This window comes from Populus nigra, chromosome 13 (assembly GCF_951802175.1).
Source record: "Populus nigra chromosome 13, ddPopNigr1.1, whole genome shotgun sequence".
NCBI classification, from domain to species: domain Eukaryota; kingdom Viridiplantae; phylum Streptophyta; class Magnoliopsida; order Malpighiales; family Salicaceae; genus Populus; species Populus nigra.
This window is the reverse complement of record NC_084864.1, coordinates 9,393,863-9,465,951: the sequence shown is the minus strand read 5'-3', so window position 1 is coordinate 9,465,951 and position 72,089 is coordinate 9,393,863. Positions and strand designations below refer to the sequence as shown.

The window sequence follows — 72,089 nt, the reverse complement described above, 5'->3', positions numbered from 1 at the left end:
GTAGCTACTAGTGGAGAAACCCTGGTTCACAGCTGCAGCAACTATTAACTAATGTGTAGTGGTGTTTGAGAAGTGGATGCTACAATGTCTCCGTTCAAAGCTGATGCATAAAAAGCCCCCTCCAAACTAAACTTAAGGAACTGACCCAACAACAAACTAATAATAAACAGAGGGGATGATGGAAATGGAGATCTTACCCGAGGAAGGAAGTTTAAGAAGGGATATAAATCCCACCGAAAGACACAGTTTGGTTTCTGGGCATAACCTCCTTGCTGCCAGTTGCAACAACGTTTATAGTAAGCTATGAATTGTTGTAGGCAATTTCTACAATTGCTTGGTGATACATCGGGAGTGCACTGCATAAATCTCAGCTGCTAACGCGAGGCTGGAGAAGCCCGTGGAAGCTCTTGCTCTCGTGTCTCTGATCAAACCACTCCGAATTTGATCAAACTGTCATCACTGGTAAGTGGATACTTCAAAATCTAATAGTGGTCCAACTTGTTTCTAGGTGTTGCACTGATGCGTGGATACTTGGGATTCTTCTCCTTCTTCAATGTCCTGGGATGGTGAAGTATAACCTTACCCAGATCTTCTTCTTCTTTTTCTCGCCCTAAAATGTTGGCCCTGATTTCACAGCCCTGGCAGCCTTCTTGGCTTCTGCCTTCGGATCAGGCTTTCTGGATGCATCAGCTTTGAACGGTTTTATATGTTTGGTTGGTGGATTGGTCATAGGTATAAGCCTTTCTCTTCCTTTACAATTAATGTGTTTGTGGGCTGGGATGTGGTCTTTATCCAAGTAGGCTCTGTTTTTGTGATGAGCTTGAACCCTAGACTTTGTTTGCATCCATGTTTTATTTTTTTACGTGTGAACACTTTCTTTGCATTTTTCATTTACGTTAGTTTATTATTTTATTTTCAAGCTTTTCTTTTATAAAAAAATAACAAAATAGAAAATAATATTTCATAAAAATATCCATTTCAAATTGTGCATGTCACTATGTTTCTCAAAAAAAAATCATATAAGCATTCTAAATCAAAAAATATAATACAAAACAAATATAAAAGAAAACAAAAACAAAAGAAATACATTGCATAATTTAGCATTCTTTAAAAATACAGAAAATATTAAAAAAATAATTTTTTTTTTGCATGCATCATGAATTTAATAGCAAGTTTATTAAAGTCATGAGAACTTAGCCTAAATTTTAAAAACACAAAAAAAAAAATTGTTCATTTTTAATATTAAAAAATATAAACTTTTAAATAAAACATATTTCTAATATTAAAAAATACAAAAAAATTGATTTTAGAATAACCAGGCTTGACCCATAAAATTATGGTCATCCTTATTGGGGTGGACTCATTTTAATCATCAATAGACATGCTAATTGTTAGAAAAACACAACAGAATCTTAGTAATAATTAGACAAATTAGCTATGCAAATTATCTTAGGTAAGGTGTACTTGGGTGATATTATCCTCTCAATACACAATTAGTTCTCTCTCTAAAGATCAGTTAGAGTTCCTAGTGATCAAAATACTAGGTGGCGACTTATATCCTTTTTAAACCATAAAAAAATAGGAATTCATTGTTCTTTCCACACATTCCTATACTAATCTAGGAGGATGATCACTACAACGTCATATAATTTAAAAAAAAAGGTGATTATCTTGCAAATAATGATATTATAGATGGATACAAGTTTGTCATAAAACTCTCCAAAAGCTGAATAGATATTGATAACCAATGAAAATAAGGTTGGAAAGAACAAAAGCCTAATACCATAAGAAATTTGGCTTAAAAAATAATGTAAGCTAAGTGAATGTTGAAAGCCATCATAAATTTTGCTAGAAAATTATATTGAGCTCGAAGTTAGCTAAAACTTGATTGAAAATAACATATGGCCAGATATTAATATAGAAATGTGGTTGTTTCATAAATATTGAAAGTCGATGATGATGGAAGTTATTAACCCAAAAAATCAAAGTAACATTGATATCATCTGAAAATTTAATTAGTGAAAATTGAAAAAAAAATTGAAAAATTAGCATGATTTAGATATGGTGGCCTACTCCACGAACACAGAGCCACAAAGAACTATATATTGTAGAAATGTTGGTTTGTTCTCATTGAAAAGATAACAAATAATCTATATTTATAATGGATCATACATTAAAAAAAATCAATAATAAATCAATCAATCTATTAAATTACTTTAAGAGATCTAGTGATTTATCTTGATAGTTTTTTAGATTAATTCCTTATAATTTTGGAAAGTTAATATACCTTTCAATACGTTTTTCTCTTTTAAGTGATCTTATTTTGTTGGGCATTTAAAGATTGTTGAATGGTGATTGGCAGGTTATGATCAGGCACACGTTAAAAGGGAGTGTAATAGAAACGCATACTACCTTTGTTAATATGGCGCATAATGTTTCTCTTGGAGTCCATGTTCTTGCTCATATTGCAATGGGTATTAAGCTCTTGTTGTTTGCTGATTTTGTAAGGCTTAACACTCATTTTTATTATTGATGGGATTTCAAGCTAAATTTGGAAGAAAAAAAATTTATGGACTTGAGTCCAATTTTATGCACACTTATAATGGATCTTTGCATCCTTGCTCACACTTAGTCAAGGCTTAGGGTTCAAATGAATCCTACACCTGTTTTATCTTTCTCCTTTTCCAATTCAGTCTTGCCAAAAATTACACGTTGGGTTTGTCTTAGATTATGGATACAAGTAAGAAAATAAATATTCATGTACTTAGTTCTTATATAAAAGCCTACAGTTATTATATTTTAGGGTTAAGGCTTGTTTCCAAACATCTTCATTCTCTACACTTTAGTAGCTAAAGAGAAAAGAGAAAATGTGAGTTTTAAGTTAATTTGAGATTTTAGGTGAGACAGTAATTTAAAGAAACACCTTGTAATCTTCTGCTTTCTCATTATGAATTTTCCTAATCGTCTTGTCTATGGAGTAGGTTTAAGTTGTTGAATCATGTAAATTTCTTGTGTACTTTTATGTGATTGATTGTGCTTGTTATTTTATATTTTTCCATTCGCTAATTGGTTTGAAATTCTAGGGTTGTTTCCACAATAAATTAGTATCATAATTTGCTTTGTTATTAGTTGGCTTTCGTGATGGCAATAAAAGTAACATTGATGATGAAGTTTGATGTAGAGAAATTTAATGGTATGAATGACTTCAATCTGTGGCGTATTAAGATGCATGACTTATTAGTTCAACAAGGTTTATTTAAGGTATTGAAAGGTATAGATTGTTTTCCTAAGAGAATGGATGATAAGGATAAAAAATATCTCATGGAACAAGTGCTTAGTGCAATTTAGTTGTGTTTGTCTAATGAGGTTATGAGAAAGGTTATTGAGGAGACTACAATTATTGGATTGTGGATAAAGTTTATATGAACAAATCCTTGATGAACTGATTGTATTTGAAACATCACCTGTATACTTTCAAGATGAAAGAAGGTATGCTCATTAAAGATCATATTCATAAATTCAATAAAGTAATTTTAGATTTGTGAAATATTGATGTTAAGGTTGAAGATTATGACCAAGTTTTGATTTTATTGTGTTTGTTAACTCCATCTTCTGATCATTTTATTGCTGCTTTGTTGTAAGGAAACAATAATATTAGTTCAAAAGATGTCAAAACTTCTTTAAACTCTAGGGAGTTGAAAAAACCAGTGTTATGGAGTCATGATGATGATCATGCAAAGGGTTTAATTGTGTGAGGTAACAAATAATAATAACAATAGTAATAATTCAGGTAGTGAAGGCAGATCTAAATCAAAATCAAAATCTAGAAAAATTAAACGCTTTAAATGTCATAAAATAAAGTATTTTAAGAAGAATTGTGTTAAGTAAAAAGATAAAGGAAAGAATGAAAACACATTTGATGTTTCAAATATTGCTAGTGAAGGAGGTTTTTTATGATGTTGAAAGTGTTCTAGTTATGTCTGTTGGTAACTCAAGTGATGGGTGGGTTTTTATTTTGGCTTGCACATTTCATAATTTTCCTAATAGAAGTTAATTTGACACTTATAAAGTTGGTAATGCTATTATTTTATTAGGAGACAAAATAAAGGACTTTTTGTTATTGGTGTAGGTATAATTCGAATCAGAATATATGATAATATTGTTAGGACACTAAAGGTTCAACATGTTCTAGAGATGAAAAAAATTAATTTCTTTGAGTTTTATTGATTTTCAAATTTATGTTTATTCTACTAGAGGTGGAGTTCTAGAGGTTTTATAAAGGTGCTCTTGTCGTGATAAAAGAAAAGTTGGGTAATGATTTTTACCATCTTCAAGGTTTAATAATTATTGATTTAGCTAGTGTATCATTTGTGGTTGATTCAGATAATGTTTTTATTTGGTTATAACGACTAGGACATGTAAGTGAGAGGAGAATGATAAAGTTAAGCAAATAAGATTTGTTATGTGGATATAAAATATATAAATTCAAGTTATGTGAGCATCGTGTTTATTGTAAACAGTGTAGGGTGAGATTAGTACGACTATTTATCATATCAAAGGTACTGTTAGTTATATTCATTTTGACCTTTAGAGTTTTTCTCCTGTTATATCAAAAGGTGGAGCACAATATTTGTTTATATTTATTGATAACTACTCTATGAAGGTTTGAAAGTATTTTCTAAATAGAAAGAGTGATATGTTTGTTACTTTCAAGCAATAAAAAAAACCTTGATTAAGAAATAGACTGGTCAAGCTTTTAAGAATTGATAATGGTTTGGAATTTTACTCAGGTGAGTTTGATGAGTTTTGCAAGAATAAAAAAATTACTAGACATCACACTCTTAGGAACACACCACAATAAAATAATATTATAGAATATATGAATAGAACACTCTTAAAAATAGCATGTTGTATGCTTTCACAAGCTAGATTGTCAATGGCTTTTAGGTTGAAGTAGTTGACATAGCTTATTATATGGTGAATAAATCTTCATCGGTAATTTTAGAGTTGAAGACTCTATATGAAGTATGATCTAGTTCTCCTGTTAATTACTCTATACTATAAATATTTGGTTATCCTACTTATGCTTATGTTAAGGAAGATAAACTTGGGTTAAGAGCATGAAAATTCATATTCCTAGGCTATGCATTTGGGGTAAAGGGATATCTATTGTGATGTATTGATCCCAAGTCATCTAAGTTTATTACTAATAAGGATTTGACCTTTGATGGGCCTGCTATGTTTCATAAGGAAAATGAATCAGCTAGTATTGATATTGAAATAAACCAAAGTGATTGTAAACAAGTGGAGCTTAAGGTTAGAGCTTCAGAGACAATGCAAGAAAATGCTTCAGTTAAGGAAATGGTACAGGATATTGTTATTAAAAATGCACCTAAAAAATTATCTTACAGTATTGCTACAGAAAGACAAAAAAAGTCAAATAAAAACACCGATTAAGTACGGTTATGCTAATTTAGTTGATTTTTCCTTGAATGTTATAAAGAATCTTGATGATCATAATTTTTGTTCTTATAAAGAGGTAGTTTTTTGGAAAGAATCTTCTTAGTGGATATTTGTTATAAATGAGAAGATTAAGTCTCTTTATAATAACTAGAATATTATTGAGTGTAAATTGGTTTACAAAAGGAAAGATAGAATCCCAAGGGTTGAGGATGAAAGGTTTAAAACATGTTTAGTTGCTAAAGGTTTTATATAAAGAAAACATGTTGACTTTAACAAAGTGTTCTCTCTAATTATGAAGGATAGTTTCATCCAGGTATTGCTTATTATGATTGCTTTGTTTGACTGAAAGCTTGAGCAGTTAGATGTCAAAATAATTTTTCTATATGATGAGTTGGAGAAGAGTATTTATATACATCAACTAAAGGGTTTTATTACTCAAGTTAAATAAGACCATGTATACTTATTTAAAAATTCATTGTATGGCTTGAAGTAATCACCAATATAGTGGAATAAAAGCTTTGATAATTTCATTCTTGGACATGGTTACTTTAGGAGTGATTATGATAGTTAAGTGTCTTTCAGGAAGCTCTTAAATGGTTCATTTGTGTACTTATTATTGTATGTTGATGACATATTAATTTCCTCCAAGAATATGTCTGAGATCAATATTTAAAGAATCAATTAAGTGGTGAGTTTGAAATGAAAGATCTAGGTACAACTAAGAATATTTTAGGTAAAAAAATACACAAAGATAAAAGCATTGGCAAGTTATACTTATCACAAATGAAGTATTTTGAAAAGGTACTTAAGCATTTTAATATGCAAGATTGCAAGCCAGAGAGTACTCTATTGGCATCCCATTTCAATTTATTTTTAGGTTTATAACCAGAAATCGATGAGGAGAAGGAGCACATATCAGGTGCAATTGAAAGCATTATGTATGTTATGATGATCTATACTCGTCTAGTCATTTCACATGTTGTTAGCAAGTTTATGGGAAATCCTGGTAAAGTTCATTAACAGACTATGAAATGAATACTCTATTATCTTAGAGGTACTATAGATATTAGCTTGGTATATGATAGAGGTGTTAACATAAGAATAATTGTTTTGAGGCTGAGTTGTCGCAAGCCATAAGTCATCCAAGTGTTCGGCCTCTAACGGTAATCTATTTAAACCACCAATGAGAAATCTCATAAACCCTTTTAGAAGAGAGAGATGGCTATGTTTTTTAGTGTTAGCTCTATTTTTTATGTGTTTTGTAATTTACATAGTTTTTCTCTTTGCTTAAGAGTACAGAAAATAATAGGCATAATATTATATTTATAGGAAAACCTAAATACCTTACAAATAATAAAATATCAATTTGCCCCCTGAATAATATCACATATTATTTCAGTATAATTTTAGAAATTTATTCAATCAAGTCCTTACTTGTTTTTTCTAGGTCTAAAATTGTAATCCCTTGTATTAATTACACTATAGTCTTGAATTTTTAAAACTAATTTATAATCAAGTCAAATTTGATTAATCATCCCATTTTAATTTCTGACTAATGATTTTTATGTGTATGACTCATCAAGTTTCCTAATAAGTTAACCCAGATATTAGTTATAATCCTAAATAAAATAGGATTAAATAAATTAAACAAGTTAATTTATTATCAATTTAACATTTGATTGATTTATATTTGAAGATCAATTATAATGTCTAGTAACCTATCATGATTTTCTAAATAGTAGGAAAGTGACAAGTGGTTTGACTTAACCTTTCAGTGATCAGTTTCTCAGTGTAATTATTATGCTTTCATCAACAATATTTTGATTTAGACATTATAGCATGAATTGTGTTTACTATATCAAATCATGTTTGTTCTTAACATCATAGTCATTAATTCTTTGAATAAGATTTGAAACTCTCTTTTTTAAATTTCATTTCACCTTGTGCAAAGATTTACAATCAATACTATTTAAGAATAGATGAAATGTTTTTTTCTGATTCACCTAGGGTGATGAATTCTTTCTTGATTACTTAAATACATTCATATAGTTCATGTTATACTTAATATCTTCATGTTTGTTACCTTTAATTAGGACAACACGTAGCATGATCAAAACATAACGCTCTTCATATAAGATAACTTAGTGATCTCAAGTTTAAGGATCACTTACACAACCGTCACGTGAGACTTTTCATAGAAACAAGTGATCTCTTCATATAGAATTCTCATGTGGATCAGTTCAGTATAAATTTCATTTGATAAGCACCTATATATTAGTTATAGGTATCCTTCACATCTCAACTTATAAGAACAATTGTTTCCTTTCATAAAAAAAAAGAACATAATATGTATCAGTTTTAACAACTCTAATTAATATTCAGTCTTAATAAAGCATTAACGATGAGCATTTTAGAAATAAAATTTTGATATAATAAAAATCTCAAAATTATAACAAATTTATAATTTCCTTTGCAAAGTATTTTTATTCCAATGACTTTATCTTTACCCTAAATTTATTAATCAAATATTTCATGAATATTAAAGATAAATAAGTCTTTATTAAAAAAACATTAAATATATTTACATGAATAAAGTCAATGTCATGTGTAACCAACTGATTGGCTACTAGGCATATACATTATTAATACACACTACACCACAAGTTGACCTAAATTTTTTCCAGCGTAAAACATTGATGCTAAAGTAATGCAAGCATTCCTAAAAAAACAGGTCATTGACTCAATTATATTTAATAAGTTTGATTAATTCAAATCATATGAATAAAAAAAATCCAACATCAATAAATAAACTGGAAAAAAAATGAAGAACGTAAGAAAGGCAAGAAAGCCTAACTCAAGCCCATCTGAATTAGCATGCCAAATATATAACCTGGTCATGATACTAAGATAACCCTATTAAAAGCAAACTAAATAAAACTATCAAAACTCAAATATCAAACAACTAAATGTTGAAGGACAGAACTGAAAAAAAAAAAATAAACAATGAAAAAAAACAGATGAGTCAACCCAAGTTAACCCATTAACCCCGTGACCATGGACACAAGATTGTGATAACCCCCCATAGAAAGGAAATTGGAAAAAAAAACAAGAAAAAAAATTTTCAATAAATCAAATGTTGAAGGATGAAATTAAAAAAAATAAAAAAATGACCTAAAAAACAGACCAAAATTAATCCATGTTAACCTTTAAAACTCATGACCCTGGTCATGAGCCCAAAACTAACCCTATAAAAAACAAACCCTAAAAAATAACAAGGCAAAATTCCAAATCATAAAAATTCTAAGAGATGAAATTAAAAAAAATAAAAAAATCTAAAACAAAATAAGTGACAACTAAAAGAACAGGGACTATTTTCGATACAAATAATTTGAAATAAAATATTGATGGATGAAATTGAAAATAAAATTCAATTAGAAAAATGATTAAAAATAAACAAACAACAATTGAAAGAATAAGGATCAATTTTGATATTAAAAATAAAATGAAAAAAAATGATGAGGGGTAAAATTGAAAAACAAAATAAAAAAACAATTAAAATAATAAGAATCAAAGTAGAAACAAAAATAAATAAATGACACCTTTATATTTTAGAAGGGGAAGGGAGAGAAAAAGGGGAGGAAAAGAGAAATGTTTATCGGAGCCCAACTACGATGTCGACGTGCATATGCACTACACCAATGAAAAGATAATAGCAAGGTGCTTTTAATGCCATCCTTGAAGGTAGCATTTGGAAGTGGAGTGACACCCATGCGCGAAGAATTTTTTTAATAATATTTATACTATTAAAAAAACCAAAACGCCCCTTTATTAAATTGTTTATTAAAAAACAATAAAATATAATAAAATAAAAAACTCATTGATATAAGTTTAATAATTTTGGCATGTAAGGGCAATATAGTTTTTACATTGTGCTTTTAAAACATGCAACCTTTTAAAATATTTTGTTTTTTAAAGTAAATAAACATTGTGCATTTAAAAGGTGAAAAAAACCCAAATTATCTAGATGAAGTCTTGTAATGATTAATGGGTCAAGAAAAGACAATTTACCATCAACACAAAGATCATTGTTTTTTTTTAAGAGTGAAATGATAATTATACTAATAATAATAATACATGTTAGATGCAAAATAAATTCTTCATGCATTTTTTAAATGCAGACTCTAAGGAAAATCTCTCTCTCTTTGTGTAAAGTATTTAATTTTTTTAGATATCGTTTGGAAGTGTGGTTTGACTATATTTCTCTAAAATTTTGAATTTTTGTTTTAAAATGCTTCAAATTAATCCTAAACATTTATGTGCTCGTAATTAACATGCTTCACAAGGATATCTTCGTCTGAAATTTAATCCTTCATTTTGTATACTATACAAATGAAAATGATTGGTCAAGGTTACAAAATTACCGTTACCCCCACAATCATAAACAATCATAATAGGAATTCTTTGTTATGATTGAATTTGGTGTTTGGGGCAGCATGCCTTACATAATGTGAGGCCATTTTTGTTTTTGTTGCTGAATATTGCTTGTGCAAAAAATTAATTTTTTTATTTTTAAATTATTTTAATATACTGATGTGAAAATATTTTTAAAAAATTAATATGATTTAAATATATTTTTAAAATAAAAAATATTTTAGATCTCGAAAACACCCTATCAAATCCCATTTGTTCTGTAAATTAAAAACCAGAACAGTAGGTACCACTCTCTTACGACAAACAGTCAACATTTGTAGACTCAGGAAATAGACAATACGGCTAAGATGTACAGAGATGACCCCTCTAGAATCTAAGGGGCATGAGGCATCCACCTCCGAGTCCGCCAGCATTTTCCCCATGTGACGTGTCCCTCCCTTCTTCTGGAGATGGATCTTTCAAGCTGAAGTTATGTGATAACAAGGAAGGTAAAACACCAAGTAAATCCAGATCTCCTGTGCAAGTGGGTGGACAAGATCTCACCATGTAAATTTGCGGCACCACAAGAAATGTTTTGGCATCTCAGGGCTTGGATTATCTTGACGGCTACACATGACAGGGTTGCGGAGGAGGCAATGTTTATGGGAGGGAGGACCCCATGAATGGTGCTGCGAGTAATAATGAAAAAGAAAGCTACAACTTAGTTACTATATGCAAATAATTGTGTGGGGCCACAGCCTTTAGCTTCATGTTAAATTAAATTATTTAGCAGATGAGAGTAGCAAGCACATATAATGCGACTGATCCACTGAAGACTGACATGATTCATCATCTTCCCCATGTGCCCCCCTGAATCAGCTCTCTGTAGGGCCCTAATTTCTTTCCACCTTGCCATTTCTCCAGGAATCCCATTCCTGCTTCTGTTTCTATCCAATCCCTGGTTTTTCTACTTTTAGCCCGCATCTTCCTGGCAAAGTGGAGAGATGTGCGTTCAAGAATTGTAAGGAGGGCCCTGGACCTCCCCCTTTGTTACAGAGCAAGTACACCCATGGTAGAATCCTTTTAGGCGAACATAATAATAACCAATCTGATAGGAAAAGAAGCTTTCTTGGCTTCAAGATCTAAGAACTCGGGAAAATCAAATTATATATGGAAAAGGGGCACTACACTTGCATACGAGTGCACTCAAAAAATTGCACATAGCTGGGCCCGTAATGCGCCCCTCCTGCATCATGATCCACACTTTTGAAACACATGCGTATACTTTACAACTGACGAGATTTTCACCCGCTTCTTTCTTTACAATAATAATTCATATCATTTGCCTGGAATGAATATGTCTCCCTTCTGCTAATAGGTGATAAACTAGTTTTTTGCTGCTGTTTAACTGCCCAATGATTCATGTGGGCCTTCAACTCACAGGACGGATAAAAAAATAGAGTGTCTCTTACCCCAAATCGAAAAGAACACTCACAATCACATGCAATATGGGGAAAGCAACAGCTAGAAAAGGTTTCCAATGGGAGCTAGAAGCATGATTACTTGGGGTTGCTGTTTCACTGCTATAAAGCAACACTTGAGAGGAGGAAAAGCTAATCGGTTGGTGGCAATAACCAGATAGACAACATGGATATGCACCCTTAGATATTTATATTTAAACATATGCTACCCCATCTGGAGATGGGATAGTTTTCTTCAAGATGTAGTCTCCACATTACCATATCTACAACTGTCATCATCGTCCAAAAAAAAAGAAAGAAAAATAGAAACACAAGGTTAATGGAACCCCAAACATAATTAACAATCAACAAGGCCATGCTGCTTCAATCAAAATCCTCTCTCATATGTGATGGTGCTGTAGCTGCAAAAGTCTAAAGTAAGCCCCGTCGGGCCGGCTAACCAGTTCGGAATGGCTGCCTTGCTCCACAATCCGCCCATCCTGCACAACTCCAATGCTATCCACCCCTCTAATGGTGGATAAACGATGAGCCACAAGCACTGTGGTTCGGCCCCTCATTAGCCTCTCGAGTGCTTCTTGTAGCACACATTCTGATTCGGCATCAAGTGCACTTGTAGCCTCATCCAGTAGTAGGATTGCTGGGTCCTTAAGAACAGCCCTAGCTATTGCGATTCTTTGTTTTTGACCCCCAGACAGCTGAACTCCTCTCTCACCAACTGGCGTTTTATATCCATCAGGCAATGCACTAACAAACCCGTGCACATTGGCAGCTCGAGCGGCTTCAATTACTTCAGCTTCAGTTGCACCGTCTTTTCCATAGGCAATGTTATCGAAAATGCTTGCTGCAAATAGCGCTGGCTCTTGTTGCACCAATCCAATTTTAAGCCTAAGAGACTTCAAATTCAATCGTCGAATATCCTTCCCATCAATCATAACCTTCCCCGCCATAGGATCATAGAATCGTTCAATCAACGAGATCACTGAACTTTTTCCACACCCACTAGCACCAACAAGGGCCTGGCTTTGGCCAGCTCGGATTCTAAGGTTCAAGTCCTTGAACACAGGAACATCAGGTCGAGAAGGGTATGCGAAATCAACATGTCTAAGTTCAATTTCCCCACGAAGTGATTCAACAGGCTCAGCCTCAGAATCATCAGGGTCAATCTTAGTAGAACGTTCCAAAATTGAAAAAACAGAACCAACAGCTTCGCCACCCCTGATAATCTCAGGGGCAAGACTAACAGTTTCTGCAACTGAATTAGCTGTGATGACCAGTACCACGAAAACCTTAATGACCTTTGAGAATGTGGAAACCCCTTTGCTAACAAGGTGAGCACCGTACCACAGAATAAGAGCTTCAGAACCATAAAGAGCAAGCTGAGAGAGGCCAAAGAGGAGGCCAGAAGTTTGACTTCGACGTAGGCTATGAAGCTGCGGAACACGAAGCTCATGGCAGAACAGAGAGAGGACCTTGCCTTGGGCATTGAAGGCTGCAACAGTTCGGATATTGCTCACCCCCTCACCAGCAATCATGCTAGTCTTTGCATGGGCCTTGGCTGTGTCTCCAGCAAATCCTTTGAGAGAGAGTTGCTGTGTGATCAAGACAATAACAAAATTAAGTATTATCAAAATCACATTTATGAATTCTTGTCTGTAATCTTAAACAAACATTCGAACTATTGAAGATAGATGTCTTCCGAAAAAAATACAATCAAAGAGGAAATGAACTCAGTTCAGTTTGCTAAACTAAAAAAAGATAAAAAAAACAACTTATATGTGGTACATCCTTTCAAGAACGAATTCCTATGAGGTTGTCCCAGATTATTTGAGCAAAGTTACTTTATTATATGAATAAATAAAGCAATCATGAACAAAATGAGATGGTCTGAACATTTTTTTAGTTCTTCTCTTCCCTTTCATTGGTCAGTTAAAAATCTTCCCAAGTTACACCCAGCATCAATTAGTATTTTAATCTACAAAAGACATTTTTGGTTATTAATCAGCAACTACACAGTAGTTGTTTCCATGTTTATTTTTACTTTTGGGGTTGACGGAGTCAATGTGTGTACTCAAGTGAAATAGCAGGTGGATACTTCAACAGGATTTTACACTCAATAGTGAATGGAACCCACTTGAAGTAGAGCTAAAGCAGGTTAACAGTCTCCTCCTGTATTACCAGGACATTTACAAGACTTTCTTTTGTCCACTAAACTGCATATTTCAGGTATTTCCGCAAGCAATCAAACTTGTGTGACTGCATATAGCATGCGCGAGCTTAGAGCACCACTGTCACTGTCTGTACTGAGCAGTTGTGCCAAGTCCAGTCCAGTCTAGTCCACTGTTTGAAAACTAGCCCAGAACATGGAAAACCCTCCAGAAATTCAAAACGACAAAGCCCACAACCTAGAAGACAATAATGCAGGACCGGGATAGGGTGGTGTCCCTGCCATGTTACTGTTGACTGTCACAGCCTGACAGTCTCCAGGAAAGGTAAACAAGAAAATGAAAGACACAAAATAGCCCAGCAGGAAAAACAAAGGAAGAAAACATATCTGGCAGAAAATGTGTCATAAATAATGCGATTCACGGGCCAAGAATCCCTTGAAACGCTCGCTCGGGGGTGACTAGTCTACTAGGAAAATACAGTAGTAAACAAAAGATAATAGCAGGACTTCAAAGAAAATGGCCCGCGTACCTAGACTGACTTCTACACACTGCATGGAGCGGTGTCGGTGCATGGTAAAAATCCAAGATAGGATAGCGTAAAAATAAATATGAACAGACAAGAAAAAAACATAGAATGATAGAAACAAGACATGTTGAGATTTGACTGGGATAAGAATGATCAAAGGAAAAAGGCGTGTGATAAGGTCACGGCCTCGAGATTTTAGTTAGAGAATAACACTTTTCAGTGGCATTGAAGTTGATGGAATCTTGGCTATTTTTAATGTTCACTGTTATTTATGTATGACCTCAAAGTTCAAAATATTTTATGTGTTGGGATTTTTTAGGAGTTAATGCACAGGATTTGCAGAAGAGAGCACGTGCTTGGCAGAGGGGTCTGATGCGTGTTGTCTTAGCTTTTGTCGTCTAGTGGTGAGAGCAAGTTAAATAGATTCCAGTGTCAGCAATGAGATTTCTCTTGGTTTACTCTTTTGCCCTTGTTGAGCCCTCTCGAGTGAAGCGTGGCTTTGTGGATAGGTAAATGTGTTTGACCAAGACTCGCAGAGAATGCTTGAGAAAACAAGTAAAAAGGTGATGCTTGCATTATTGTTTTGTAAAACTGAACGACTGAAACTTACCTGGGCAAAGTTGGCGAGGACGAGAAGAGGGAAGGTGGCTAAAATGAGAAGTGAGACCCTCCATTCTACTATGAAAGCAACTATGAATGAAGTGAGGAGAGAAGTCATGTTTTGTAGTATGACGGATATCCTCTCAGCTATTGCAGATTTTACGTCTGCAGCATCGGTAGCTAATCGAGCTGCAACTAGGCTTGAGTTATGCTCTTCTTCATCGAACCATCCAACTTCATTCCTCAAAATTGCTGATCAAGAGAACAAAATTAGATTAAGATCCAAGAGCAAGAGATTTTCTTCATGGAACCAAGCATTAGCGTTTATAATTTTGAATCGGTGCTAAATAAAAAATAGCATGATAGCAGTTTCTTACCCGCAAGCATCATCCTCCTCACTCTTGTAGTGAGGTTCTCTCCCATAATGCTGAAGAAGTAATGCTGAATCAAGTATGCAACGACAGCATAAAGACCAGCACCAATGTATATAAAAACATATTCTTTTGTCTTCCTTTCCATAGAGGCCGGGTTTCTATAGTAGAAAACTTCAATCATATTGCTCATCACAATAGCAAAGGTTGGACCTATAAACCCAGAAAGCACGGATCCTACAGCACCCATTATCGAATAAGGCCATTCAGGAGCATTCAGCTTTAGCAACCTGCAGAAATAGCCATCAGGTGCGGGGTTTTTACGGTCAGTTTCAGCATTTGAGATCATCTCAATACGGCCATCAGCACCAGTGCTGTATGAATAGCTCAAGTTTCGTAAACTGCCAGACCGCAAGCTTAGAGACTTTGTTGAAAGTGAATGGCTTAGTCGTGATGAGCGTGACCGGCGAGTGGATGGGTTAGCAAAGTCTCTATTTCTCACCATTTCTTGGAATCGGATTAGAGAAGCATATGCTCCTGCTTTGGCAATGAGTTCTTCATGGGTTCCTGTCTCAACAACTAGCCCTTGCTGAATAACTGCAATCGTATCAACATTTCTAATGGTGGAGAGTCGATGCGCAACAACTACAGTTGTTCTTCCAATCATGAGGCGGTCTAATGCTTCTTGAACAATGCTCTCAGAACTTGCATCAAGAGCACTGGTTGCTTCATCAAGAAGCAGGATCTTCGGGTTCTTCAACATAGCTCTAGCAATTGCAATCCTCTGTTTCTGGCCACCTGAGAGTTGGACTCCTCGCTCTCCCACCTGATTCAGGATCGAAGTGTAACGTCATACTGGAGCCTTGAGACAACTAGTGATAGTGAAATTATATTTGCTCTATTTATGTTGCCTGATATATACCAACCTGAGTGTTGAATCCATTAGGAAGCAAAGTAATGAAGCTATGAGCATTTGCAGCAGAAGTTGCAGCTTCCACTTCGTCCATTGTTGCATCAGGCTTTCCATATCGTATGTTCTCGAGTATAGTAGTTGCAAACAGTGCAGGTTCTTGGTTCACCAACCCAATCTGATCACGTAGCCATCTTAATTGCAAGGTTTTTATGTCCACGTTATCCAGCAAAACTTGCCCTGCTCATCCATTGAAAAAAAAAATAAGGACAACCAATGTAATTACTCTAGGCCACTTAGAAAAAGAAAATCTTAATTACCCTGATTAGGATCATAAAATCTCTCTATTAGAGAGACAACGGTGCTTTTTCCTGATCCACTGCCACCAACAACAGCAACGGTCTTTCCAGCAGGAAAGAAGATTGAGAAATCACGGAATATAATAACATCTGGCCTGGATGGGTAACTGAATGTTACACTCTTGAATTCTATATTTCCGTTGACCTCAGCCAGGCATTTCCCATCTACGGCATCTTGAGTTATGGAAGGCCTTTGCTTGATAATCTCCATCAATTTGTATCCAGCTGCTTTACCTTTGCTAAATGCACCAAGATTAGAAAACGACTGGCCCAGACTCCTGAAACAATCATTAATTTTCTATTTATTACCAACTTTCGATTCTTTAAATACCTATAATAAAAAACATGATGTTTCAGTTAGATATTTACATGCCACCAACAATTGCAGAGAAAATGGCCGTGAATGCTTTCCCTCCATCGGTCTGTCCATTCCTGATAAAAACACCAGCATACCAGAATACAAGGGCCCATGACATGCATGCTATTCCATAGGTACATCCCAGCCCCAAACCTTTGGCCATTCCAGCCTTGTATCCAAGCTTCAACGTGTTTTGTATTGCATCTGTATAAGAACTCAGGGCTTTGCTCTCACCAACAAAAGAGTAAACTGTCCGAACTTGCGCAATAGCCTACACCAGATGGCAGATATATTCAGATTGACAAAACGAATACAACTAATGTAATAGTTATGCAATAAAATTTATGCAGCACACGAAGTTCAACATCTTCCATAACTAGGGTCTTTGAGTGCAATTTGGAAAAAATTTGGGCCTAAATGACAAAATAGAATTCAAGATCGATTCAAAAATAGTAAATTAGAGAAAAAGCCAATGTCCCTTTAGGAAGTTGCACATGCTAAAACATCATTTGAAACACAAAGGGTCATTTAAGTAATCCAAAGCTTAAAGCTTTCCCATGCCCAACAAATTACACAAACTAACATGATATCAACACAACTGTACTCTCTTTGTCATCAATCCGAAGTCTGAATCAAGACAAATTATGTTCACAAGGAAAGACATAGCACCAACTAGACAAGTTATTCACATTGAATTAGCTTTATTTACTTTACTAAACTTTAAGGCTAATAAAACCTCACCTGCTCAGCAATTATACCGGCCTGCGCATAAGATTCACGGCTCTTGGACGTGAGTCCAGTGAGAGTATAAGCATACAAACCCCCAGCAAAAGCTATTCCTGGTATCACTGCTACACTTAGCAATGCCAGCCTCCACGCGGACACAAAACCAACCACTAGCCCGGCTAAAAATGTAGATAAATAATGTATAAAATTCCCCACCTGAGATTTTCCAATAAGTAAAAAAAAATTAGAAAAGTACTTGAAATGTTTTAGCCTTGAATAAGCATTAAATTAGTCCCCATTAGTTTTGGTTCTGCTAAGAAACCCAATCACAAAAGTCCAACAGAGATGTAGGCGCACGTTAAGTCAGAATTGCTAACATGCTCCGTCAAACTCCATAAGATGATAATGGGTCCCGTGTTATTGGAGAACCAACTAGTCTAAGAATGATCATTTTGCAATTTAACTCTAACCCCAACACTATACTGTGCCCCCATACCCGTACTGTACAAAAAAAAGAAAATCCCAATTTTTCAAGGGGAAAAAAATTACTTTTAACATAAAAGGGTGGGGAGAAAGAGGGAAGGTTAGTAAATAAGTGAAAAGAGCATCTTTGAAGTTGAGGGAGTTAAATTAACCTTCTCACTAATGGCATCTTGGACAAGAAGTGTGTCAGTTGAGACACTAAAGACAATATCCCCAGTTCTAGCATCTGTGTCAAAGAATCCAACATCTTGTTTCAAAACTGCTTCTAAATACTTCTTTCTCAATGTACTCACTTGCCTTTCTCCAGTGTACATCCAGCATGCAATCTCTGGTAAAACAAAAAAAACCCCATTCTTATGTTACTTTGACAGCTCAATATTTTACAATGAAAATGAGGGGGGGGGGGGGGGGGGGGGGGGGGGGGGGCTTCACAAAATGGAACAAAGAATTAATGTTATTAAAAGAGTTAGAATTAATGTTAGGAGAAGAGTACATGAACATGAATAAGAGAGATACATGGTGATGGAGATATGTGAATAAGGGTGTTGAAATAGACTAGTCCATGGTCCACGTGGGCTTAGCCACGCACCCACTGGTCTGAAGTGAACTGGCTACACGAGCCGCATATGTAACCATTGGCCACCCCCCAAGTGGGATTCAGTATAAAAATAACAAGAAGAAGATAAACAAGAAAGTTCATGAATGTTAATTACCATACCTGCATAGGATGATAGGCACACAACAATACCAAGATACACAAAATAGAGAGCGTACTGCATTCACAAGGAAAACAAAAACAATAGATCTCAGAGATCTAACAGTAACATGAAAAAAGAGAACAAAGATAGAAGCTTTGAGTAGGTAGATAATCATCCATGAAATTAAAAGGAACAAACCTTGGAGACTTCATGAGTCATTTTATACAAATCAGATTGGTTCTTGCCAAACCCATTAACCATTTCACCAAACAAGAGGAAAAAAACAGGCATTGAAGAGCCATGAATAATGGCTCCTATGCTACCAGAGATCATAAGTAACCAATCATATTTGTCAGCAAATGAGAAAAGCTGATAGAATGGCAAGCTTTGCTCTTTCTTCTTCTCTGCTTCTGGCAATGATGGTCTATTAGCTTCTGTGGTTTCTGCCATTATGGCCCCAGAACCAAGCTCTCCTCAGAAAAACAAAATATGGAAAAAGTTTTGTGCGCCAATGAGTTGACTCTCGAGAGTAGTAAAAAGAAAAGGATTCTTATAAAGTTAATATAGAGAGATAGTAACCACTGGGCTTATTGCCATTGAAGGTGATGAGAGATCTCTGAAGAACTATAAGAAAAGGTGCATGTGTAGAAGGGAAAGGAGAGCAGAGTAAACATAGAGAGGGAGAGACAGGGAGAGTGTGCTTTGAGTAAAGTGAGAGTATGTTGGACTAGTGGTCACAGGGCTGGGGGGGACAGGAGAGTGTGAGGAGTTTTTGAAGGAATATATACACATTATTAACGAGTGAGAGAGGAGTTTTATAGCGGAGGGCTCAACTCTCTAGTTGTTTTAGGTGAACAAGGGTTGAATGCCGCGCTAAGACAGGGGGTCATTTTAAAAACTTATTTTTATTTAATTATGATATATTAAAATTAATATTTACACGAATTTTAATGATTCAAATTTTATAAAAAAAAATATTTTTTTTCTTATTCATAGTATGATTTTACAGTAACATGTTTTTTTATTAATAGCATGGTCTTTCTAATAAAAAAATCAATTTAATTAAAATAAATATCCGTAAAAATTAAATCAAGGTGAAAAAAAGTGTGTTTTTGAGTCAGAACTCTTTTTTTCTTATTTTTTTATATTTTTTTATTTTAATGAAATCATGTTTTTTTATTAGAAGCATAGTTGTTTAAATAAGAAATTATCATAATATAAAAAAATAACTTTAACTAAAAACTAAAAAATCATGTCTTGATATTTTTTATGTAACTATATGGTAAATTAAAAGAATAATTAATTTAATAAAAATATTCAAGAAAATCACAAAAAATATATATTTTATTCTCATTTAATATTCATGTGTAATTTCTTTAAAAAAAATTATATTAGGTTCATATATAATTATTACTGCTAATATTACCCTAAAAAGGCAAAATCTTATTTAAAAAATATAGCACAATCATATGATTTTTTTAAATATCATCGTCATTATTTATTTAAAAATAATTTTATTTTAAAATATTAAAAAAAAAATAAAAAGGAAAAAAAAAGATTAGCAACCTTTGGTATTAGAAAATTGAAGTACGAGTTCTTGTACCTCTAAAACAAGATTAATGCAATGTAAGGATAATTCATGTTAGAGAACATATGCGAGATCAAGCAAAAGGAAACACGTCACAACGTATAAAATTATGACAACGTAATTTCTGAGGATAAAAAACATTAAATAACTAAAGCGCAAATCATTAAAAACTTGAAGGATCGAAATAGAAAAAAAAACCAAAGATAAAGATTTAATTTCTATTTTAGTTTTTTAATTTTTATTTTTTTATACAGGTTAAGTGGAATCTGGGTCAATGTGTGGTGTCCTATATGCGTTGTCTTGGTTCCTTTGCCACACACACACACACACACACACACACACACACACACACACACACACACACACACACACACGGTTCTTCAAACCGAGTGAAGCTTTTTCTGTCATGTAATTAAATCGACCCTTGAGGGTTCCTGCAACATATTTCACTGGTATATATTATTATTATATTTGGCAAGGCATGTGACAAGCTTTGTATTTAATCTGTGAAATTGAGAGAAAAGAAGTTGGATCGTGTTAATTAGTATTTTTTTATGAACACTAGTAGCTAAGCTAAGCTAGATAGGGCTAGGTTAGCAGGCAAAGATAAAGAGAAAGAAAAAGAAAGAAGGATGAAAGCTGGTATATTCGGAGCACTGTATGTACAGGAATTAGAGAAAGCTAAATGAACAGGTCTGGTTATTTACATGCAACTCAGATTAATTACTTGTTGGTGGGATATAATGCTGTGTCATTGATTATGATGTTGATTGTGTTGCTTAACAGAGTGCAGTGGATTTGTCTTTAAAGGGCTTTTTGTTAAAAGGTTGGTGGCAGCAGTGAAGAAATTTTACTTTTTTGATTTCTTTTCCGGGGTTGAATTATTTAAAAAAAAATGGATTTTTTTTAATGTTTTTGCATCATTATGATGGTAAAAAATAATTTTTTAAAAAATAAAAAATATTATTTTATTGTATTTTTAAACAAAAAATACTTTGAAAAGTTATTTTGATGCATTTCCAGGCGAAAAACACTTTAAAAAGAAATCATTACTGCACTCTCTTATCAAAGAACCATCTCAATCCACAATCCAATAGTTTAAACTTTTAGGTTTGATTCTAAGATATGATTTATATTGGGTTGAAACTTGCATATATCCATGTTATCCCGTGCTTTAATTTTTATCAAATAAATAAGGACGATGAGATTCAAAATCGTAACTGCTAGATCATTAAAACTCTGATAACATGTCAAAGAACTATCTCGATCCAATAGCTTAAACTTTTAAGTAAAGTTATATTATTCTCTAACATCCCGAACAAGCATCTCTTATCTTCCCGTTGTTTGAAGGGATGATCACTAATGTTACAGAGCTAGCAAGGATTCATTGGTTCTCATGGATTATGAAGATCGAACAATGGAGGAAAAGGGATTTTCCCCACCTTTTCTTTTGTAATGCTTAGGATATATGGAGCGGCAGAGAAGAGGGGCTGCTTTTGTGATTTTTGCGTTCTTATCTCTATAATGTTCTCCTCCTAGCAATTTGCAAAAGCATATCGCATTCGCTGACATCGCATGTGTCATTGCAGCCTCTTTTTCAATGGAACTGTGTGTCGAGACCCTCAATAATTCCCCTCCTCCAAGCCATGCCAATGATCCCTTCCTTCATGAGTACCTTTCAAATTATGGATTTGTGTTGGGGATTTGGTACCTGAAATAATACTCTCCACAGATGAATCCATGCCATAAAAGCTGAGAGAAAAAGAAGAAGAAGAAGAACAAATGGCCTCCTTTTGTTCCCTCTCCTGTTACTGTTCGCACTTGATTTTTTCAAGCATGCACGAGAAAGGAAGTTCAGTGGTGAAACCATGAATGAAATCCATGGACAGCAAGAAAATCCGACTAAGTTACAAATTATACCCAAAGTAAATCAAAAAATGGATCATGCAAGATTGTTGGAGCCACTGGATTTCAAAAGACACGAATTTTAAATTATTGGTTTAATTTATCTTTTTTTAATATATTATATTTCTTATGCATATAAAAGATTTTTAGATTTATTTGTTTTTTTAAATATGTTTCCATATCAATATATTACTAGTTAGACGGATATAAAGTCTTAATAATGACGTGTTAAATTGAAATAATAAAAAATAGTAGGGTCAATTTTAATTACTAGATCAGTGGTTTAAATTTCTTTATTGAGCCTTTTTTTTTTAACATAAAACGATCATCGATCCAACCGTCTAGATTTATTTATTTGACATAATGCCTTAATAAAGTTTATTGGATTGAGATCCTCTTGTATTCTTGAAAGTTACAAAATGTCAGTCAAAGCTTACCTTTAAAATTTAAATCAATGGTTGGGATTTTGATTGAAAATATCTCTTCAATATAACTCATTTTATAAAGCTAGCTATTGTTTTAAATTCTGTCAATTCGCTGGACCTCCCATGCCTTACCGAATTCCTTTGTTTCTCTCTCTCTCTCTTTTTTATTTAAATTTAGATCTTATTTTTTATATTTTCATATCAACCCTTCATGTTATTTTTTTAATTTTATCTTTGATTATTTTATTTTAATTTATTTCTTAAAAAAATTTATTTTTAATTGCATCCTCCTTTCATTTTTTATTTATTAAATTTGATATTTATTCTTTTGATTTTTTTATTTAAAATAGTTTTTGAATTTCTTTTCTTTTTTAATTTCACCCCTTTAATTTTTTTTCTCCTTTCATATTTGGTGCTCATTCTTCTTTTTTTTTTGCTTTGGTTAGCATTAAATTGGTTGACAATTAAAATTCTTAATTCAACCCGGATTTTGAATTTTAAGGGTTGTAAATTTTAAATACTAACCTAAATTTAGAAGATTCACCTTGATCAATTATTATGGGTTGAAATAGTAAAATTTTTCCTCCAATGAATTTAATACTTGCCCTCCTTCAATTATTGTTGTAACTATTTTTTAATTGATTGGAAGTTACTACTATTTTTTTTTTTTTTGCAAAGTTATATAATGCTTATAAATGCAAAACAACACTTAATTTGGGTCTAAGGTTTTTTTATATATATATAAAAACTTATTTTTGACTTTAGGGGCTTAATTGTCATTTTAGAGGCAATTTGATCTTTTACTTAATGTTGATAATAATTAGAAAAAAATATTTTATTTATTTTTTCAGATTTCATCCATCGATGTTAAATTGATTGAGAAATAAACTTTATGAATATATAATTTTTTGCTATATTTAAGGTTATCACGATCTTAAACAAACATTTATTTTATGATTGATACTTAAAATTGTAAGTATCTAATTTTTATCATATAATTAAGTAACAAATATTTTTAAAAAAGTTATTAAACCTAGTTAAGTTTATGAACCAAGTCGTGTGTGACTAGGTTCATCCAATATGTCATCGTCTCAATATTTAAAAAAAAAACTTCTTCTTGGTTTGTTTTATAAGTTGATCCATGTTTTTTTCAGTCATTCAAGTTTTCTTTGAACCTATTAAATTAATCAATTTATATCAGGTTAGCTCTTATATGATTTAATTAGAAATCCATGTTAGATAAGGAACCAAGTTAAAAGATTTTAAGATTTACCTGCTTGCTTATGTTTAATAGCATTGCCAAAAAATTCCACAAGCTCTTAGTGTTTATTTTATATTTTAAAAAAATTAGTCTAGCCCATAGAACAATGTACTAATTGTAATTGTTTATGATCATATACTGTAACTTTAAAAATAGAAAACACCCTAAAATATAACTAAATATAAGTATATTTATATATTATAGTAATAATAGTAGGTTTAAACATCAATGAAATTATATTCATATATAAAGGTGAAAAGAACAATTTGTTTTACACTAATTATAGTATTATTTACAAACACAAAAGTTAAGTTATTTGTTATAATATAATTTTGCTTCATTAAATGTAAAATAACAATTTACAACCACTAAAACATATTATTTTAAATTTACATTCATTAATCTTTTATCACTTTAAAATAAATTTATACACGTGTAATTAAGCGTCGAAAGACACTACTACAAGTGTATCTTAAAAAATAATGACAAGAAAACATATGTTTCTAGTATTTATTGAGTGTATTTGTTTTTTAATATATAGTGTAACTATTTAGCCTTTAAAAAATACTTCAAGTATCTACCGATTTTAATAGCCAAACTTTTAAGCTCTAGAATATCTTTTAAGAAAATTTAATATTTATTAGTAAAAATAAAAAAAGAAAACACTTTTACGATCGCCCTATATATAGGATTAGGTTTCCACTCAAAAGTAAATTAGGGTTAGAATTGTTGATAGATTCTCTCTTCCATCTTTATAAAAGATCTACTTCTTTTGAAAGTAAATTACTTAAATAATATATATAGCAATATATAATTGTGATAAGTCTAATTAATATATAAATTTTAGATACATGTCATTAGAAAAACAAAAACAACTTACTTTGATCGATTACTTTATGTTAAAGAAAAAAAAGGAAGAAGAAGATTTAATTAGCTATAATTTAATTATTCAATATTAAAAAAATACTATAACTAACGAAAAATAATATAAGTATCATAAAGAAAAAAAGAAGAAAAATGAAACTACAAATATTCATTGAGTGTTTTTTATATATAATATAATTGATGAGCATTAATTAAAAGACTTGGTAAGTACCTTTATATTGGTTTTATAGATACAAATCTATCAAACTTAGATATTATTATTATTATTATTATTTCTAGTCATTTAAGAGTATATATAGAGCCTCATACAAATGTCTAATGAGATACAATCAATCATTCGTAGAAGAAGCATTTAATGTAAATTAAAATTGTAATGTTTAATATAGAAGCGTTAAACTTTATAAGAAAGAACAAGTGCCTCTTTATTTTTTTAATAAAAGCATATTTTTAAAAAATTTATGAATTCATGATTGTTTATTAATTTTTTTTCATTAATCCACGGATTAAGTCGTTATATATACTTTGAAATTATTTCAAATACCATGACTTTAAGCTAAGTACGTAGCAAGAATCTATGTTACAAGATCCCCAAGAGGCATAGCGTGATGACAAAAAACTTGAGATCTGCATAGTAGGTTTCGAGTTCGAGTCAAGACGTGCACCTCTAGTAAGATCCTGGGACAGCCGGGGTTTTACTCGCTCACCTGGACCTCCAAAATGCGCTTTCCTATGAGTGAGATTTCCTCGAATCCAAAAAAAAAAACCTATGTTACAAGGAACATTAGGAATGAGGATCCCAATCCCTCTCCTTGATATTAACCAGGAAAATATAATGTTATTTATTTATTTATTAATATGGATGTCTAAACCAGATTGCGCACATCTCGACTAATCTCACGGATCCTGAAATTAATGATTATATATATAAAAAGTTTATAGTGATCCTGAAATTTATGAGACTCGAACTGATAACCTTTAAGAAGCAAAATGTTTTTTTCTTAAGTTAAAATTCATGGTGGCTATTAAGACAGCTGATCATCAAACCATTTTTTTGTGTCATCCAGATGCATATAAAACTACACAGTAGGAGGCAGTGACCCTTTGAAACGAAAAAATGAAGACAGTGATATACAATCTGTGACTCCATCATCAAAAAAAAAAAAAGATTTTGCTGATAATATAGCAATATATAATTGTGATACGTCTAATTAATATATAAATTTTAGATACATTTCATAATTAGAAAAACAAAAACAACTTACTTTGATTACTTTATGTTAAAGAAAACAAAAAGAAGAAGAATATGTAATTAGCTATAATTTAATTATTCAATATTAAAAAAATACTATAACTAACGAAAAATAATATAATTATCATAAAGAAAAAAAGAAGAAAAATGACACTACAAATATTTATTGAGTATTTTATATATATAATATAATTGATAAGCATTAATTGAAAGACTTGGTAATTACCTATATATATATATATATTGGTTTTATAGATACAAATCTATCAAACTTAGATATTGTTATAATTATTTTTATTATTTCTAGTCATTTAAGAGTATATATAGAGCCTTATACAAATGTCTAATGAGATACAATCAATCATTTGTAGAAGAAGCATTTAATGTAAATTAAAATTGTAGTGTTTAATATAGAAGCGTTAAACTTTATAAGAAAGAACAGGTGCCTATTTATTTTTTTAATAAAAGCATATTTTAAAAAAATTATGAATTCATGATTGTTTATTAGTTTTTTTCATTATTCCTTTTTTTTTTATTCGAGGAAACCCCACCTCCCGGAAAGCACACTTTGTGGGCCCAAGTGAGTAAGTAAAACCCCGGTTGTCCCAGGCTCTTACAAAAGATGCACGTCCTGACTCAAACTCGAGACCTGCTATGCAGATTTCAAGTCCTTTACCACCACGCTATGCCCCTTGAGGACAATCATTAATCCACAAATTAAGTCGTTAAATATACTTTGAAATTATTTCAAATTAATACCATGACTTTAAGCTAAGTAGCAAGCATCTATGTTACAAGGAACATTAGGAATGAGGATTCCAATCCAACAGGAAAATATAATGTTTTTATTTATTAATTAATATGAGTATCTAAACCAAATTATATATATATTAATTAATTTCATGGATCTTAAGTTAATGATTATATAAATTTACAGTTATTCTAAGATTTGTGGGACTCGAATTGATAATTTTAATTTTTAAAGAGTAATTTTTTAATTTTTTTTTGTTAAAATTCATGGTGGCTATTAAGACAGCTGATCATCAAACCATTTTTCATGTCATCCAGATGTACATAAAACTACACAGTAGGAGGCTCCTATAATTGAATGCTAAAAGTCGTGGAAAATTAGGGACCTTTGAAAAGAAAAGATGAAGACAGTGAGATACAATCTGTGACTACATAAAAAAAAAAGAACAAAAAAATAAAAATCAAGGGATTCATCTTGTTACTGTAGATCTACATATTTTTGTGTCTCTCTTCTCCTTGGAATTAACCAACAAACCCAAAGGGTAATGAAAATATAGGCATCTTTTGTTTAGAATTGTGATACATGACACTTTTTCAAATATTTTTTTGTTTAAAAATATATTAAAATATTTTTTTAAAATTTTTTATATCAATTAGGAATGATTATTTTCGATTCGGTTTGATTTTTATCTAAAAAATAACTAAATTAAAATTATGTAAAATAAAAAAATAAAACCAAAACCAGTTCCATTAACCGACTAGTTTTGGTTCGGTTTTGTTATTTTATATTAAAAACAAAAAACTATATTGTTTTTTTGGCTTTTTTTAGTCTTTCTAATGAGTTTTGTGATGGGCTTGATTTCAGTTCGATTCGGTTATTTTATATTTTTTAACTAAACCAGTTCAGTTTGGTTGCCAAATATTTTTTTAAATATTCTAATCGATTTTTTTCATGATTTGGTTTTCTCGGTTTAATCAATTTTTCTACTCACTCCTAATATCATCACATCAAAACTATTAAAAACAAATACTAAAAAAACAAGTAAATTTAATGTTTATTCATGAAAATACAGTTTTAAAAAATCACATGAAAACAGTTTAAAATTCAAATGTACTCACAAACACCCATGAACACTTTATAAATTGATATCCACTGCAATTATATGTTAATGGGACCAATAGACTTCATTTCCTTTTAATTGCCCAATCAGAAAACCTGAACAAATGACAGGAATAAACTAATATACAATAAGGATTCAAACTGGAAAGAAATAACTTGATTGAGAGGAAGATAGGGCAAGAGTAACCAAAAAGAAGAAAATATTTATATTTCTTAATTTCTTCTGCAATTTTTCATCTTCGAAACATGATATCAGCAACTGGATCCGTTCTACTTAACAAAGAACAATTGACATCGCAGATCTCATATGATCTCACATGCATATATACTGGGTGATGCAAAGCCTTTGCAGCAACAGTGGCTGCCTGCAACCTAACGGTTCACAATCATCTCTTCCATCTTAACTTCTGAAACCCAGAAGTTATTTACTTCATTTTGGATTATATGGAGAATAGTAATTGCTAGGTCCCATTCTGTATTCAATGCCAGCAATGCCACCAGAACTCAGAACTCAGAACTGCAAAACCCTATTCTTTTGGCTTTGGCCCTCACCTTGCCTGGTTCATAAAAGTATCGCACGAATCTGTTGTACCTAGTTACTATTCCAAAATTATTACAGTCTGTTACCAGTTACAGTGTTTCATGTGTACCAGATAGTTTTTCCACATATACAGAAGAGAGAGAGAGAGAGAGAGAGTACTGATATATTATGCTCTACAAAACTATATAAATATTTTTTTAATTAAAGATGTGTTGTCGAATACCATTGGTATTGATCAAACCCCGCTTCGAGACTCAAGCCCATCTCTCATTTACTACTAGATTAATATGACATTTACTTGCGTTCTTGAAACTGAAAGGAAAAAAAAAGTAACCTTCGTAGGATCTGTGGTAAGGATGAGATGAACACCGGCAATAATCTTTTATTGCTATTGGTTTATGATACTGGTAAGTTAATAGGACAACGATAATATAAAAAAAAAAACATAGAAGTTTTATAAAAAAAAAAAAACTATAGTAGATGTGAATAATAAACTTATAGTTTTATATATTAAGGTCTATAAGATTTTTAAGTTGTCTAGAAAACCCTATCTCTAATAGTAAAAAAACAACCTAAAATCTAAAAACATCAAGCAAATTAAAATAGTTTCTAAAATAAAATAATAAATTTGAAAAATTCTAGAAAAAAAAAATTGAACCTAATTCCAAGAGACTGATGGTTTGAGAAGAGACAAAGTTGTTTATTGGAGGAAAATTGTTTATAGCAATTCCTGAAAAATCTGAGTCTAATATAACAGTCAAATATCCTGCTATTGTATTTTTAAATTAATAACCTAATTTAACACCATCAGATCTCTTCTTGAGAATTAGATTTATCTTACTAGTTTATAAAAATATATATTACACAAATACATATCTAATTATATTAGTCATACTAAATGAATATTAATCTGTTAAGTAATATTTATCTAGTTTTATTTATTAAGGATAGAATAGTATTTTCAGTTTAACCTATATATAATTCCTTTGTATTTAGGTTAACTTAAGCACTTATAATAAACATATCATTGAGAATTCTAGTCTCCTTTTATGTTTGATCTGAATTACTTTAACATGGTATCAGAGCCTAGTTGATCAAACTCTTGGCTTGTTAATTTTATGGAACTCGTTGCCCTTGTAGAAATCATGTTCACCAATGTCAGAGCCACTACTCGTATCAAAATCGTTATCATCATCCACTTCATTCCCTGTAGGATGTTGCAGCACGCTCAATGCAATCCTTTGAAACTTAACTTCAGATTCATTTTTTAAAACATCAGACATGGGTTGTTTGACCTATTAAAAGATGGAGGATGAAGATCAAGTTTTGTGCTTGCGGCTGAAGAATTAATATTTGAAACTTTATTTTAGATTCTTCAGCTTCTGCAATTTGGTATTTCTGTTCTGCCTCTGCAATTATTTTGGTATTTCATCTTCTCTTCAGTTTCTGCAATTTGGTATCAGCTTCTGCAATTTGGTATTTTTGTTCTGTCTCTGCAATTGTTTTGGTATTTCGTCTTCTCTTCAGTTTCTGCAATTTGGTATTTGAGTTAAGTTTCTGTAAAACAAAAAATAAATAAAATTAGAGTGATATTTTGTCTTCCGCTTCTGCAAATTCTAGTATTTGGACTGTCCTTCAGCTTCTGCAATTTGGTATTTCTGTTTGTCTCTGCAATTATTTTGGTATTTCATCTTCTCTTCAGCTTCTGTAATTTGGTATCAGCTTCTGCAATTTGGTATTTCTGTTCTGTCTCTGCAATTGTTTTGGTATTTCGTCTTCTCTTCAGCTTCTGCAATTTGGTATCAGCTTCTGCAATTTGGTATTTCTGTTCTGTCTCTGCAATTGTTTTGGTATTTCATCTTCTCTTTAGTTTCTGCAGTTTGGTATCAGCTTCTGCAATTTGGTATTTCTGTTCTGTCTCTGCAATTATTTTGGTATTTCATCTTCTCTTCAGCTTCTGTAATTTGGTATCAGCTTCTGCAATTTGGTATTTCTGTTCTGTCTCTGCAATTGTTTTGGTATTTCGTCTTCTCTTCAGTTTCTGCAATTTGGTATTTGAATTAAGTTTCTGCAAGAAAAATAAAAAATTTAGAGTGATTTTTTGTCTTCCGCTTCTGCAAAATCTGGTATTTCGACTTTCCTTCAGCTTCTGTCAAGGCATCTACTACCAAAGAGATTGTTTAGTTACGTTGATTACTTGCTGATATGAGAGTTTTCTTTTCTCATCCTACTCCTATGAATTGTGACAACCAGAGTTCTATTCAGATTGCTCACAACTCGGTTTTTATGAGCGAACTAAGCACATTGAGATCGATTGTCATCTTACTCGTCATCATCTCAAGCATGACACCATTACTTTGTCTTTTGTTCATTCTTCCTTGCTGATATGAGAGTTTTCTTTTCTCATCCTACTCCTATGAATTGTGACAACCAGAGTTCTATTCAGATTGCTCACAACTCGGTTGTTATGAGCAAACTAAGCACATTGAGATCGATTGTCATCTTACTCGTCATCATCTCAAGCATGACACCATTACTTTGCCTTTTGTTCATTCTTCCTTGCAGATTGCAGATTGCAAATTTCTTTACCAAGACGCATTCCATCTCTCGTTTTCGTTTTCTAGTTGGCAAACTCTCGATGCTTGTAGATGCCGCATCGTGAGTTTGAGGGGAGATGTTAAGTAATATTTATCTAGTTTTATTTATTAAGAATAGAATAATATTTTCAGTTTAATCTATATATAATTCCTTTGTATTTAGGTTAACTTAAGCACTCATAATAAACATATCATTGAGAATTCTAGCCTCCTTTTATGTTTGATCTGAATTACTTTAACATAATCCTCTCTCAAATATTCTCAAATATTCAGAATCTTCCGTTGTCATTAGGCATACTAAATGAATATCCTCAGTCATTCAATACAAAAATTTTTGGTTACTTTTCAAATTAATTGCGTATAAGACTCGGGATTCTCATATTACAACACGCCAAGCAAGTAGAAAGAAGAAGAATTTCATGAAAGGAATGGTCACATTTGCGTTGGCATGGGTTTAACCATATACCAAATCATTAATTATCCCTAAAAATGAAAACGATCGTGGATTGTATCATAAGTTGCTTGCTTTCTTGGTTTATTCAAAGATTATTGGATGCTGGACTTCTAATTAAGTTCCTATTAATCCACCCCTCCTATCACAAAATCTACTTAATTAGGACCTCTTTTAAAGTCAGAAGTCTCAAGATTAGCCGTCCAATATCTTCAAGCAGTGTCCATGCACTCTGGTCTAGACTCTACAGCTCTTCGTTAACATGTCTTGTGGGCACATATCATTATCATACCCAACATAGCATGATAAGATCATTTCAGGTTCCATCTCGAAAAAGGATCATGGGAGGTTCATGGATGTGAAATTTTATGTCACTAGAGGCACGTACACGCAATCCAGGCCATGTTAGGACGTATTAGGAGTAGGTGAGGGAGCAAAATCAAATGAAGTTTTCCCTCCTATCAACTCAAATTGCATCTTTTTTAACTCATGCTACAGTTTGACAATAGAAGCTACACTACACTATGCGCGTCCAAAAACACGCCTCCAAAAATATTCCCACCAATTTTAAAGTCCAAGTCCCATCGAGGCACGTACAATAAATCATTTTTTTGCATCTTTTCTAATAAAAAATCGTGCATGCTTGATCTCCTGCTCAATGGGCTAATCCATGCATCAGCCCACACGAGATAGCACCAGGTTGTGAATCCAATTGGGTTGCTTATGAGCTTGAAATTGGTTCTGCACAACGTGAGGCATTGATGAAAACCAGATCACTTGGGCTTGGGTATGGTTTATTCTCTAGAATAATATAATTGCTTTTACCTCTTTTGAGGATCATGTTACTGCTAAATTACCGAATAAGTTGTATTCAGATCTCCAAGAAATAAAAAGTCTACTGTTTATACAATTTGCATAATCGTCTATCCAACTTCTCTCAGGCCCTCAATTTGTTCCAGCTTGAAAGTGATTATCTACCAAAGTCCCTCAATTTGTTCCAGCTTGAAAGTGATTATCTACCAAAGTCCCTCAATTTTATCAACAAGCTGTAATCAACCCCACATTTCAACTCAATAGGAGGAAACATTTCAACCTTAATCATTCTCCAGAAAGGAACAGAGAACCCATAATTAGCATCTTCTGGGACAGCGTCATCTCAGCTTTGACTCTAGCTGACACCCGTCCTCGCCCAGCAAAAAGCCACATATCGTGGTGGTGCTTTTACTTATAATATTGATACATTAAGGACTAAACCATGCCATCCAATTGAGCTCCCGCCCTCTAATTGCTTTAAAGCGACAGCGATTAAGGGATTTTACTATGCTGCCAACAAACCCCAAGCATTTGATTCGTATGAGTTATAAATTGTAAATCATCAAAAGAGAGTGATTATAATTTAATTAACAAGATGCTTGGTGTAAAAAGGCCAGTTCAAGGTCACAAGGAGCAGGAAAATGGTCGGCAGATACATGGGCACTCGAGTGTACTAGTGTGTTTCCTTTGGCCCCTTGTGGCTACAAAAGTTAGGGCTATGTGTATAAAATCAAGGATATGAAAAAAAAAAAAAAAACAAGAAGAAGAAAGCCTTGGTGTTTTGAAGCTAAGGGGACTTGTGAATGAGATGAAGTGTCTTCGGTTGTGTTGTAGGCCCTTTTGGGAACATTAGATCCGTTTTGGTTACCTAGTTTAGTTCTTGTTTATATCTTAATAGCCCCATGCTGTACCACTAAGGCATGTGATATGTTCCAACAAACTGGTTTAGGTAGTAATGTTCAAACCTCAAATATTTGCGAGAGCTAATCCTGTGCGCCAAAAGCATCCATTCCTTCTTCTCCTTTTCTTCCAGCTTTCCAACTCTATGATATCATGATGATTGTTGACGTAAAAAATGATCTTGCTTTTGAGATTTACCATGCTTGCAAAATTATTTAAGTTAAAGAATGAAAATCTAAAAAGTTTATTGGTAAAGTTTTAATATATAATTTATATTATTTTTTAATATATTCTTTCAAGTGAAAGTTTTTTGAGTCTTAAACTTGTACATGCTCATATTATCTTTTGCATAATTTTTATTAAATAAATAGGGATGATGATATTCGAATTCATGATCGCTTAGTCATTAAGGCTCTGGTACCATATTATAGAACTAATTTAACCCAAAAATTTAAATTGTTATATGGGATCTTAAGATATGATTTATATTATTTTCTAATACACTTTTTAAAGTAAAAACTTTTTGGGTTTGAAATTTATATAGATCCATATTATCATATATTTAATTTTTATTAAATAAATAAAAATAATAAAATTTAAACATATTACCGTCTGATTATTAAAATTTTGATACTACGTTTAAAAAAACAATTCTTCTCCTTTTCTTCCGGCTTGCCAGCTCTACGATATCATCATGATGATTGTTAACGTAAAAAATGATCTTGCATCGCTTGCAAAGTTGTGTGGGACAAATACTCGAACTTAACTAGAATTGACCCGCTTGGTCACTCGATTTGAATCATGGTTTCTTACGGTCTAACAAGAAGCTGGAGTTGTCAAATCCCAAATGCACAAATACATTAGAAAATGAAATAGAACTAATAAAATCTGCTTAAAAGTTGCTACTGAAAAGCTCTCAAACTGAAGTGGCAATGCCTAGAAAAGCAGGGTCAAGGACGGACAGCAATATTTTTGGTCAATGGAGTCATGGGTCTCAAGTTATGGACCACTCCTTTGGAGTTTGGGTCCAAATAAATGCATAGTTAATGTATGTTATACTAAAATCAATAAAGTTGATAAGCTTAGATGTATTTCCACCTCATCCATGCTCATTAGCAAGGCACAGCTTGGCATTTAGATCCCTAAGCAAATATTGGCCTGCGCCTCTCAACAGTTCAGATGAAATGATTATCCTATGCTTTATTGGCATGGCACAAAGTATGCATACATACCTACCCAGAAAATCAGAGGTTTTTCCCTTGTTTTAAATCATTATCGCATGCTTTATTGACATTGTAGAGAAAATGTATATCTACAAATTTAATCACATTGATGAAGCAAGAACCTCAGATTGCTAGCCAGTCAAGGGTTAATACCACCCATGTACACTTTTCATGTTCTTACATCTCGCAAGAACCTCAAATATTCCGTGGACTAGAATTCCTCGTTATTCTTTGTGATATTATTGCAATTTTTTCCCTTTTTTCTTTTGTTTTCTTTGATTCTCAAGTATATTGTGAAGGATCAAGTCGTAATTTAGCTACAAAGAGATGCTATTTCTTCACAAGCAATTCAAGTTCCAACTTCCACCATTCGAAGAGAAATTTCCGGAACCGTGACCACTTTGAATCAGTTAGGCTCGTCTTATGTTGATTTTGAGTATCTATAAATAAATACCAGCATCCAATCTACTCAATGATTCATTTTTAGTCCAATGATTCTATCTCATTGCCGAATCTTTTTGAATATTCAATGATATTTATCGAATAGAATTTTTTAATATTCTACAAGTTTGAAGTTTCCCTCACTATGAATAATTTATAATTTCTACATATAGATATTCATTAATTCGGTACTTTCATTTTGGAAATCAATCAATTCTATTTTTATTTTCGAATATCATATGAATTCTATTATCTTCACCTTGATACTCTTAAATTTGACATTTTTTATTTTGAAAACCAATTCAGTCCGGTATTTTTTTAAAAAAAAACCATAAAAATATCAGTATCCTTTCTATAATATTTTTTTCAATCCAGCATTCCTCATTTTAAAAGTCAATCCAATCAAGTATTCTTTTCTAAATACTATAAAAATATTAGTATCCTCTCTATGATATTTTCCGGCGTTCTCATTTTGGGCGCCCATACAATCCATTTCCAATTACATATCATTTTATATATTAAATCGTACATTTTTTTTCTTGATATAATAATTACAACTTACAACTAACGAAGCATTCTTTCATGCATAATTCATCAATTTATCTTTAGAAATGCATAATATTCATGAACTCAGGCACTTTACCACTTACCTACGAGAAAAAAAAAGGTAAAAGGTCCTATAATAATTTTTTCTTTTCTTCCTGGCTATTTCTTCAAGTACCCACCAGCCCTCCTAGCAAAATCCCAAGGATTTTTTTCTTGATTTTTTGTCACGATCTCCTCTAACCTTCCTCTAATCCCTCACTGTCTAATATTTAAAGCTTAATTAGAAAAAAATCTATGTGAAAAATGCAATAAATCTCCCCATTTTTCTCCTCTCTTCCCACCCTCTCAATAGCCGGCATTCATGTATTTATATCATGAAGTTTTCTTATTTGCATAATGACTCAAAGTTCTCTTAAGTACTCTCTTTTCGAACCCCGCTCATTCATATTTAACCATAAAAATATAGTTTTATCTTCTTTAATTTCTCCAATTTCTTTTCATTAAATTTCTAATCCAAGAAAATTTTAACAAGTGTTCAAAATTATAGAAGCGGTTGCTTTTCAAGGTACTTTTCACTTGCAAATACATCAAAATGATATTTTTAATTTTTAAAATTTATTTTTAAAAACGATATAAAAACATAAAAAATTAATTTAAATAAAATAAAAAAAATTAATTTTTTCAAAAACATTTTGAAAATGCAAAAACAAATCACCTCTTAATCATGATTTGTGATTGTGGATATATATATATATATATAAACTTTATAAAAAGTAAAGGAAGTGCTCCGTTATTAACATGGGATTGCGGCTGGCCCATCTCATGTACAACTGAAGCCCCATAACCACGCGCTTTTTCAGGGTCCGAAAGTGGTCATTATCTTAATTATTGAAACCCCAGATGGTGTTTTACCTTTTTACTTTCTTTCTCCATAATTTATTTTCATAAACAGCAAACAATGATAGAAACAGGCACGAAATTAGGTAGCTTTTTGACATTTGGACACCTTCTTGTGAGATTCATGAGTAGCTTTGAGTTAGCGAATAGAATATCAGAAGCAACCTCTTCATTTTATTATGCTCCTTATTTTCTTTCTTTTTTTTTAGTACAAACAACTCATCACAGTCCCCCGTTATCTTGCAGCTGGCATCATTATTCATCCCCGGTACGCATATTAACTTTAAAATCACCCAACTGACTTTTTTGGTGCAATTCAGTTAATTTGATAGATTTAAAAATAATTTAATTAATCATTAAAAAAACTTAAAGACAAAATTAAAAAACAATATATAATGAAATTGATATAAAAAAAAAACCTCAACTCAAATCCTTGTCAATCTCATGCTTAAAATTAAACCGTATGAAAGTCTTCTTGACATGAATTACTTAGTTTGACATGTTTAAAAACAACACAACAGATTGGTGAAAAAAATATGTGAGCAAAATTAATATAAAAAGAATAAAATTTATAGAGAAAACTATCCAATTCAACTTCTTGTCTAGCTCATATTTAAAATTAAATTATGTGGGAGTTTTCTTGATATGACTCGGATGACTTGACCTGTATTTTGACTTGACCTGTCAAAATACAACCAAGCCAACTAGTAAAAAAATTTAAGGATGAAGTTGAGAAGAAAATGGATGAAATTGACAAAACAAAAAACATTCCAACCCTGATCCTTGACTCGCATAATTTAAAATTAAATTGTGCAGGAGTTAGCCTTACATGACCTAATCAACTTGACCTGTCCAAAAAAACTTGGATGACAATTAAAAAAAATAAGGATTAAATCGAGAATAAAAGTACAAAATTGAAAGAGAAAAAGGGAAAACAATGAAAAAGAGAAGAAAATAAGGGAGCACCAGCTTTATTATTTGTATAAAGAGTGAAGAAGGTGTATTGCACCCTATTTATTTTAGTATAGAGAAGAGCTAGTCGACTTGATCAGTCCAAAAACAACTGCTTGATTGGTAAAAAAAATTAGGGATGAAATTGAGAAAAAAAAACATTCTAATCCTTTTCCTTGCCTAACTTGGGTTTAAAATTAAACTGTGCAAGAGTTAGTCTAACATGACCTAGTTGACTTGATCAGTTCAAAAACATATTGAAAGAAAATTAAAAAAAGAATTAAATTGAGAAAAAATGATGAAGTTGAAATATATATATATATATATATATATATATATATATTTAAAAGTAATTGTGTCATTTTACCATGTTAAAAATATAAAAATACTAAAAAGACTATGCATTAAAGCTATAATTTGTTTTTAAGAGTATTTTATTATGCTAATAAAATATTAACAAATTAATTTGTCTTTAATTAATATGATAATATCTAATATATCATTTGAAAAAAATCATATTACTCTCTGTAACAAGCTTGTTGGGTTTTTACAAAAATAGCTAAGGCCCTGTTTGTTTGCTTGAAAGTAGTTTTTTTTTTTAAAGTGAATTTTAGAAAAGTATTTTTCGATGTTTGGTAGTGTAATGAAAAATAATTTGAAAAACACTTTCCAGTGTTTGGTTATGTCATGGAAAATGAGCTGGAAAATAACTTATTAATGTTTTATTTTTTTCAAGTTTATTAAAATAATGAGGAACAAATCTTACAAATTAAAAAGTTGAATGAGAATGAAATTGAAAAAAAATATAATTTCATAAATAATCTCAAATAAAATAAATAATAATCAAAATAATAGAGATCAAATAAAAAATAAAAAATTGAAAGATGAAGAAGTTAAAATAATAATAATTAACATTTCATAAATTATTTCAAATAAAATAAGTAACAATCAAAAGAATGAGGATCAAATTTGATAAATAAAAAAATTTAATTAAAAAATGATAAGGAAAAAGCAAAATAAAAATGAGGACCAAAGTTAATATAAAAATTAAATTCTAAGGGATGAAATTGAAAAATAAATATTCAAAACAATATATATATATATATAGCAATCAAAATTTTAAGGACCAAATTTGATATAATTGACAAATAATATGATATTTCTAAATTTTTCACAACTTCGGGAAAGTATTTTTCATCCAAAATAAAAGGAAAACACTTTTCTAGAAACAAAGCTAAATTTTTCTTTGATTGGAAAGTGTTTTTTATTAATCAACTTTTATAATAGCAAACAAACACAAGAACATTTTAAAAGTAATTTTTTAAGAACCATTTCTCAAAAAACAAACCCTTGAAATGTAAAACCTATGACCTCAAGTGACCACCAAATGAGATTGATTGAGCTAAATTAAATGGGCTATACGAGATGTCCCCAGCACTATTGTAGCCCTGGTCCTATCTGGTGGACCGCCAGCTTGAGTTGCAATAAAAGACCATGTTAATTCTACGAGCCCATTACATCAGTCCAAATACAGCCATGTCTATTAAACACTGATCCGCCCATTTTAGTCCATAGTTATTGGGCGCCTTCCAGAAATTCAAATTTCAAATTTATTCTCAACGGTTACTGCCAGCTGGATCCCAGCAGCAGCAGCAACCATTTCAAATTTCAAAAACACCCATCTTCTTCTTAAAAGCCGTTTCAAACGGCCCTTTCTCTTCGTATATATATATATTCTTAATTTCCGAACCCTAAACCACAAATCTCTTTGCTCTGTTTAGCACTTAGCAGTTGGCCGAATCTTGTTTAATACAATTTCTCTATTTCCCACAACCAAAAATGAGAGAGTGCATCTCAATCCACATTGGTCAGGCTGGTATTCAAGTTGGTAATGCCTGCTGGGAACTCTACTGCCTCGAACATGGCATTCAGGTCTAAACATTTCCCATTTCACCATTCCTTTTGCTTTATATATATATATATATATATATATATTTCTCATTCTTTCTTTTTTACTTGTTTGTTTACTAAATTTTGTCACTGTTTGTATTTCTTGCAGCCTGATGGGCAGATGCCAGGTGATAAGACTGTTGGGGGAGGAGACGATGCCTTCAACACATTTTTTAGCGAAACTGGGGCTGGGAAGCACGTTCCTCGTGCTGTGTTTTTGGATTTGGAACCAACTGTGATTGACGAGGTCAGGACTGGGGCTTATCGCCAATTATTTCATCCTGAACAACTTATTAGTGGCAAAGAAGATGCTGCCAATAACTTTGCAAGAGGCCACTACACAAGTAGGCACAACAAAATCAAGTCCCTTTTGTCTTAATTTCAAAATCTCAGCTTCTTTTAACAAACTAATTTTGGGTTATTTTCTTAAAACATTTTTTGGTGTGCAGTTGGGAAAGAGATTGTGGACTTGTGTCTTGACAGGATTAGGAAGCTAGCAGATAACTGCACTGGGCTTCAAGGATTTTTAGTTTTTCATGCCGTTGGTGGGGGTACTGGTTCTGGGCTTGGATCTTTGCTTTTGGAGAGGCTTTCTGTTGATTATGGAAAGAAATCGAAGCTTGGTTTCACCGTTTACCCTTCGCCACAAGTCTCCACCTCTGTGGTCGAGCCTTATAACAGTGTGTTGTCCACTCATTCACTTCTAGAACACACTGATGTTTCTGTGTTGCTTGATAATGAGGCCATCTACGATATTTGCCGCAGATCTCTTGATATTGAGAGACCCACATACACTAATCTTAACAGGCTTGTGTCTCAGGTACAGTTGAAATCGAATTTTTTGAACAAAAAAAGTTGGTTTATTGCTTGTTTAATTAGATAGTTAAAGGTTCGAATTTATGCAGGTTATCTCCTCGTTGACAGCATCACTTCGATTTGATGGAGCATTGAATGTTGATGTGACAGAATTCCAAACCAATTTGGTCCCATACCCTCGAATCCATTTCATGCTTTCTTCATATGCCCCAGTTATCTCTGCAGAGAAGGCCTACCATGAGCAACTCTCTGTCGCTGAAGTGACAAACAGTGCTTTCGAGCCATCTTCAATGATGGCAAAATGTGACCCTCGCCATGGTAAATACATGGCATGCTGCTTGATGTATAGAGGGGATGTGGTGCCAAAGGATGTGAATGCAGCAGTAGCAACAATTAAGACCAAGAGGACTATTCAATTTGTTGATTGGTGCCCAACTGGGTTTAAATGTGGTATTAACTACCAGCCTCCTACTGTTGTTCCTGGTGGTGACTTGGCTAAAGTTCAGAGGGCAGTTTGCATGATTTCAAACTCGACCAGCGTTGCTGAGGTGTTTTCTAGGATCGATCACAAGTTCGATCTCATGTATGCGAAGCGTGCTTTTGTGCATTGGTATGTTGGTGAAGGAATGGAGGAAGGAGAGTTTTCAGAAGCCAGGGAGGATTTGGCTGCCCTGGAAAAGGATTATGAGGAAGTTGGAGCGGAGTCCGCTGAAGGGGAAGACGATGATGGAGAGGAATACATGTAATGCCAGGTGTTTTTTGCCGGGAAGTTGTTCTACCAATGGGCTCATTGGTTTGTAACAAGGGCATGGATAGGAGGACTAGTTGTTGTTGTTAGGTTGTAGGTAACTGGATGGACAAGAATGATGTAGTCGTTTCCTTCTCTAGATTTTTCGGATCTAGTAGTAAAAATGTTGGCTTGTTTTGAATGTAATGAAACTATCCTCTGTTTTGCTCTATGTGTTTCTCCCCATTCTGATTTCCAGCTACTTGGATTTATTTATAAAGAACGCAGATTCGAACTAGCTGAAAGTGTGAACCGTGAACGTTTGAATGTTTAAATTTTGAACAACCATGTTTCTCTGAGAAGTCAGGTTTTGTTTACCGTCGACGATAAAAAAGCGACCTTGTACCACCACCAACTGAAGGACACTGTAATAACCAAGCATTGGGAGAGACAATAACATTTGAAGGAAAGGCAAACATAATTCAGAACGTTGGAAGATGTTTTTCTTTATTGGTGTTTTTCTTCATAACCTTTATTGGTGTAGGTATGTGTGTTTTCCTAGTCACAGATCTCATTTTGATCTAGTTTTACAATTTTTCAATGTTATTCCTTTTTTCTATTTTCTCTCTTAACTTTTCTTGTATGGAATGTACTCCTTGGTCATCGATTTTCTCCCCAAGTACGGACATGTTTGAATGTGTAAAATGTATGGTTTTTTAAGGTATTTTTTTATTTTAAAAATATATTAAAATATTTTTTAAATTTTTTAAAAATTATTTTTGATATAATCACGTTAAAACGATTAAAAAAATACAAAAAAAATGATGTTAAAACTAAAACAGCTTTAAATTCTTTTAAAAAAATGGTTGAATCACAATGCTATACATGATATAAACATATTAAATACTTAATTTTTAATTTAATTATAACTAAATCATTGAAACGCTATATATATTTGAAGTCGTATCATAACTTTTCTTTTTTTAACATAAAAAGATGTTTAGTCAATGCTAATGTATTTTATAGTGTATATATAAAAAAATAAATTGTGAGAAAATTATTCTGATATGACTCGATCAATTTGGTGGATGTGAAAACAATTTGAATAACAAGTACAAAACATAGTTTAATTCAAGATAAATATTAAAGATGATATTTTTTATTTATTTAAATATTAAGATGACAACATATTGGATCAATTATAATCAATCTCGATTAACTTGTTAATCCATATGTCGTGTTATTAGATTATGAAAGCTTTATAAAAAGTAAATCAAAACAAAATATAAAGCATAATTTTCAATAAACTCAATGTTGAAGGATAAAATAAAAAAAAAATCTAAAAAACAAACAAAAAAATGACCCGATTCAACCCAAATTAACTTAACAAACCTGCTACTTGGGTTACGAGGTTAGAATAACTTAATAGAGAGAAACTTAAAATAAATTATAAATTCTTATTCTTAATCAATCTAGTATTGAAAGATGAAATTAATAAAAAAAATTAATAAAAAAAACTTTAAAGAAACAACTCGAGTTAACTTGTACTAATCCGTTACGATCGGGACCTGAATCATGAGTTTGAGATAACTTTATAAAAAGTAAATACAAAAAAATTATAAAGTTCAATTCCTAGTAAATCTAATGTTAAATGATGAAATTAAAATTAAAAAAAAAAACTGAAGTAACTCGCCAAATCCGTGATGTGATTCATGAGTTAGGGTAACCTCATAAAAAACAAATCAAAACAATTCACAAAATCTAATTCTAAATCAACGTAATTCTAAATGATGAAGTTAAGAAAAATAGTCAATGAAAAAAAGATGAAAAAAACTCAAGTCAACTGAGTTAACCCGTGAAACTTGCAATTCAAGTTATAAAACCGTGATAACCTTATAAAAAATCAATTAAAAAATATTATAAAATAAAATACCCAATAAATATAATGTTAAAATATGCAATTGAATTTGAAAAAAAAAACTAAATTGAAAATTGACATGGTTTAGTAAAAAACAAATATTATTTTAATAAATAATATTATGTGAGAAGAAGTTACGTATTATGTGAGGAGGAGTTAAGTAAAACTACCTCTTTTTTAGTTTTTTTTTTTAAATAAAGACATCATCCATTAATCTCTATCTAGTTATTGACGTGGTTTGTTTGCCAATATTCCAAGACTCAAAGTATCATGTCAGTGGATATTTTTGTTATAAAACGGGTGTTTGGTCTAGGAATGTTTAAAAAAGGTTTGTTAGTAATAGAATTTTTTTTAAAATTTTTTTCCAATAAAAAATTAGAAAATGTGTTTATTTATTAAGAACAAAGATGTTTTTTTAAAAAAATATCTATTAACAAAAACTAATTAAAAATGGAATTTTATTGGTTATCTCCTCACAAAACATTATTTATTTTTTTCTATTTATTTTAAGATTTAGGTTAAAAAAATATATTTAATATAAACTAATTAAGAGTGGGTTTCACTGTTACCTTTCTCACAAACACTTTTCTCTCTTCTTTTTTTTTTGTTTTTTCTTAAGAGTTTGCTTATCTTGGTCTCATGATTTTTGTTGCCGATTTTAAAAGTTAACTTGTCTTTTTTTATATCTTTTTTGGTTGATTTTTTTTTATTAATTTTATATTGTTATTTTAGGATTAAGGCAACACAAAAACTTAGAAGGGAATTGAATTAGGTATGAAAGGTAAAACTATAAATTAAAAACTCTTTATCTAATAACATGTAATTCTAAACACTCAAATTATGCAGAAGCAATAAACAATATAAATGTGATAATTAAAGAGTGAGAATTTAGAGACAATGCATTAATATTATAAAGGTTCGGAAAACCAACTACTCATCTCTTTGAACTTCTGTTTAAGAGTTTCACTTTCAACACCGATCTTAGTGGGTGAGACCAAACTATTAGATGATTATTTTGCAGGTGCAAGATCAAAACCAATTCTTTTGCGGGCTTAGCATCAAACCGTTATCCCTAATCTTTTTATAGGCTAAAGACTAGAAAACCTTTTACCAATACTTGTTGAAAGACAAGTATTAAACCACTCACAATTTTATCTCTAAGAAACTTTCCCAAGTGTTTAGAGTGTCACTTACACTTTTCACACCATATTCTCTTAGTAGAGTTGATTGAAATAACAATTAAGTTCTTTAGGAGGGTTTTGTCAATTTACACCTAACCTTGTTTTTGGATGATTACAAGTGAAGCAATGGTGTTATAAGCAATTAGATTTTTATTTTAGGAGTTTCAGACATGTTTTGGGCAAGTAAAAGACTATTTATAAGCTTAGAAAAGAAACTAGCTATTAGACACAGTTTTTTGTCCATGAGCAAAATCTATTAAATCATTTTATAATCGATCAAATCATTTTAAGAATTGATTAGACCCCTTTAGAGTCAATCAGACCATTTTGAAAAACCCTAAGAGTTTTTGAAAATTTTTCAGAAACGGACTAGCTATTTTAGCTACTGCCTTGTCATTTCCAAAATAGTGAGACTTGGCTACTATCAAGATTTTATCTTATTTTTTTTGTTTTGGTCTTTTCTTGGTTTTCTTTGGTTTTTTTAGGTTTGTTTAGATTGTGCATGTATTATAAGATGTCCTAAATAAGTCTAATGCTATTTGGCAAAATTCTATTACAAATTCTTGATCAGCGAAGTCGACATTGTAATTTCTATTATATTTTTTTTGTTTTTGACCTTTTTGAATCTTTTCCTTGCTTGTTTGATGGTTTCTTGAATGTTGTAAACCTCTCTCTATATATATATTGGCACATCCTTATTTATGATATTAATGATGTGATATGCATATATCAACACTATATCAAAACATTATTTTATTATATCTAATGTTATTTTACCAAGGAAACATATAATTAAATTATTATCGTAGTCATAAAGCTAACACTTTCTTCAATATCTGGTTGATTTGAAATTAGACTTTATATTTTTTTTAATTTTGCTTTCTATAAAGTTATTCCGGTCTCATTATTTGAGTTATGGGTTTGGCGAGTAAACTCTGGCTGACTCGGGTTATTTTTATGTCATTTATTTTTTGAATTTTTTCTTTCAAAATTGGGTTTGCTTATCCGAGTTTCATGAATCGGGTCGTGAGTTAACTCAAGGTTTTTCGTCCTTGTTTTAGTTGAATTCCTCTTATTTTATCTTTGAATATTTGGTTGATTTGGAATTAGATATCATATTTTTTTTTTTTGCTTTTTATGAGGCTATACTTGTTTCATTACCCGAGTCATATATTTGGCGGGTTAATTTGGGTTGACTTAATTTATTTTTTTATTTTATTTTTCTATTTCATCCTTCAACATTGAATTGATTGAGAATTGAAATTTATAATTTGTTTTAATTTTTTTCTATGGAGTTATATTAATCACATGATCCAAGTTATATCTTTAACAAGTTAATTATGGCTGACTCAAATTGTTTGTTTTTTGATCTTTTTTTTAACTAAATTCTTTTTTTTTTTAATTTATTTTTCACCCTTCAACATTGGTTTGATTAAGAATTGAATTTTATAATTCAATTTGCTTTATATGAGATTATCTCAATTTCATGATTTAAGTTACAAATTTAACAGGTTAATTCGAGTTGACCAAGGTTGATCTAATATGTTTTTTTTATCTCAATATTTGAGAAAAAGATGTTGTCTTAAATTGTTTTAGTCAAAATACGTTTTTAACCATTGTTTGGGTTTAAATTATTTTCTATTAGAAAACACATTAATAACACCTTGATATTTTTTTAAAGTAAAAATAATTTGATTTAACGTGAGAAATGATCTAACACACACATACACACCAAAACTACAATTATTTTTCATAAAAAAATTGAATTCATAATTTATAGTAGTCATCTTAATATTTTGTATTTGTAATAATCTAATTATAAAATATAAAATTTATTTTATTTAAATTAAAAGTATCATGAAAAAGTTATACTTGTTAACTAAAAAAAAGAAATTTTTTAATAATAAAAAATAAAATTATGACACCGAAAAAGTGATTGTGTATAAAAGAAAAACATCGTGTTCTTATTGAGTGGTCATATAATTTTTTGGATTGCTATATGTTTGTTGTTATTTTCTAGTAATTGCATGACATTTTTATACTGTTACACGAAGATAGAATCTAAAGAGAATTGCAATGGAAAATCATGATTCTTAGTTTCCTAGTTGATCACGTCATGTGAATTTTAATCATTTTTGTTGATGATTGGCATTTATTTCCATGGTTGATTGTCGATTTCATCGGACGGTGGTCAATTTCACTTAACGGGTACAATAAGAGTGACATTAGATGTTCTTTAAAACAATCCAACGGCTAATAGCTCGTTCCCATGTGTGAACGTGGCGAAATTCTGCATGCTTTCTAACTATATTTTCAAGGATAACAAGCTGATCAGATTTTAAATTTAATCTTTAGATTTATATAAAATTAATTAAAATACATGTAAATTGATCGGAATATCTATATTAATAAAAAATTTTTGCCTAACATTGTTACACAATTCATTTTTTTAAAGAAGATTCAGATTTTAGATTTGATCTTTAAATTTATATGGTTGCTAACTTTAGAACCTGTGAAATTAATCAAAATACGCGTAAACTGATCTGAACATCCATATTAATAAAAAAAATTTAACTATCGTTTTTTTAAAGAAGATTATGGAGAGTTGCTTGTGTTGGTTTTTAAAGTATTTTTTTAAATAATATATTTTTTAATTTATTTTTAATATTTATATGATTTAAAAATATATATAAACAAATAATTTGAAATTAATTTATTTTAAAAAAAAACACCTTACAACTCCAATCATAAACACCACATAAATTGCATAAACTCACATATGTAAGCCAATAATCTACAATATCAGAATTGCTTAAGTTTCAATAATTGCTTCTTTTTTTTTAATAAAAAAAGAGAGCCCAATAATAGGAAAGTGGCTTTTGATTTCTGTAAATGAGCTCACCAATATTAATTTCTTAGACTGTACATAATGGCTACTTCATCCTAATCCTAGCTAACAGTAGAACGGCATTATATATATATATATATATATATATATATATTATTGTCACCAGCTCTCTTAATTAACAAACTGCATCTCTTTAACTTCGAGCTCATCTGCCAAATCAAACAATAAATCACACTTAAATCAGTAATTTCCAAAACATTCCCCGATGACTGTAGTTTTGCCACTAAGAGTAAAAAGAATTGAAGCAATTCGCGAGCTTATAACCCAAGTTATCTTTCATCACACAATTTCTCTCTCAAAGAACAGTTAGATTTCCCTCATTTTTAACTCTCAAGAACGCAGAACTTGAGAATCAAAACAGAATCACAGGCAAGAGCTTCAAGAAACACTCACCATTACATGCTCTACACCAAAAAGAACGAATAAGAAAGAAATCACAAAGACAATAAGAAGCAAAAACGAACCTTAATTGACATATGAGCAATTTTTAGTGCAAGGCCTTGACTGTAGTTTTGCCACTAAGAGGCGAGCAAGGCAAGATAGGCCTGGAAAAAAACACAACCTCCATAGCAGCATGTGGGGGGACACCAAAGCTTTCTTCTAATTTCCCAATCAAAGCCTTCCTGATCATTTCTTTAGCAGCACTCAATCTTTCTTCACCAAGATGTGAATCCTCCTCTCTTATCCTCAGAACCTGACTGTGCACAAAACCTACCTTCTTCTTGATCAAATCTTTTGATCCCTGATCTTCTGTATCACACCCTCCAATTTCTTGACTACCATTCTTGTTATTCCTCTCCCTCTCCCTCACAGTCATCTTTATTTTTTATTTCTTTCTTCGAACAATAAGCGTCAACAGCCCAACAATATCAGAGAGAACTAGAAGGGAGCTTGAATAGCTTCAACAACAATAACTGATGGCATCGGGGAGTTTTTTTATATATAGACGGGAGAACAGCAAGTCTTTTCGGATTTATTTATTTGGTACGTGGTGGATTGGGAAGGTGGGTGTGTGACATGTGGCATTTGAATAAATCACGTGTTGACTGAGACGACATGTGGGGTGGTGAGTGGATAAAACTCGTCATGTAGGAGAGCAACTGTTGCCGTTTCGTTTGCAGAAAGTTTTGGGTCTATAATTGAGTGCCATGTCACCGGTCCTCAGATTTTTTTTTTTCTGTTTTCGATTCACTAATATTAACAATGAAATCACGGATTAGATTTAATTGGATGTGTAAAAAAGGGTTTGGATTTGCGTCACCATCAAATCCAATTATTAGTCTCCATTATTATTATTATATTGTTGCTGTTGTTAATTTTTTTTTTTTGTGATTGACCGGACAATTATATAGTGGTTAAAATATAAGATATTTTTTTCAAATAAAATTATTATTTGATGTAAATACTGTATTTTATAAAAAATCAATTATTATTTTTAATACAAGGTTTTCTTTTACAAAATGAACATGCATGATGTAGTCTCACGAGGATCTTGTATATTATAAGTGATGTTGTTAAGATTCTTAATGATGAAATAATTGTTAGGGTTGATAACATACAAACTTACTGTTTTATTATAAAATAGATTCAAACACCAATCAGAATATTTTAAATGCATCATCAACATGCTATTGGGCTAAAAGGACGGGATTAAACAAGTATTAAAAACTAATAATCATGTTTTTAATGCAAGCCTCTCTAACACAGACCAAAACTAAAACAAACTATCATAACGAAAGATTGAATATTATAAAACATGCTTAAAACAAGAACAAGAACAAAACAAACTCTGTCGAAAAATGTTAGATTATTCCAGCACCAAAATCAAACAAACAAAATACAAGACAAACTCAAACAACATCAAAAAAGGTTTTTATAGTCTGGCCACATGGACTCCACCTTTGAACTTTTACATGGTTATACCTTCTCCAAGCTTGTTAGCTGTGGACTATTATTTTCCTTTCACTATCTTTTCCTTTTAAAACTTGTTAGACCTTTTATGTTAGCCTCTTGAAACTTCATACAAGGATCTTTTCACATTGTGTTTATCCATGTTTTTTTTTTTTCATTTTTCAGGGAGTATATATAGGGTTTTGCTAGGGTTCTTTATGGATTCAAACATAGATTAATCAAAGTTTAGCCCTTTGATCAAAATGAGAGAGTTCTAGACAAATATTAATAGTTGGAACCTCTGTCCTGCAATGGTTTTAGGATGGTGGTTTTGTAACAAATTTGCCTAGGTGATTTTCTTTTTCTTGGAGAAAAAAGAATGTTCTGATTTTGGATGAAAGATTTATGATCATTGATAAGAACCCTTTGGAAATTTTTAATTGTGAAAACACAAAAAAGTTGAGTGGTTTTGCACAAACAAGCATCTCATTCAAGGCTAACTAAGTTGACCAATTTCGAGGTTTCATCAGAGAAACTCCAATGTAAACATAATTGGACACCACCTGAACTTGGTAGACAAGAAATATACCTTTCGATTGGATCTATTCTTACTTATTTTGAAGGTTTGTAGCTTTACATTTATTTGTTATAAAGGTGCTATCAATCAGTCAAGAATCTGAAAATGTAATGATGGATTTTGTTGAGTTCATTGAAGAAAATAAGATGTAAACATTTGATGGGAGTAATTAATATTTATAGAAGGGGTATTTCTCAGTTCACTGGTGGTGGTTACAGTCCTAGAAGTGGTCAGAGATGCCACACTCAATCACTTGAAAGTGCTTACTATATCAATCAAAACTGTTAAGAAGAAGCTAAACAGTAGCCAAACAACGCGTCATTTAGGTTAAACCCTAGAAATTAGGGTTTTTAATTTGAGATTTAACAAATTTCACTTTAGTACCTGTTCTTCTAATTGCACCTATAAGTGCCTCCCAAATTCTTAATTTCATGCAATTTCACCCCTACCAAACTCTATCATCAGCCCCCAAGTTCAACGTCTTTTTTATCTTGGTCAATGATTTTTGATATGTAAAAATGAACCCTTAATTGACCATCAAACTTTTAATTTTTTTTATTTTGTCCCCTGATTTGGTCAATTTCAGCCTCTATAATTTGATGCCTTTTTCAGTTTCATTAATGGTTTTATTTATGATTTTGGATTTCTTCAATCAAGTCCCTAATTGCCCATCAAACTTCAATATTCTTTCAATTAAACCTATGATTCATTTAATTAAACCTAAAAAAAAAACCAATTAAGTCCCAAACTTTAATTTATCCCAATTAACACTTATATTGACTCCAAAAACTGATTTTCCTTGTAATCAAGTCCTCAACAAGATTAATTAAGCTTTTCAAAATTCTCATCGAGTCTTTACCTATCCAAGTTTGTATTTCTTTACCTTAAATAAAAATATTTTCACCAATATGACCTTTTGTTAATTAGAATTGAGTTGTCAATTTTGCCAATTTTATACATTTTGATCCTTCAACCTTTCTATTTGTCATTTTGCTCATTTACCACTAACTTTGATAGTTTTGTAGGCTTTCTACATGTATATTCTCTTGTATTTTGTATTTTATTTTTATTTTTTTCTCTTTTCTTTTCTTGATTTTTTTGTGGGGTCAAAAGTGAGTAACAACAATTTATAAGACAAATAAGAAGGACAAGTTGGTCTTAGAGGACTTGGAGACCCTATCCACTACCTAGGTTACGCTAAAGAGGCAGCTGAAAAGGGATAAAAATAGTTAACTAAGGCTTTTTGTTATAATAAAATATCTTTTAGCTACTTCAGCAAACACTCACACCTATGTTAGTGATGAATGGTCCCTATGGAAGGAGAATGAGAAGTAGAAACTTAAATAACTGGTGGCCAACTTGATTTGAGAGAGAGTTGAGGCCAAACAAGAAACCATCTAACTAAAAAAATGAGTAGCTTTTCTAAGGAGTCGCACAATATATTATAAAGAAGTTGAAGTTTGTAAGAGGTCTTTATAGATAAACTCTACGGACGAATGCCAAACTTACACTTTTTCAACAAGTATAAGAGGTTTGCATTGGATTTCACTCCAATCTCTCCCCTTTTCAAGAAGAGCTTGCTTAAAAATGAATAAATACCTGAGTAGGTAAGGAAGACGTCTTATAGGATGAGAATAAAATTAGGATAAGATCCCATAAGGCAAGAAAGATGAAGTCCCATCTTAGGCTTAAGGAGAAACAGTCCACCTCCAAGTTGAATAAAGGGGTAACTTGATATAGAGGTCATGGAAGAGACCATAAATGAATAGCTTATACAAGTATCCTAAAGACTCAATAATTTCTTGATTTCTTCTTGTCTACCTTTTTTTTTATTAATCCAGTTCATAGCTCCTTTATTTTAGTAACTTAGGATTTAAGGTCATTTTTTGCATTCTAAGATTTAAAATCCTATATAGATCTTTTGTTAGATTTTATAGTTGACATTTGGATTGTCTTGATCCTTCTTAGATGGGTTAAGGATATGATGTCATGCTGCATTATAAGATTTTTACCTGGGCAAAATGTTTTTCTAATGCTCATTTGCTGTTTACCTTTATACATAGACAAAGTGGCCTCTTTGTGCTTGAGAGTGATTTTGCCTTAATAGCTATACATGATATTTTCTCATACTTTAAAGGTCAATTGCCTTTATATTTGGGGCAATGTGTTTATTTAGGAGAATATACAAATGACAACTTTCATGAAAGCTAACACTATTAATATTTCATAATTTATTGAAGTATTTACAATCTATTAATTATACAAATAGGGGTGGTTAAAGTGTCATACAGGGAACAAAGTATTTCTTTTTTATTTTTCAAATGGCAAGTGTTGGCCTTTATGATATAGGTGACTTTATAGGACCTATCCTATTTAAATGCTAAATTTCTATCACCTTCTACATTTCTTGTGGCTTCAAGTTTTCTCAACACAAGATCTCTTATATAAAATCACCTTTTGTTTTGTTGAAGCATTATGGTATTGGGTTATCTTCTATCAATATACCTTGCTCCCAATTGATGGTAATAGTCAAATCTTTTCTAGAAAGTCCAAGTTGGTCTTTAATTATTGTTTATTGGATGAGATAGAATCATAGCCTTGATTCCATATGTTAGTAGGAATAAAGATTTTCCTATTAAGGATTTTTTAGTAGTCATATACACATATAGAGTTTCATCTAATAGGTCAGCCCACTCCCTTTTTATTGATCTAATTTTTTTTAGTCTATTCAAGAGGCTTGTTTCTAAGCTTGGTTTGCCCATTTGTCTAGGGATGAAATATCAAGGAGTTTGTGTATATCCTTCATTTGGTAATGCTCTTTCCTTTTTTTTCTTTAATTAAATTATGGGTCATTATCAATGATTAGGACTTTGAAAAGTTAAAATTAGCACATTTTATTATTTCACATAAAAACAAATCACTTTGTTGGTTGTGATGCCAATTAAAGCCTCAACCTCTACTTTTATGTATTTGATGAAGTAACCCGTATTACCTTTTCGCTAAAGCCTTTGAAAAAGAACCTAATTTATCCATTCTCTATTAGGAGATGAACTTATAGAGATAGAGTTATTTTTATTTTGATGAAGGGCCGATAAGGGATAAGAGTGAACCTTTGGCATTTATCACTTTTCTTGACTAGATTGGTTGCATTTTAGAGGATAATGGCTAATAAAATCCTACCCGAGTAACTTGGTTAGCCAACCTCATAATTAGTTTCTCGTACTAGACTTAGCCTTGCAATTCAGGTCTCGTACTCTATTATTAGAGAAATGAAACTCAAAATAGAGACCATACTAGTACACTTACTAGCTTAGACTAATAAGGATTATACCCACCCTACATTCATTAATATTAGAGGTCATGTCTACAAATAAATTTCAAACTTGTCTGGTGAGGGTAGTATAGAGACTTGCTCTTTCTTAGGAGGTTCACTAAAAAAGTACTTGGTAATAAATTACGTAAATGCATATACATTGATTGATGGCTTACGTTGATGTTATATATTTAACTCCTCTTCATGTTTAATAGCTTTTTAAATTGTCCTAGACATATCTAATTTTTAAAGGATTTATTTAAATGGATGGTTGGTTAGAATAATGATTTGGTGTATTTGGAAGTAAGTCCTTTGCTTTTAGATTAATGTACCAATAACAAGATCACCTTCAAATTCTTAATCTCGGGATCCTCAAGAGCTTTGCTAGTATAATACAATGGTCTTTGTTCTCTTTTTTCCTCCCAAATAAAAGTTTCATTGGCCATTATGTATGTCATTCCAAGGTATGGAAATAACTTTTCCCTATTTTTTGATTAGAAGAAGACTTTAATAAAGGAGTAGAAAAATGAAAAACATATTTTCCCTAGCAGAAGATGAACTGATTTAGAGTATTCAGTTAACTGATCAATCCATGTTTAAATTTTAGCTAGTGCGAGGCCACTTATGGATTGATGCCTAGCATATCAATCTGGTTGAATGAGAAATTAGAGCTTTGTATTTCCAAGAGCTTGGTTAGGGTGTCCTTTTATTTAGAGGTCAGAGTTAACCTAATCTTAGTGATGAAGTAAAAGTCTTATTCATATAGGACCATAACTTGAAGTTTTTTGGTAACTTCAATGCATATCTCTTTTCTTTCAAGCATGTGTCCTTATCCTTTTATGACTAGGCCCTCTTTCCTCTTATATATAAAGAGGTGTAGTTTTAGAAAGCTAATTGATTATCTCTTATCATTGTTACACTACCACAATCTTTAGATATATCGACGGAATTTTCAATCGGTATTTGCACTATCATTTCGTTGGTAATTAATTTACCAACGAAATCACTGACGGAAATGCTTCGTCAGTGAATCTTGCGTTGGTAATTTTTTGGTCGTCGGTAAGTTCGTTGGTAATAAAAAAATATTATTACTGATGGATTTACTGAAAGTGAGCGAAAATAAAAATTACCCGCTTCATTCCATTGATATTTCCCTCGACAAAATACCGTCTGCAATTCTGTCGGTAATTATTTAAAAATATTAAAAAAAATCTATTTTAAAAAATTATAAAATAATTAAATTAATATAAATCAACACTCCATAATACTCAAAATGCTTGGAAAAAAGAAGAGGAAAATCAACTCAAACAAAATTGCAACAAATAAATTCAACTAAAAAAAATCATATGAAAAAATTTTAGAAATCCTACAAATAAATCAACTAAAAATTGATCTCATATGAAAAAAAATCCTACAACAACATTCTTACAATTATTAAGAACAAAAAGAATTAAAAATAAAATAAAAAACAAATATAGTGAAAAAAACATGAAAAAAAAAGAAAAAAAAATCTTACCTTAATGTAGTTGCAAGTGAAGCTAAAAAGAGAAAAAAAAACAAATTTGTAAAGTATACTAATTTAAAAAAAAAATGAGAAGAAAAAAGAAGAAAGGAGAAGAAGACATACCTGAGCATGGAGTAGAAGAGAAGGAGTTGAGGAGAGAAGAGAAGAAAAAGAAATGGATATTGATGTTTTTTACATGTGGGGGAAAAGAAGAAGAAGAAGAAGAAGAAGAAAGGAGACGAGTCTGTTGTGCAATTAGGGATTCTAGGAATTTTCCGTCGATGATTCCCTTCGTAATTGACATGATGAACATTGTTCACAGTTTACCAATGGTTTTACCGATGGAGTTTACTAACACGTCAATATTTTTTTTTGCTTTGTTTTAATTATTTTGTTTTCCACTGTAATTCCCTCGGTATATACCGAGGGAATATTGCTGTCAGTAAATCCATTTGTATTTATCAATTTTCTAGTAGTGTTACCCCGCCTTTTATTGGGAATTTTATAGCAAGATATCTAGTATTGATGAGTGGTCTGTCAAGAATTGCATTGTATGACAGTTCTATCCTAATAACCATAAAAGTTTGATAAATGATCAAACATTTAAGACGAGTTCTAATGGTGATTCAAAATTCTTGTGGCTTTCTCTTCTATCACTCTCTTTCCTTCTATACTTATCAATGAAGTTTTAAGATGAGTAAGTTTGGAGCTATTTAACCCCTTTTAGTTAAACACATCCCAAAAGAGGATATTGACTACACTTTCATAATCTATGAGAGCCTAGGAACATGGAAATTAAAGAGTACAATGTTGATCACAAGATCAACTTTATAGTGATATGCCACTCGTTCCTTATCTTTTAAAGTGAAAATAAAGTGTTTGTGCTAGGGGATGGGAACTCACATGGCCTTCAGGATCTACTTTTCATGTTTTTCTTTTCCTTTCTTAGAGTTTTCCAACCAATAAGGCCCTAACATCACATTGATCTTAGGTAGAGGTCCTACTTAATGAACTACTAGAGATAAAGTTGACTAATTAGCCTTTATACTTCATTTTTCAGGGCAAAACACTCTTTTATATTGTGTCCCTTATCATGATGGAATAGATAATACTTTTTTGAGTTTTCCTTTTATAGGAATCTCTTTGTGATTATGAGTTTTAAGAGCTAAACTGGGCTCTATACGTGTGTATTTCAAAAAAATAGTGTAAGGATGATGGTTTTGGAATTCAAAAAAGAAGAAATGTCAGCAAGAAAGGCTGGAACCTAGCACCAATGAGTTCATAGCTACTTATATAGCCATGAATCCCATTTATTGCATAAGTATGAGGGGTAAAATGGTAAGGCATGATAGTTTATGTCATAACTCATTTCTAGGTTATTCCTCAAAATCACTTCGTTTTCTTCTAATACAAAAATTAAAAAATAAAATAAAAACTCGCAACATGGAGAAAGCAATCGATAAAGATCTCAAATATGTGGAAAAATTAAGCTACAATTGTGAAGAAAACTTGAAGCCTAACACTACACTATTAAACAGTTTTACCGACAGATTCATTCCATCGGTGTATGACACACAATTTATCGGTCACATTTTTTCCGACAACCTTGCCGACATAATCAATCTGTTAGAATATTGATCATCGGTAATTCTCATTTTCGTCGCTACTTCTGCCGGCAAAAAAAACCCAAACAACGATGGTCTTACAAACGAGGGAAGCACACCAAAAAAATATTCTTGCGAGAACTTTACCGATGGACTTATTCTGTCTATATTTCCAATGAAAAATCATCGACGGACTATCCATCGGTGATTGTGGCATTGACAGTAAATATTTCAGAACACTCTTTAAAATACAGATGGAAGCTATCCGTCGGTAATGTCTACGGTACAAACCGACGAAATAACTATGTCGATGATTGTGGCACGAGCAGTAATTTTTTTGCAACTCTCGGTAAAATACAGATGACCCCATTCCATCTGTAAGGCTGTCGGTATTTATTTAAGAATATTTAAAAAATATATTTGTTAATAGTAAAAAAAACTAATTAACCAAATAAAAAAAATATAAAAATAATGTTAAATAATATTCATCCAAATATTCATTACAAATTTAATGTGTTTCAGAAACAAAATTAAACTAGGAGCTGGAGGAGGAGGAGGAGGCTGGTTGTTCTGGGGATCATACGTCAAAAAGGGGTTGCACATGTATCATCACTCATCCTTGATCTAATGTCCATGACCATTTGACGGGTTGATCATAATCCATCAAGAGTCTTTTATATTATTGTTTCAAGGCCATGAACTCCTCAGACTAGGTGTTGGGTGCTCGATACTGATGGAGAGCTCCCAATGTTGAGACACTACAGGTCGCCCGCAAGTTTTCGGTCGTAGTGTTGGAGAGCCCTTAGACCCAATTATTATTGGGTCCATCAGACGATCCTACCTCCATCCACAAATTCGGATTGAAATTCGGATGGGTCGAAGTATCGTCCCTATATCTCTTCCTCAACCGGCTATTACAAGTCTCCTGAAAATTAAACAAAAAATCATCATATTCAATTCAAGAAAATAATAACTTATGAAATAAAATGATTGAACGAACATACCATGAAGTGTTGAGGATGGTTGTCCATAAACTGTTACACCCCCTTTTAGCGGTCTTGACTCCGCACGTGCGTCTGTACAAATAGCTCCATTGAGCTCGGCTCATATTTAAGAGACGTAGCCTGTAAGGAAAAAAAAGGTTGCAAGTTAAATAAATTTATAAGCAATAACAAATTAATTAATGATAAATTTCATTTAAATTAATCTTACCATCCGCTTCGCATGTGCACTGAATGAGATGGAGTCGCCGGTGTGCGTGGTCACCGAACCATGAATTTGTTGGTTCCGGTTGTCGGTACCAGACTGTGAGCATTGTGTGAACCGCTCAGACGTCACGTGCTTAATATATTGCATCCATATATCCCCCTAGATGAATGGCGGTTTGAATTTCTGTTAAATCACCACCTCATTCCAGCCTTCTAGACCGTTATCTCTCGCATATCTTTTTGCTTTTTTTTTTGTCTGTCATACCAAACATCACGCAACCTACTTCCATAGTAAAAAATTAGAATTTAGAACATAAAATTATAAAACAAAAAATGATATTATTTTCGATGTTACCTAGTTGCAGCGTGATTCTCCCATACCCTCCTCACAACATTGTTATCTGCGCTATCCTACTCAAATTTGTGTTGTGTATAAATAATTCATTTAAAATAAAAATAGTACAAGATATAAAATTATAAAAATAAGTTGGAAATTAGAAGTTAACACCTACCTGAAATCGTCAAAACCATGCATCGATATTAGGTCTCCACTTAGGATGTCTAGAAACCTGACTCCATTGAAATAATGGAATCTTCATTGATGATTGAAATGCTGATGTTATTGTTCGGGCAGCCTTAATTTTTTTGAACCTGAAATTAAATAAAATTAATAAAATATTAATTAGTTGTTCATAAATTATATTATAAGTAAAAAAAAACTAAAACCTAAACAAACTATCATTGAAAGGTCATCCTTCCATTTTGCCTGGTACTTGCGGGGTGAATTGACCTTGTTGTGAAGGCACACTATCTCTGCGCTGTGAAACCGCGCTAAAAGAGGCAGCATCACAAGTTGACGCAGGTGCCTCTTCCAGATCAACATCCAAGGATAAGTCATCCTCGCTGCTAAAACAACTAGCTGCAACTGTCTGCTGACGACATGTTGTTGATTTCATTCTAAACATCTACACAAATTTATACGAATAAGTACATAATTACAAAAACTTTGGCAGCACCTCCCCTATACTAGAGACTACCCATAGTTTTTCAAACTTGCAAATCTTTACAATAACCACAAACCAATTGACTTCATTGGAAAATCTTATATACAACCTAACATCTATAGAAATTTAATATCTATATATTTTCAACTAAGATCTATATAAATACATAAACGACAATTAAAATTAATGGAAATAATAAAAAACATAACAATTAATAATAGAATAAAATTAAGATAAAATAATGAAATTTAATTCTTCATTTTCAATTACCATTTCCATGGTAAATTCAACAATAACAATTAAAATTCAACAAAATTTTCAAATAATTAATACAATAGAAACAATAAAATAATTAAATTTACAATGGAAATGGTAATTAATCGGAGAACAGATGTTGTGACCACGTACAAAAGTATAAAAAACTTGATTGCTTATGTTGAGAAGAGGGGGAGAGTTGGGATGGGTGGTTGTAGTTTTGGAGGGGGGAGTTGGGATGGGGAAGAATACGGAGAAATAAAGGAGGAGAGAGTTGGCAAAGTGTGTATATATTGGCTTTTACCGATAGAATCATCGACGGACGTGTCCTATCGGTATCACCATCGGTAATTCCCACGGTGAATAGGTCACGTCATTTTACGGAGATCCTGGTTTGAATCCCTCAGTCATTCCGTCAGTAGACTTGTCTGGAAAAATTCCACGTCATCATACTGTTTCAGCTTTTCAAAATTCTATACATTCCATTGCCCACAAAATCTATTTTGTTGGTAATTATTACCGACAACAACGGTCTGTTGGTATAGATCGATAAAATTATAGGTAATTCCGTTGGTTTTCGCTGATTTTCTGGTAGTGCAATTGCATCCTATTATGCCCAAAAATGAAGAAACAATGCAAATTAAAGTTTAAATTAAATGATTATTAGATGAATTTGTATAAAAACTAAGTCCAAGGACATAATTAAATTTTTAATAAGCCAATTTGATTTAATCATGGGTCAAATTGAAGTTTAATTATGTTTACGAATTAATTTGGATACAATTAAAGGATTTAATTAAGTGCAACGACTTAATTATACTTTAAAAGGGTCCAATTAATTTTATTAAGGGCTTACTTGGTGAAAAATTAAGTTTGAGAGTTCAATTTAGGCTTCATTAAGAAAATTGGAAGTTTAAGAGACCAAATTTAATTTTTATCAAGTCAATTGATTGAAATCAGGGGTAAAATCGTAAGGAAATTAAAGTTTTGGGGTCAATTGGGGATTAAATTGAACAATATCGCAAGTAAGAATCATTTTGCAAAAGGTACTGAACTATAGGGGTTTAATTGACAAAAACCGAGATGAAATTGTAGAAAATTGAAAGTTTGATGGTCAATTAGGGGTTAAAAAGTATAAATCCTAGACCAAAGACCAAAGTGAAAAAGACGCCAAAATTTGGGGTGCAAATTGAAGTTCGACAGATGCTAAATTACACTAAATCAAAAGTTTAAGGTTAATTGTGGTAAAATTGAACAAACTTAAAAGCTAGATGGCTTAATTGAACTTTGGCTAAAATCCCTAATTCAAGGCTAAATGACATCGTTTTGCATTAAAACAAAAGTGACAAGTGTTGTCTAGTCACTATTCATTGTCTTTCTCGATTTTATCTGAAAAAGCTAACGGGTGGCTACTTTTCAGGTGCATTTAATGCATCATATGTCCATCAAATTTCACTAATATTGCACGTAAATAATCACCTGACATTGCTTTACAATCCCATGTGGTTTGTTTAGGTTGATTGACACCACAGAGGCCGCGACACCGGCCTAAAGTTGCCAACTCATGCAGCCTTGAACTGTTAAATTTGACAGTTCATGGTGACTACTTTAAACCAACGGTTGAAATCCTTCCCAACCGAATCAGGGGCTAAAATTTCCCACTCTTCCACTCCCTATAAATAGGGGTGGATTTCATGGCCTGAGCATGAATAAAATTGAGTTCAAAGTTGTTTGAAAACCAGGCTTCCCTCATTTTTTTCTTTGCAACGAGTTCTCTCCCTTCTTTCTCTCTTCGTCGTGGCCTTCGTCCACCACCACACTTACCACCGACTTGACCATCATCATCTCCACCAACACAGCTCCTCATCAGCGGCGGAGCGGCCACCACAATCTCTTCTCTCTCTCCCCTGCAAGCTTTCTCTCCTTCTTCCTACAACTGACACCAGCCACCACTCGTTCCTCCAATTTTGCCTTAAGCCACCAGCACATCCACCTACCTCACGTTACGTCAGTGACAACAACTCTACCCCCTCGCGAGGTCACCTTCCATTTTTCTTTCCTATCATCTGCAACTGGGTAGTTGCATGCAGAACGTGAACTACTGTTCACGTTTCGTAAAATAACTAACCTTTAGGGTAGGCCGGACCCGTTCTAGCCCATCCTAAATGGCCGGGCTGGGTCTGGCCCGACCCCCCAAATAAAAAAGAGATCCGTTGGGCCGAGATCAGCCTAAATCGAAATCAGTCCATCCTAACCTTTTTGGGTTGGGTCTGGCCCGACCTATATTTTATGATATTTAATTATAATAATATAATATCTATTATTATATATTTAAAAAAAATCCAAAAAAATTTCAAGTGGCATTTTAAAATATTTGTGATTTTCTCAAATGTTTTCCCACCAACTTTGTATAATATCGGTTGTATATTTACACTGTAAGATACAAACCTGATATTAAAATATCAGCTTTCTCCAAAATATTTCAAAACAATTTCAAAAATAAAATTAAAAAAAAATCTCAAAACTTTTAAATTAATTTATATATTTTTAAAAAATATTTTTTATTTTTATGCATACAGCCAAATCCTGAAATGTTTCCAAGCATATCTTCATAAAAACCAAAATTGCATCTTTCTCATGTTTTAAAATAGAAATGGATATCATAACTAGTTTATGATTATCCGGTAGGATTTGGTTAAAATATTAAAAATCCTATACCAATCTTTTTGTTCATTTTATGTTAGGGTTCAGATGTAGACTTTAATATCTGTGGGGTGTAAAATTACACGATAGAATACACTCTCAGATATTAAAGATACAAGGTGTAGAAAATACGATACTAAATTTCAGACTTTAGAATAGTTAGAATTTAACCTGATAAGGTAAAGATTCTTTCATGAAGAGAGATCTGTCTTAAGCCTTAGAAAAAAACCAGTAAATAGAAATCCGACCTAGAAAAACAATCAAACAACAATGCAGCTTACCTTAGATAGGGTGTACTGGGGGGTGATATGTCTTTTTCTTATACAACTAGTTCCTTACTTAAACTCTCGCAAACCATAAATTTATAGTGATCATAATACTAGATAACGACTCCAAAACTTTAATTATAATTTTATAATTAAATTTAAAAATCCTTTCCAATAATATACACCTCCTCAAGAGGCGTGATAAAGCTCGTCATCGCTCTTCGCGGCACCCACAACAGTTTAGACATGACTTGGGCTGCTCTTTACACATGGAAATGATAGTATTTCAGGTAGGTTTTTTCTTTATATAGGTACACATGTTATTTGGGTATATAATAGTACATCTCTGTATTTATGTTTTGTAAAATAATTTGTTTGAAAAAGTATTGTATATGAAAAATGAGTATGAAAAAGAAAACACAATTAATTACTTATGACGCTCATGCGATGATGATAAAGGAAGTTTTGTTAAATTTGGTTTTTCTTTAACAGTGAAATACTTTTTTATTAAATAAATTTCAATCAAATGAATCAAACGTAGAAAAATATTTTATAGAATCATACCGTGATTCTGTACCTAAGTGGAATAACGATTGGTATAAGGTTTATTTAATCAATTACTTAGGAATCAGTGGCATCCACATGGCAGGACATTGTGATTATACATGGCATTTTGGTGAACAAATGGCGTGTAAGGGTGCTCGAGGTTTAGTCAAATTTAGCTTTTTGCATGATGGGGTTTGCAAAGTGAAGCCAGACCTAGTTTTTACGAGGCTGAGAGGAATTTAACTGGGCCACGATTTGTGTATAAATGTGAAAGTGGTGATGTTGCTATTGGTTAGTGTTAACACCTGGACCTAGATTGCATGCGTGTAGGGAGAAAGCAGAAAGGAAGAAAGGAAAATAGAGCCACGAGGCACGTCCACGACAGAAGGGTGACCATGGATAAGGTTTCTTGTGTGACTCCATATCATACCAAGAAATACTTGCTCCCTTATGGAGACATCATGCATGAACATGACATCACAGAATTATACAGGCATGATTCTTGTAGGAAAACTCAGAAGTATTTGTAGGGTTAAGCAGACCAAACCAACCACTCATGGACGTTACAGGCTCCATATGGTAGTGATGATGATAAGATACCTCAAGGATTTGGAGGTATATAATGATCTTGCCTTGTCATTTTTCTATGGAGTAGCTGCTTTTGAAAACAGTGCCCTTGACATGCAGGGGCGGATTTCCTGTTTTTCCTCTTTGATTTCTCTATTATGCACGGATTAAAACCCACTTCAACTGTTTTTGACAACCTATTTATCTCTCGTTGATTTACAATATTTAAATAAAACTTTTGAATTGTTGTGTTTTGGAAACCTAGCTAGACTAAATGTTATATATATATATATATATATATATATATATATATATATATATATATATATATAGAAAGTGATGTGAGAATAGATGGCCTAATATGCAAATAGTTGTTCTTTCTTAGTTTGTATGACATGTCAAAAGATTGAACTTTTGAGTTAGAAAGAGTAAAGCATTGCTTTTTGATGGATTTACCCCTTAAAATATGAAAAAAAAAACAAGAGTAAATTCATAGAGGAAAGTAATTAAATAGGAATTACGAAGCTACAAAATTAATTTAAAGCTTGTCTATGTACATAATTAAAAAAAAACTATAAAAACAAAATTACTCCAAATGGATAGAGTAATTAAATAATTTATTTAGAAGTAAAATCACTAAAATTAATTTTTTAGTTGGGGCTTTCCCGGTATGGACAATGAAAGAAGGTGGTCTCTTTTTTTTATCTTTTTAAAAAACTTTTATCGAATGCTTTTTAGCTTTTTTTTTTAATTTTTTTCTTTAATATTATGTTAATTTTAAATTGAATGTCATAATTTATTTCAGTTTTCTTTCTATAAAATTATTGTAATCTCAAACAAATATCTTAATATTTGATTGATACTTAATTTTACAAGCGTCTATTTTTATTATCATAATACTATATAAAAAAAAAGTTAAAAAATAAAATTTGTAAACCAAGTGGCGTACATGATCCTAGTTGCGGATTTGATGAGTTAAGCCGTGAAACTCAGATTCTCCATTATATAGTCGTCTCAACATAAAAAAAAAGTTGTTATTTTAAAACTTTTTTTTAAAAAATCAAGTTATACTTTTACTATTTATCTAAGTTACCTTTATACCCGTCATTTTGACTAGGTCACTTCAGGGCAACTCTCATATAGAACAATTTTAACCTGAGCTAAGAAAACGAGATGTGAGGTTTTAAAGTTAACCCATCGGGATAGATGTAATAACAATGTCAAATACTTCTCTCTTTTTTTTATTGAATCTTTTTTTTTCATTTTTCAACATTCAATTGATTTTGAATTGGTTTTTATAATTTATTTTAGTTTATTTTTTCATGAGATTATTGTAATCTCAAGTAAACATCTTTATATTTAGTTGGTGTTTAATTTTGAACGTGCTTATTTTTGTTATCATATCATTAAATAAAAAATATTTTTTTAAAAAAATAAAGTTGCTAAACTCAATGGAATCTATAATTAGTTGTTTAAAATTTATACGAATATTACCTAAAAAATAGTTATTTTTAAATCTTTAAATATGATAAGATTAATCTTTTATTATTTCATATCTCATATAGAGTTTTATCATTAAATTTTATTAAAACTCTTTTCTAAAAGATAAGTAGAAATTTATTGGTTATAGCCTTAAAACAAAAGTGAAAAGTTTGTATAGTTGATTATAAACCGCATCGTATCCAATATTTTTTTTTGCAGGAGTTTAAAGATTTCATAAAATAAATTATTTTTTTAATTCAACTTTTTTTATTCCTTTTTTAATATCTTCATCTTCAATAATAGGTAATCATATTACAATTTAGTGAAATTTAATCTTGTTGGATCGAAATGACAGAACATTGGAATGAGTTTTGGGTTCTCCAAAAAGATGTGACAAACTGATCAGTAGCAAACATGGATTTATATAGAAATCATTCATATTCTACCTAACGTTTGAAAACAATCATCATTTGTATCAAATAGTTAGCATAACAGAGTAAATTATTAAACTTTTGTGGCTGTTTAGTTACACTAATGTAATTAATTAAGTACCTTCATGCCGCATGATTATTCTGGTCTTAGTCTTAGTCCTGAGATTAATCACACAAATACTCTTGTCACACAAATACTCATTCCTCAACATGTCCAAGAAAATCTATTTTTTTCGAGAAAGGAAGTAAAAAGAAAATTATTCAACACAAGGTTACCTTTTGTTTGTCTATTTTCTTGCTCGTTGTGGTTCTGTGTGCGAGCCAAGTTCTTGATGCTTTCGGCGTTTTTTTTTCCCTTTTTTTTAAGATTAGACATAGGCCCTCTTTGAAAGAATTTAAAGCTAACATTTAAGGTTCCCAAGAATGGATTCTCCTTGCAACAGAAACAATGGATGCTTTAGTTTTAAGGCAGATAGGCTTCAAGATAATTCTCCATGGTGCTGCTGTTGATGGGAAGCTTGTAGATGTTTCTTTTCTTTGTCCTTGTTGTTTTATAAATTGTAATGGAGGAATTTGACACAACAATTCAAAAACAAAGAAAATGGAGAGATCAGCTTATTTTCTTTTTCCATTTTGGATTAGGTTAGTAATTTCTCAGGAACTGCATGGTTTTGGACCCAAATTATTGGGTTAGACTTGCTAATTTATGAAGCTTTTTTCAGAGAATGCAGACAAGTTTGTGAGGTAGTAGGGAAATTGTCTGCCAAATAAGGTACTCCTTGAGATTCCTACTGGTGCTGCGTGGGAAATAGAATTGTTCAAGAGCATAACCAATGACATGGAGCCTGATGTCGAGGGACAGCTTCAAGAACCACTGACAGAAGAAGCTCATGATGATGTCTCTTTTCAAATCATTACGATTTTCCCCGACTCAGGAAAACAAAAGAGAAATTCCCATTCCCATGTCCTCAGCATCATAAGAGGATAAGTCTCAATTTTACTAGTAAAATTGAGAGCACTTCAATAGGCGCTGTATCATCTGTTGAAGCAAGATGGTACGATATTGCTACTTGCACAATGTTTTATATGAGACCAATTGAAGTGCTTGCGCTGTGTTTTTAATGCTTTTCCATATCTTAAAATGGCTTTGCTTCACAACTCAACGATTTGATTTTGCAGCACTCAGGCAACAGAGGCATTTCTTGTCAGCAAAACAAAAAACAAAAAAAGGGATGCGGGTGCTCACAGATGGTGAGAAAACTAATGCTCTTCAGAAAACTAATGCTGCTTTCCAATCCACGAATCCTTCTATATATCCTTCTAGGTATAGCTGCTCCAACACTTGCATATGATGTTTTTATTTGTTTTCTCGAACCTGACCTTAAAACTTGCGACCTGTCGGGTGGGACAAGAGGTCCCACGTCCAAGCCATGAAAACCAGGGTGAGGCAAGTGCTTCCAAACTTTTTGCTACTTATTAGACCCCAAGCCAAGTTCTCAGGAGGATGAACCTTCTCTTAGTCTTCTCTGGTATTTTTTTTTAAAATGTTCGTTGCAGGCATCTTAACAAGACTGATCAACAGGAGGTAGAATCAGTTTTCTCACGTTGAGTAGAGTACCATCTCGTGTCATCTTTGACTAAAATGCACGTAAGAAAATGTGAGAGGTGTTGTTCAATCCTTCTCGGGGACATTAAAGGGATTGTATTAGTGAATAATAATGTTATTTCCAGAAGTTTCTGTATGGAGAGGAGGTGGTATGCCAATCCCAATGGGTTTATCATGACACTTTGACGAAATACATTTCCTATTTCATTTTCTGTTCTCTTTCTTACTCGATGGAGAATCCCTCATCTGCCGATTTGTGTTCTTTTTTTTCCCCTCCTATTCTTTACGGGTACTTCAATTTATTTCCGATTTTTTTGTTCTTTCTATTAATACATTCCTCTTTTTATCCAACAATAAAAGATAAAGAAAAAACCAAAGTATCTACCATAAATAATTAGCAACAGTTATAAAAATATCAGCTACTTTTATATATAGAAGATAAAAGCATGATCTAAAAAATGTTCTGTAGCTAGATGAAAAATCTTTTAAGAATCCGATGAAAGAAACTCTGAAAAGCTAACAATATTCAAAACCGCAGGTAGCTCCACATCATTAGCTATTCCACTTCCTTTATCTAGTTCGGTACTTTGTCCCTCATTGACAAGAAAACCACAAAAGCAAGAGAAATTTCAATTATCTTCAGCATCATCGTCTTCATTGTCATCTTCAGCATCGTCGTCGTCGTCGTCGTCATCTTGTTCATCGCCATTTTCCTATAGACAGACATCATTCGTTCATGTCAAGATGACACGCACAGCATTGTCAAACCATAAAAGTAGCAGCAACCACTTATTATTGCAATTTCCGACTCTTTCAAAGCTAAAACAACATGAGTGGAAATGCAATTGGGAGACTAGGACTATCAAAGTGCCAATGTTAGGGAATATGACGTTGAGAAGCAAACAAATACACATGCACAGTTCAATGATTGGTAGGGGGGAACGCTGGTGCAGAAACCACTACTATTCAATCATAATTTAAATAACTCTCAATTTATAAGGAATTGAAGTACAGTGATTATGATTATAAGCTATTTGTCCAAACTTAGATTCATGTGCTATGCTTAAGCCTCAAAAAGAATGCTTGCGTTTCTGTTAATATTCTAGACTGCAATCACTTCTAATAATTAGTTCTGATCTCCATCAGAACAGATTACAGAACTTAAAGTTGCAGCAGCACACAAACGTGTTCCCCAGCGCCCATAGCAAATAAAACATTCCATGTTAGATCATTTGATGTTAGCAGTGTTTAATAAAGCACTAAATTTCATGGAACTAGAATCTGCATAAATGCATATGCTATTTCTATGGAACTTGGCTACATATAGAACTCCTACAGGTCAGTTGCTCGCTCATCAGATCCAGTTTCTGCTCCTCCCCCACTTGCCCCAGTCTCTGTCCCCTCTACTTTCAAGTATTTGTTTCACCCTATTATGAAAAAACTTACTCTCTCTCTTTCTGAGATTGAAAGAGCTAAAAAATGTACCTAAAACTCAGTTTTCATGTAAACAACAAGAAAGACCATGAAGTGACTAAATGCAAACATCAAACGGTGCCCAACTATAAGACTCGCATGCATGCACATGCGCGCGCGCACATATATATACATGCATGCATAGTGTACATGTGGAAGTGCTCTCATGTGCATGCAAGGACGTATTTATTGAAATCTTAGCTTCATTACCTCTTCATCTTCATCTGCATCAGAATCCTCTTCATCAGCTTCCTGAAAAAAAAAATAGAGTGACTTGAAAAATTAACATATTTCTAAAAAAGAAAAGGCAGAAAATGTGAACAGAATGAAAATGAAAATCTATGATAAAAAAAAAATATTAAAAAACCAATACATTGTTAAAGTACTTCAGAGGATTAGGCCACAAGTCCTCCTTAATTATCTCTGCAACCTGCAATTTTGGAGGAAAATCAAAATTAGTAAGACAGTAAGAACTAGATGGAAGCAGTTTAACTTTAATCCAATTGTCCCAGATTAAGCTAATGCAGGTGAAAAATTGAACATACTTATACACTAAAATAGAGTCAAGCATAACAGAACACAAACTATCAAATCATCAATTTACACTATCAACATGCGAAATTAATAAAGCAAAGGGCATCTCATACCTCATCATGAAGCTCAGTGATCTCCTTCTGTTCAGTTTCAGCAAACCAACTGAAGAAGCTGCACCATCAAATAATTGATGAGTGCATCAATGAGAACATATACAGCAAAATAAAAACAGTAACCATATATATAAAGATAATTGCTCTCTCAATGTTTTCTGTCTCTGCAATTTAAGTTGAGGCATGAGAATAATCATAGAGTTCTAGAGTAGCTCTCAAATTAAATTGCTTTTATATTTTGTATTGGAAGGTTCAAGAATCTGAAACTGTAGATACCAAAGAGCAACAAATCACAAGATAGCATATCAGATCCCAGTATCAGATTACATGAGGAATATCTTTCCATTTTGTCCTAGGTGATACAGCCTTTGTTTTTAAATGACATCAATAGAGAGAGTGAGCAATTGAAACAGGAAGGCTAAGGCATAATCCTACAGTGAGATAGCACTAGGGCTTTCCAATTCGTTGAAACATTGACTAAAAAACTCCTCGAAAATCCCCTGAAACACTAGGGTTTTCCAATTTGTTGAAACATTGACTAAAACACTCCTCGAAAATCCCCTGAGCCAGAGGTCCATATAGAGACAAAAATACTGATCTAAAGCTCACAGAAACTGTTTAATTGATAAAGGTTGATTCAGTTTCCAATTAGGCACCTCCAAACAACAGCATACATGCTGCTTATCACAAAATTCTACAGTCAATCCCCATTCCATACATGACCAGTACAGGTGGAGGGGCATAGTACAGTGGTCTGGCAAGCCAAATGAAATTGTGAAGGATAGACTACCTAACAGATTTATAGATTTTCAGGTTAATGGATTTATGTTTCACATCAACAAGCTTCTGAAATAAAGGTTGAATTGCCTCCCTCCACCAACTGAAGCATGGAAGATAAATATTTTAGCTTAGAAGTTGGCATTTGAATTCTGATTAACCTACTTCAAAGTTGAGCACAACAAAGGTAGGTTACTGTTTTGGCACATTAAATATTTATTCCCTTAAATACTAATGTATAATTAATTAGATATCTCAATTAATATTGTGAAATCATAGAAGATTTTGCAACTCGTTGCCATAAACCACATGTTGATTTTATGCCCATGCCTCAGCAAACCTTTTTGGTGACAAAGCATAAAATATGAAATTAGCTGTACCTCTCTTTTTTTTATAACAACAAATGGCTTAATAAAGCAAAGAATGGTTAGAGAATAACCTCAACTCAGCCAAAGGTCGTTTGTTTCCTTTTTTCTCATGATTGCCTCCATTTGCAATGCCCTTCACATGATAGAATTCACAATCAACTTTCTACATAAACACAAGCAAGAGAGGAAAGAGTAAAGGATGCCTCAGAGATTATAGATAAGCATTACCATGCCCTCCTTCCACTTTATGTCTGTACCAGTTATCTTAGTTGTACCCTCATCAGAGAATGTAAAGGTTTTTATCAGCTTTGTATCTTCAAAATGAGGATTCTCTTTGAAGTTCTGAAAGTTAGAATGATAAGAGAGAAAAAGGAAAGACAAGAAAATGATCAGCAGTAATTCATCAACACTAAGGTCATGAGAGCAAAATAAGAGATAAATAGCATCTGAAAAGAAGAAATGAATAAAAATTAAATAACTGCTCATGAAAAACAATAGAATCCATTCAAGAAACAAGAGCAATATTAATCAAGTGACCCAAAAAGAAAGGGTGGCAAAAAATACTTACAAATGTTATAGAATACCCTGACTTCACATCTTTGGAATCCTCCACGTGTAGAGAATCCAGATACTTGAAGATCTGTATCAACAACAGAAGACAAATGAGTCCTTTGGGTGCAAGCATTCATTGTCAACATGATTATTGAATCAATAACTTTTCATTTCAATTCAATGTTAATAACTAATAAAGATTCCAGATATTTTTTTTGGGTTACAATGGCAGGAAATGAAATTATACCATCCCAACTTTGCATGAGAGCATGCCACTGGATTAAACACTCACTGATATTGATATCTTGAACATAAATTGAAGGTAATAAAACAAAATTGCAGCTCCAAACAACCAGTTAGTGATGGATTACATAAAAAGTAATAAAATGAAATTCAGAATTCAGGTGACAAACCTTTTGGTCATCCTCAGTCAAAAGATCACAAAGGGCAGGGTGACTCAGGAACTGCATCAAGCACATGTCACATAAAGGTTAGAAACGCATAGCCAATAGCTAACTCAAAACAGAAATATTAAGAGTGTAAATAGGTCACTCACAGCAGTCAACCAGAAGTCAGGAATACATTTGATGATATCATTCCTTTTAGTGTAGACAGGTCTGCGAACCTCATTGTACTTCTGCTCAATTTCCAGCACTTCATCACTTGCTTGTTCATTAATCTGTTCAATGTCAAAGAAAATGCCAGGATTCATAAATTACATTTCCTATTAAAAAAATCTCAAAGCATACCCTGATGGTCTACTCCAGTCTCGCATCAGAATTACAAAGAAAGTGCAATACATTCAACAACGGCAACAATGAAAGGCATATACAGCATGTATAACCCTTTTATGTTTTCTTTCTTTCTTTTTTCTTTTTTTGGCCTACCAATTAAATGGAGTTCAATTAATAGCAACAGAGTCTCCATTTCCAAGGTACATACAATCTCACCCAAGAAATAACAGGATTGGAGCTAGTAATTCATGACTCACAAGGTCAATTCTCCGAAACAGACGTGTAAAAAACTTAGATTTTCAGAGCATCAACTTGGCCATTCACCTAAGTTGTCTTTAAATTGTTAACCTAAGCAAAAAGATAATTTATCCAAGCATGTTTTTTTTTCTTGGTATTGTTACAATAAACCCAACAAAATCCGACAGCCACCCACCCACACCCCCCCCCCAACCCCCCACACACACAAAAAAAAAAGATATATATGACTTGAGTAAAAGCATGCACAGAGAGGAAGAGAGAAAGAAAGGGAAAAAAAAACCTTCTCGAGCTCATCCTGGAGCTCTTGCAACTTCTCAATGGAAATAACAAGCTCTCCATCAATGTGATCAGTCTCTTCTTCTTCAGTGACCTTTAGTTTCTTTCCTTTGTCAGCCACCATTCTCTTTTGTTTTTCAAAGAAAAAAAAAAACCTTAGCTTTTGTCGAGAGAATCCCTAAAGAGGATTTTAGGGTGAGTTCGGCTTTTCTTGTACTAGCTAAGGCGAATTCGCAGCGAAGAGTTAGCGGTGGCTATTTATACCCACCAAGACAACCAAAGTACAGCTTCACTTCTGTGCTTGATATTTCATGCTTCTCCGTCTTCTTCTTATTTTTCTCTCCCTCTTTGCTTGTGGGCCCCATGACTTAGGGTTTAAGAGAAGGAAAAGCGATGAAAAGTAGTAATTGGGCTGAAATATATTATTCTCATGTGGGCTTTGAGAGGTTCTAACCTTTTTATATTGCAGCCCATGCCCATTTTGATACCTCACTAGTTCTTTGGTGAGCAGAATTAAGATTAAATGTTCTGGCATAATAATGAGTTCAATTATTAGGTTTAAGGAATTAAAAAAACGATTTGTAATTTTATGAGCAACTCTTTTGCTAGAGTTTCTCAGAAAATAATGGATATAATTTATCATGGATTCTTTTACTATGGCTAGTAATACAATGTTCTTTAATTATACCAAATTCTCAATATTCATAATATTATTAGTTTATTATATAATTAATTAGTATTGTTATAAAATTATATATTGTATATGAATGTCTAGATGATTTTTTACACCTTTTTTTATTATTATATTCATTCATCATTATCAAATTTATTTGAATTTCTTCAAGTTCATTTGAATATACATCTTCTTAAACTTGCAAGTATTTATGTATATGTACCTATAAATAGAAGCATTGTTAAGAGAATAGTTGACACACATATATATATATATATAACTATAAATTCATATGAAATAAGTGATCCCTCTTCATCCCCCTAATCTCCATTGTTCTTATATATTGTATTTACTCTTTATTAATTATATTGTTTTATTATTGTATGCTTCTTGAAACATGGTTTTAACAACACGTTATTAGCACGAATTGCTCCTCGCTTTCATCTTGAAGCAGACAATCATATTTGGTAAGAAGTAGAAGCACGAATTTCTCCTCACTTTCGTCTTGAAGCAGATAATAATATTTGGTTTGTTGATAAGAAGTAGAAGGTATATTTTTCTATTGTTGTTGTATGTTCTACATTATGTTTTGAGATCAAGTATATAGGATGGAAACCCGTGACAAAATCTTAAGATTATTCTCAAGTATAACAACACCACATACTGATCTTCGTTTTATATTTATATTTTTATAAATATTTTTTGTGTTTTAAAATCTATCTTTATATTCCAAGATATATATATATATATATATATATATATATATATAACCAAATTTCTAA

The 72,089-nt window shown here is 32.1% G+C and overlaps 3 protein-coding genes and 2 long non-coding RNA genes across 5 annotated transcripts; 2 read left to right on the top strand and 3 right to left on the bottom strand.

The window, feature by feature from the left end:
• Window positions 1–11,512: 11,512 nt before the first annotated feature.
• Window positions 11,513–19,337, bottom strand: LOC133670461 (ABC transporter B family member 19). The gene is made up of 10 exons (XM_062090960.1): window positions 18,749–19,337; window positions 18,571–18,625; window positions 18,005–18,180; window positions 17,385–17,585; window positions 16,655–16,914; window positions 16,247–16,563; window positions 15,943–16,166; window positions 15,023–15,842; window positions 14,656–14,897; window positions 11,513–12,943 (listed from the first exon to the last, which is right to left on the bottom strand). Exons 1-10 carry the CDS (start codon window positions 18,998–19,000, stop codon window positions 11,735–11,737), a joined length of 3,756 nt encoding a protein of 1,251 aa, XP_061946944.1. The 5' UTR covers window positions 19,001–19,337; the 3' UTR covers window positions 11,513–11,734.
• Window positions 19,338–38,833: 19,496 nt separating this feature from the next.
• LOC133671566 (tubulin alpha chain) lies at window positions 38,834–40,818 on the top strand. Its single transcript, XM_062092345.1, has 4 exons — window positions 38,834–39,025; window positions 39,153–39,387; window positions 39,493–39,863; window positions 39,949–40,818. The coding sequence occupies exons 1-4, from the start codon at window positions 38,933–38,935 to the stop codon at window positions 40,603–40,605; spliced, it is 1,356 nt and encodes a 451-aa protein (XP_061948329.1). The 5' UTR covers window positions 38,834–38,932; the 3' UTR covers window positions 40,606–40,818.
• A 5,611-nt stretch (window positions 40,819–46,429) lies between these two features.
• LOC133670494 (uncharacterized) lies at window positions 46,430–47,489 on the bottom strand. The gene is made up of 2 exons (XR_009834097.1): window positions 47,058–47,489; window positions 46,430–46,742 (listed from the first exon to the last, which is right to left on the bottom strand). It is a non-coding gene; the product is annotated as an uncharacterized LOC133670494 (long non-coding RNA).
• A 17,235-nt stretch (window positions 47,490–64,724) lies between these two features.
• On the top strand, window positions 64,725–65,761 carry LOC133670573 (uncharacterized). Its single transcript, XR_009834109.1, has 2 exons — window positions 64,725–64,998; window positions 65,123–65,761. It is a non-coding gene; the product is annotated as an uncharacterized LOC133670573 (long non-coding RNA).
• Window positions 65,762–65,953: 192 nt separating this feature from the next.
• Window positions 65,954–70,982, bottom strand: LOC133670572 (NAP1-related protein 2-like). Its single transcript, XM_062091088.1, has 10 exons — window positions 70,639–70,982; window positions 69,923–70,045; window positions 69,780–69,830; window positions 69,383–69,454; window positions 69,043–69,156; window positions 68,886–68,947; window positions 67,670–67,727; window positions 67,396–67,452; window positions 67,233–67,274; window positions 65,954–66,262 (listed from the first exon to the last, which is right to left on the bottom strand). Exons 1-10 carry the CDS (start codon window positions 70,756–70,758, stop codon window positions 66,179–66,181), a joined length of 783 nt encoding a protein of 260 aa, XP_061947072.1. The 5' UTR covers window positions 70,759–70,982; the 3' UTR covers window positions 65,954–66,178.
• Window positions 70,983–72,089: the final 1,107 nt, after the last annotated feature.

Excerpts from the sequence above, each read along its gene's own strand:
- LOC133670461 (XM_062090960.1), bottom strand. The coding sequence starts at position 19,000 with ATGGCAGAAACCACAGAAGCTAATAGACCATCATTGCCAGAAGCAGAG. Across the intron at positions 18,626-18,748 it reads TGACTCATGAAGTCTCCAAG|TACGCTCTCTATTTTGTGTA; the intron begins GTTTGTTCCTTT and ends TTGTGAATGCAG. Across the intron at positions 16,564-16,654 it reads TCTGCAATTGTTGGTGGCAT|GAGTCTGGGCCAGTCGTTTT; the intron begins GTAAATATCTAA and ends TGATTGTTTCAG.
- LOC133671566 (XM_062092345.1), top strand. The coding sequence starts at position 38,933 with ATGAGAGAGTGCATCTCAATCCACATTGGTCAGGCTGGTATTCAAGTT. Across the intron at positions 39,026-39,152 it reads GCCTCGAACATGGCATTCAG|CCTGATGGGCAGATGCCAGG; the intron begins GTCTAAACATTT and ends TATTTCTTGCAG. Across the intron at positions 39,388-39,492 it reads TGCAAGAGGCCACTACACAA|TTGGGAAAGAGATTGTGGAC; the intron begins GTAGGCACAACA and ends TTTGGTGTGCAG.
- LOC133670572 (XM_062091088.1), bottom strand. The coding sequence starts at position 70,758 with ATGGTGGCTGACAAAGGAAAGAAACTAAAGGTCACTGAAGAAGAAGAG. Across the intron at positions 69,455-69,779 it reads TGACTGAGGATGACCAAAAG|ATCTTCAAGTATCTGGATTC; the intron begins GTTTGTCACCTG and ends TTGTTGATACAG. Across the intron at positions 69,157-69,382 it reads CAGGGTATTCTATAACATTT|AACTTCAAAGAGAATCCTCA; the intron begins GTAAGTATTTTT and ends TCTAACTTTCAG.